General features: G+C 41.6%; 1 protein-coding gene across 1 annotated transcript; it reads right to left on the reverse strand.

Annotated features, from left to right (window-relative positions):
- Positions 1-9,281: 9,281 nt before the first annotated feature.
- On the reverse strand, positions 9,282-33,788 carry TBX18 (T-box transcription factor 18). The gene is made up of 8 exons (XM_054064019.1): positions 33,395-33,788; positions 31,944-32,103; positions 30,348-30,449; positions 27,303-27,474; positions 20,668-20,835; positions 19,532-19,596; positions 15,826-15,920; positions 9,282-13,642 (listed from the first exon to the last, which is right to left on the reverse strand). Exons 1-8 carry the CDS (start codon positions 33,648-33,650, stop codon positions 12,918-12,920), a joined length of 1,743 nt encoding a protein of 580 aa, XP_053919994.1. The 5' UTR covers positions 33,651-33,788; the 3' UTR covers positions 9,282-12,917.
- Between the last annotated feature and the right edge of the window lie 38,301 nt (positions 33,789-72,089).

Genomic DNA, 72,089 nt, shown 5'->3' on the forward strand with positions numbered 1-72,089 from the left:
TCTCTGAGCAGCCAGGCAAAGTTTCCAAAATGAAGGTGCTTTTCCCTTAGTGTTCGAGTACTTTAACAATCAAAGCTTAATCTTATCACTGACAGCACTGCTGTCTTCTGTTGGCAATATTTCTTTTCAAGATCTAAAACAAGCTGGTAGTAAGTCCACCTGAGTCCTATCACTTAACAGCTGAATGAGGTTATACAGATTGCATCTATGAATATGAAAATCTATAATCAAACAAACAGCACAGGGAAGGCTTATTTCCTCTGATGGTAACACTTGAACTATTCACCATGAAGGGGCTGAGCAGAGCATGGATTTGCTGCTCTAAGAGTCCCAATAGCAAGAGAAGGTTAGCTGCACTCCGTAATACCTTGTTCAGTGCAACAGAGACAAAAGGGGGTAAATGCCTAAGCAGAACTGGGAGATGGTTTGGGTATCTGTAGGCTCCTCAAGGATGATCTAAGCCTCTTCCACAAGGACAGGCTCTTGCAGACCACCAGTCTTTGCTCCCACGCAGGTATTACTACAATATCCATGCTCTCTCTACTCCCCACCCACATCAGAAGCAACACCTCATGGTGTGATCCTCAGAGAAAGTGGTTACCTGCCCTCACTACTCTGCTGCACCTCGCTGAGAGCATGAAGCCACAGCTGCTCTAGTATTAACATAAAACACATAAGCCTGGAAGGAGGAAGGAAGCTGAAGTGGCAGGGACTATGACAGATGTTGCGAAATGTTGACTTATTCATAACAGAAAGTCAGGCAAACCTTTTGAAAGCTTTTCTTTTTTCCTTTCCCCCACCCCCCTTTTTTTTTTTAATGTGCAGACTTCAAAGCAATGAATTGTGGCATCTGTAACAGCTACCAAACCATGCCAGCTGAAGCCAGTGGAGCACAGTCTACAGTGATAGAATGCAAGTCATGCAATTATTCCAGTTTGCAGTCCTGGTTTTTGAAACAACATATGGTCTGCAGCAAGGAAGCCAGGATATTTTAAAAGAGCTCCTACAGGGTTTCAAACTTTGATTTTACAGAGGTGTGGGAAAAGAAGCAGACTCCGTTCAGGCTCTGATATTTAAATACATGTGTTGTCGTTTTGCTTATTGAAGAGAGCTGTGCTGGGCTTTTACATATGCAGAGTGTATTCTGAGTTTCTACGGAGCAGGCGGTAACATATAGATGTTTCACACACTTCCTCCTGTTTGTTGGCATTTAGGGAAACAAGGTGTAGTACTGGACCCTTTGTGACGGCAAGTGGCCTGAACAGTTTTAAAAAAAAAATCTAACGCATCCATATGAGAAAATTCCTGTCAATTGTTGCAATGAAACTCTCCATTAGAGTATTCTCAGCCACTGATTATTTTACACTGAAACACTGTTGTCCATGGAAAGCGAGGATCTATGAGGTCCCACTAGGACCTATAGGCATAAATCCCTATGGCAAAATGGTGTGAAATATTCTGGTTGAAACATCTGCCTATCAGGTCAAAATAGGGGGTGAGGATCAATGCTATGTCCTTACCTGTTCACTCTGCACTGAGGACAGCCACAGATGACACACAAGCTTAGCACAGCTGTGATACCATAAATTTCACTTTGCAGGTATCAGCAATTTATATGTGCAAATGTCCCTTCATTCTACTTTTTCCCTTTCAGCCATGAAAGCTTCTTAGCCCGAAGGCCACCTTTTAAAAGACGTGGATATCCAAATCCAGCTTCTGTGTCACTATCTCTTTCCAGGACGCTGTCTTTGTCAGGTGTGGTAGCAATGTTTGCTTTAATGAAAAGAAGTCTAGTAGCTGTTCCGTGCCTTTATCTTGTAGCTAGCTACCTACACCACTTCAAAAGCTCTTATCTCTGCCTGGATGTTGAAAAGCTAATCCGGAACATAAAGTGAGCCTTAGAGAAAGCATAAAAAAATCAACACTAGGCACAACCACAATCATGGTATAGGAAGTTTCAGTTTATTAGATGAAATATAACTCAGTTTCCAATGTCACTTTTATATTGTCTGGCTTTTAAATCTGTTTTCTTCAGTATATACTGTCCAAGCCTAAGCTCCCAGGAAGTGTGGGATGCCCTCCCCAGCTTTCAACACCAGAAAGTATCCCTGTCACATCTGGTTTGAGCCTACACCTGATACAAATCAGAGCTCTGAGGAGTAACTCCTGCAACAGGTCCAGATTATTTGGTTGAGCTGCAGCTGCAGCAAAGCCCTTTGACCTCAGATACAATGAAATATATTAAACCTATTCTGAAAAGTTGACTGGGTTAGCTTCAGAGTGTGAGATCTTAAGAATATGTTCTTCATGAAGAGGAAAGAAACATCAGTCAGCTCAGAAAACTGGATTTCATCTCATCAGCAACCACACAAAAATGCTTTATGGGACTACCCCAACTCTTACATGTGTCCTCTTACATGCATCACATTGGTCCCTGAACTTGCTTCAGTTCAGCAGGAGTCCTCTTCCAAGAAGCTTCAGCAACCTTCTACGCCACACCCATGGTTTGAATAATCCTGAAAAAGAGTCATGCAGGAAGAGAGGAGCAAGCAGAGCAGTTTTCTCTGCAGCCTTTCTTTTGAGAGGCTGAGAGGGCCCAGACACTCTGCTTTCTGTTATATCCTTAGTCAGAGATTCAGATGCTGTCTCAGCTTTTCTTCTGGTCTCCCCGGTATCTTCTCACAAGGAAAGGCTGAAGAAATTAAGTACATATGGCTTGGCTACTGGATCACTGAGAAAGGCTATGACAATGCTTTCTAATATCTGAAATACATAAAAATCTATGGAACAGAGGAATTATTTAGACTCGTAGAGAATATGTAACTATCAATATTCGGATGGTAATTATTGAAGCACACAATGCAGAAGTGTTTCCTAACATGAAGATCTACAGCTTAAGAAATCATCCATATAAGAAAGTTATCAGCAGCAAGGTCTCAATCAGCCATAAAGCAGGCAGAGTATGTTATTACTGACATAGAAATTAGTTCAATCTGATTTTCCTCAGGCCCCCATTAGCCACTAGTGCACACAAGTTTTGTACAGAACTGCCAGTTATTTGCAAGGTCACTCCCCTATTTACACTGAATTGCTACTTTTTAAATTGTGCCTGCATTCGAACAACTTCATGCCTGTTTCTGAACTATCAGAGTTTTAATTCATACTCCTATGAAAGGAGCCCTGTTGTGTAACGTGCTATAATCATGTGTATTCGATCAATCTCATCCTCTGCAAATTGCTGCAGAGAAGGAATGGAAAAGTATGCACTCAGAAGTGGTTTAAGTTAAAATAAGTTCCCAACTATTTAGACAACTGTTTGGATTCTTGGATCTAGTTTTAAGGCTGCTTTGTGCCTGCCTATAGAATAGAAGCTGAAGCTCTCCACTTCGCAGCCTAGGAAAAGACCTGTAAAGGATTCAGTTATGATTGATCTGGTTTTATGCAGCTAATAGCGATAAGTATAGAACCTGCTTCATCAGTCATTGTGTGCTTAGGAGAGATTTTGATCTCCTGGGAGAATGAGGCCACTTGGATGAAGTAGTCAAGTGCATTCTTTTTTCTAAAGGCATGTATGCAATGTGTACCATACAAGTTAGTTTTGCACAACAGAAATAAGCTATTTGCTCATATGTGTAGGCAATCTGTGTGAAGCAGATCTTGTGCTTATACAAACTCCCAAGTAGCAAAAACCTCAACAAATACAGCAACAAAAACCAACTAAAACACAGTTCTTCCAGATGCAAATTTGGTGTGCAGAAGCCCACATGCAGTAGTGGAAATCAACCCCTCATGGCTCCTTTCAACTTCCTTTGAAGTCAGCAGCAAAATTCCCATTGAGTTCAATAAGAGCAAGAGGCGGCCCTTGATCTAGTAAAAAGTCCTTATGAGGTTTTATAAGCTCTTTATACAAACTTTATTCCCGTTGTCTATGAAATACATTTTTTACCCTATATCCACCCACAAGATTTTGTGGCTGGTTTAGAATAATGTGACACCTCCACTCTGCCCAGCCAGTGACTGTCACTCAAAGTTCTGGTTGTGCAGACGTAGAAGAGATTCTAGGATACCTGAACAAGTTTTATATTTCAGAGAAGAGCCACTAAAGAGAGAGAATGGCAGCTCAGCTTGCATCCAGCTATTAAGGACCAGTGTAGGTCAAGGCCATTTCTGGCCACTGATTCAACCTTCCTCATAACAACGGACACATGACAGATGTCCTTGCTAATTCTGCTCAGTCTTTTGGTAACCTTGGATACAGCTCATTGCAGGGGATTAATACCAAGACTGGAGAACCTGGCACGAGGAGATGGAACTGCATTAGACCAATTCTGTTTCACTCCTTTCTGATCAAGTCCAGAGAGCGGTGATGGGCAGCTATTCCCTCTGCCTGAGGACACTCAGCTGTGAATTCCCTAAGGGATTGCTCATGTTGCTTCAGCTGTTCTACATTTATGTGATGTCTCTGGAAATTTGTGAGACAATTTAGGAAAATTATTACACTTGGTACTTTGTCTGCTTTCCAACTGACTCAGAAACCATGGTCACTGGGCTTAACCAGCACTGACAGGAGTCATGTTTTAGGCAAGAGCCAGATGGCTGAAAGTCTACCAAGAAAATATGGGAAAGATGGTGATCAGCAAACACAAACACTGGTGGATCTGGCAGCAGCAGGAGCCTCAAGATGATTTACAGCTCTGTTATCTCTCAGTTTTGTGGCACCCATATCCCACTTCAGGACAACGAGAAGAAGCTCCAAAGCTGCCAGGCAGCTCCATAAAACTGCTGCTCACAACCTGAATAGACTGCTCCAGGGGAAGGAACCCTCTTCTGCATGAACGCTGGTGTCAGGAAGGTGCAATACACAAGCAAGTCAACTCAGTCAAGACCATGCAGCCCTGCACCTCAGCCCTGCTCAGACTCAGATACACAGTTCGTATTTTAGGCTTGAAAACATGAGCTTTTCTACCTGATGGGAATTTCAATACACAGTGTACAGTAGGATAGAGACCAGCAAGAAACTTCGGTTTTCAGTTGATTTAGCTACAAAAAGATAGATTAAAATATTTATATAAAAATAGATTTTCCTGGGTGTTTGAAAACTTGTCCATTAAATTGTACTCAAATCCTAAACAACATACTACAGGAAGGAAGGTACCATCATGTTAGACATTGAAGTCCTTTGACCATCTGGAACAAAGGCAAACATTTTGTGGAAAAGTGCACACTAGTAGGCTGGATTTATGAAATGCTAGTGATTTTAGCTCAGGTTAAAACATCTGAGACCTTAATGGGTTCAAAGACACTGTTTTAATCAACAAAGAAAGTTTCTAATCAAATTTGGCCTTGGGAAATTCTCTTATATATTCTTTCTGAGTGATGTTATTGTTTTGGGGGAGCTTATCTACTATTTTGCTGGGAACAACTAGCCACTTTTAATAAAGTGCCTAAAATATTGCAATAAACACACAGCTTATATCAATAGCATCATATTTCCCCTCACAGTATTTGTGCGTAGTTTAATTAGATGGAAAGATTACAGGAAAAGTTTTTGTCGTAATGATTCTTTAAATCCAAACCATAGATCAAAGTTCATAGCTGCCAAATATACAACTTTCAAAACAAGCTCAAGTGCTGCTATTAATCATGGCTGCTGGGGGATTTGATGACAAAGATTAAACTGCTGTAAAGGATACTGCTGTGCATCAGATTCTTGCAACTGTCATCGAATGGTCTGCCAACTATTAACAGGTCAGAAGAGTTGTCCGGCATTTACCATGGGTGGCTTCGTCACTGCAGTTGGTGAGGCCGTCTGCCATGGTGACAACCAGTGACACCCTTCCAGATAGTCAGTTGTGGCTTGCAATTTTTTTAAGTGTGGCGGAAGCCTTAAGGTCTGCCTGTATAGCAAATAAAAGAGGGAAACCACGGGACCTCAGCCTCACAGTACTGTATCCTCATGGGAACACCACTTGTGTAGAGTATTTTCTCTTTTATTTTCCACGTGAAATACCTTCCCCTTGCTTACTGCATGTTAAGAGTGCCCACCTGTGGAGCTGAGGTGTTGTAAATTCACTTCCTCGTTTATTTCTCAGCAACCATTCTGTAGATAAGTCCTCAGAGAATGCCTCAAGGACCAGCCTTCATCCCATTTGCAATTACACCAACCCTCTCACCTTCCACACAGGATCGTGCAATATCCCTGTGGGAAGCTACAGCATTCACTTACACAGAAACATAATATGAAGGAAGTATATAAAGCATACTTTGCAAAGCAGGAGCCAACAACCTGTGACCCACCAACCAGGGCTCTGTGGTGGGTCACCGATGGCCATTAGATGGCATGTAGAGAGTTGTTAACCTACAGACCTGCAATATGCTGCTGTCACTGCTCATATGTAACAGTGTGCTTGAGAAGTGGCCTTTCTGAGGTTCAGCTTTGCAGATTCTGAAACTGCTATCAGAGTTCTGCACTGAGCTGTTGGTGTAACAAATGTGAATGACAAGTCTGGTGCAACAAGCAACTGGAGATTCAAATCCAAAACCACAGATTTGACTACAGTCTTCAAAGTTTGGGGGAGTTACAGATCTGAATCCAAACTTCACAGCTGTGGCCAGCTATAAAATAAACTCATCTGTATAATGAGTTGAATCCAAACTGCATTTGAATATCCTACATCTCCGAGAAAGTTTGGAGATGCATCTGGCTGGTGGCTGGAAATCTTTAAGCATCATAGCATCATCCCATCTTTGCTAATAGTACCTCTCAAAAAAAAAAAAAAGGAAGAAAGAAAGAAAGAAAGAAAGAAAGAAAGAAAGAAAGAAAAGAACAGACCAGACTATTAAAGACTTAAAATGGCAGACATTCAACCTTTCAACCTTAGATTATTTTAAGTAGTTCAGCCTTTAACTTACCAAAGTTCTGCATTCTACCCAACACTTCATAATCTAAAGGTATCACAGATCACTTCACTCAACGTAACAGTTCTGTCCTCTGCTGAATGCAAGGATGTGACACCAGCCAGACCATTTTTAGAATTTGTGATGGGATATTTTGATGTCTAAAGATTCCTTGTTTATATAGCAGCTTTCATTTGCCTTATATTGGTTTAAATTTTGTTTTCCAAGTCTCCCCTTTTTCTACAAAAAGCAGTTCCTGTGGGGCTGAAACATTTAATATTACAGCTACCAGACATCCAGTCTCCTTCTCCCACCAAAGTGTTAAGGGAATTAATACATCCTTTTCAGTTATAGCAAAGTGAAATAAAGACCTGCTTAGATTAATTACTTTTATAATAATTGTAAGATGCTATTTAGCTACTACCAGGAGGATGATTGGATGGCATGGGCTTGACACTTAACTAGTTGTCCCTGGTCTCTTAACATAGTTTTGCAGGTCTTAACACTTGTGAAGATACACTTCTATGTCGGATTACTAGAAACACATAAATGACATTTGCTCGCATGACTTTGTGTGGGACTGACAACGCCCCGGCTGAGTATGACGAAGGTAATCTGTAGTGCACACTACAGCGTCAACAAGGCATTTATCATACACAAACGGCAATCTGCTTGATGAAATATCAATGGGTCTTTAGAGATGTCTCTGGAAACATTAGTGTCCACATTGCACCTCAAAGAATACAAAGACTGTCTGGGAACATTTCCCTGAATCAGGATCCGTTTTTCTGCTTTTCTAGTCTCTGCCATCTTACATTTAAATATGGCATCTGGTTTTCTTCATACTGAGAACCATATACGGAGCATAGTAACCAGGAAAGGGTGGGGAGGTGTTTTCCTTTGGGTTAGTGAAAAATATTGCCTGAGGAATGGAAACACAGCTTTGACTGTGATACCGCCTCTCTTTTTATTACTTTTCTCTGTAAAATACAATAAAAACATTGTGGGAAATAGTCAATTATCTGCAGTGGAAGGGAATACACCATCCATTGGTGAGGCTTCTGGGGGAAAGAGAACAGAGTTCCAGGTTTGTCTCATCTTCCAGTGTGAGACAGATTGTGACTCAAAAACTGCAGAAGCAAAACTTTCAAAACAAAATACGAGCATGTGAAATGCAAAAACCTTGTTCTCCACCTGAAAAGCACCACAAAGGGTGAGAAGAAAGTCCCTGAAAACACTATAACTACAGCTGCTGCATGGGTAAAGCACACAGCAACGGAAAGAGAGATGGCTTATAGTCTGAAAATGTGGTATCCATAAAGCTCAAGTCAATGGCAACATTACCAATGGCCACAGTGGAGTCCAAGTTTCCTCTAATATGCTCTAAATTTACTCTTGGCTCTATATTACAGCATCCAAATATAACCCAGTGGTGTGCAAATGATCACAAGGGCATGGCACAGTCATAGTAGCTGCAGGGCTAATGTGGGCTAAGTCTGAGCTGGGGCTACACTTAAAAGTTCACTGCAACATCCCAGCTTTTGGGTAGCACGAGTACAGCAAGCTTTATTTATCCTTCCTTTATGTCAGATCTTGTTTTAGGCTACAGACTCCCTTGAGGAGTGCACAGAGACATATTTAGATAGAACTATAGATTGTGGGTGTCACCACAGTACCTGTGAGATTTCAAAACTGTATGGTGGGATTGCAGGGTCCGTTTGTGCTGTCTCTGCTTCTCCTGCCATTACCTGGGGCAGAATTGGAGCCCAAGTGCTTGTCTTGAAACTGGAGCGTTACCTCCAACATTTAGAAAATCCACAAAGGAAAATACATTTTGTCAGCAGACGAAAAAGGCAACCCACAAAGATTAACCATTATGAAAAATTGCAGTTATGATATCAAAACTTGGACTTCAGAGTGAACATAAACACTTAACATCATGGGAGTTTGACAGTGCATTCAGAAAGGTGCAACAAAATAGTAATTTCATGTATGAAGTTGGCACATAAATCTCTAGAAATAGGTTTTCTGCAGACTTTTTAAACATACTTCTTCACAGTAATACTTAGATGCATTACCTTTACAAGAAAAATATCCCATGGAACCTGTGAGCCTCTTCTGATGACTTCTGTTCCTTCTGTTGAACTGCTCACAGTAGAGACTTACTAACGTTAATGGTGAAACCGTCTGCGATTTTAAAGTGTACCCTGTTGTCCTCTGCTGCAGCAGAAATGAGCATTCTCAAAAGGCCAGTTGCGCTCTTCCAAGAAAGGCTCTTCTCTTATTAAAAGCAGAAGTTTTCATTCTCTCTTGAGGCCTGATACTCATGATCAAGCATTTCATGCCTACTTCTCTTGCCCTAATTCTGGTCATTTGCAACAATGCTGGTGTTAAGTGACTATGAAACCCTGATCTCTAAAGTAATGAGATTTTTAGGCTGTGTGCCCTATGTCACATGGAATCATTTATTGCAGTACAATGAGAAATAAGGCCACTACACACAACAGTATTTCTGGGGAAGGAATGTTGTTCATTGCTGAATAACAGTATCTTAGGAATTGATGAATTTTTGCATTCAGAATAAGCCAAACAGAGAGAGAATGACCAAAGTAAGAGCACAGAGAGAAAAATATGCAGGGTATTGATCTCCTGCTCAAGCACATAGTCACCTGGAAGTGCTAACTTCCACAATCTGGCTGATATGAGGAAGATGAACTGGCCTTGGCAATTGGAATAAGCTGGACTATGAGTAACCAGCTAGGCTCCATCACTGGCTAATGAGCCCAGCAAAATGTTCAGTCCTGTCTTTCCACATAAAAACCTCACAGCTCTATTAGCCTCAGGATCTCCTTGTGCCCAACATCTGTCACGACCATTGCATACAAAGAACAGAGAGGTTCAACAGCAGATGGTTAAACTGAAACATGTAAGAGTTGTGGACTGGTTGGATTGCTCCAGCTTGTTGTATCAAGTCCTTGATTTTCAAAGCTTACCTTAGAATAATTTCCTTTGGTTTTGCTGAAGTTGTAGAGAAAAAAAAGAAGGCCCAAGCCCCTCGATTTTCCAAATGTAGTAAAAAGTGTTTGCATACACGCTTTAATATAGTTTTCTGTGGTATTTTTGTAAAATACAGATATATAATTATAGATATAATGCATATATAGCATTTACTATATTGATAAAAAGCTAGTCTTTTCACAATGACACACCAGTAAATATTTACAATATGATTCAAATTTTAAGGAACAATATTGTGTGGTTATATGATAAGAATAATTTGAGGAAAAATAAGACACCATTTCTAAAGAATTCCCAGACAATAAAGTACACACTCTCACCAGGAGCACCTCCATCAATATCTATGCACAACCCTTTTTCTATCCTTGTAGGAACATGCATGATTTAGTTCTTCCACATTTCTTTGTAGGTACAGCCCTTAAGATGACATGGATAATTAACCTTTTTAAAGTACAGATTAATTGCATCCTTCTTTACATTCAAAGATTTGTCCAACTGCAACATTTCAAAATTTTGGTTAGAGCAGGAATTACTATCCACAATTTCTTTTTAATTTAAACTAACAGAGCTATAACAATTCACATAATCGAAATTTTGCCCATCTTATACACATCTTGGAACCATTTCACAAATTGTTATTGTGAGGTTTTTGAACATCATTTTTAAGTCTTTGCTAGGAGGTCTGCCTCAAAGAATCAAAGAACACTGCAGTGCTGAAATTAGTGACAGACCTGTACATGAATGCTCTTTTTATCCTCATATATGAACACTAGCTAGCCATTCATATGTAATGTCCTGTCCACATTACATTAGATGTAAAGATTATATTCATCTTTAATGTACTGTCACCATTTACTGTGAGGCAGAGAAGTGCTATTATATTTTACAGAAGAAAAAAGATATAGTAAGGCTGAGTGATATGCCCAAGGTCACTTGGGAAGTTTGTGACAGCAAAGAAGCAAACCTATGTCTCCTCAATAGCAGGCTCATCCTCTTGTCTTTCCAGCTTTGAATAAGAACTTTTTATGTATTTTCTTTAACATAAACAAATATGTAACTGATAAAAACAAAGCCTTCTCCAGGCATGGGCTTAAAGACTGCTGTGGTTTCTCTTCTATTCCCAAGTAAGAAGAAGAGATAGTGAGAGGGTTGTTTCTGCATGCATTATCTTCATCTCACTGATGAAATACTAGCTGCAATGAGACCTTCTTGAAGTGGGAGCAGTTGAGCCCTGTGTTTGCCAGAACAGATGAAGGAACTCTTGAGAAACACAATAACCCACCTTCTCCAAAAAATCCAACAGAGAAAACCACAAAACCTGAAAGCCCTTATTCTCCTTCAGTGCTGACCATTTTCAACTACATACAGTGCTGACCAGGGATGCATTTTCAAATACATTTGTACCCACTTTATAATGCCTTTACATCACTTACACAACCTGAAGGAGGCTTAGCATACTGTTGAAGATGACCTATTATCACAAGTATTAAAATCTGTTCTACAGCCTCCACGGCTCTGCTCTGACAGGCAGCTGAGAGGCAGCTTTCACAGTAGGACTGATGCACACCAGGGCTGTGCAGATGCAGATGAGGGCAGAAATTTTGCCATGACAAGTGTCTCCCCATGTCCTTGTTACCCTGGAGAAGCCTGGTCAGGAGCAGTCTGTGTTCTTACCACCGTCAGTTAAAAAAAGAGCTGGGACGGAACGGAACCTCTCCAATTCTAGGGCAAAAGCTGACTGAGAAACAGAACAGCAGTAACCTCATGACAGAAAGGAGTAAGGGGAAGACAGATGGCTCCCTGGAGGGAAGGACATAGCCTGTAGGTGTCATGCTGGAATATTCAAAGTAAACTATTAAAGGAATTCTGCCTATTGTAATCCTGGTCCCAGTTTGGCTGTGTTACAGGGAGGCAGCTACGACAAAGTACTGCTTCTGCAACACTTGCAGGCAAACTGCATCATCTGCCTAACTGCTACAGGCAATCTATTTATAAGATACTGAGGATGGAGGAAGCCCTTATTAAAGAAATGAACAAAAAAAAATGCACTCAAAAACACAAACAAAAGGGTAAAACTAATAATGGAATTTCTCATCCTGCTCACTTTTTATTTCCCTAAATCAAACCTGCGTTTTCCTTTAAAAAATAAAAATACAAAACCAAACATAGATTAGAATATCCTACTGTCCAGTAAATTACTTATAGACAATATTTATGGAGGAAAAAAATGCGCCAAGTCCTTCCTTTGACAAAAATGAAGTATCAAAGTTCATTATGTACAAAGGAAAGCCACTTCTTCTGCTGTTGGTTTAAATTATTCCTACCACCACAATCTGGATATGCATTATTTGTCTTCAAATATCTAATCATAAATCTAGACTAAATCTGAAAAAAAAATTCCTAGTAAGAATGCTGTGCCATTGATAAGCTAAAAACAGCATATCATGAGAAGGCAAATGAATCTTTCTGTTTACTTTGTAAATAATCCATCAGCCAAACTCCTACTTTAGGCTTGATGCTTAACACTTAAAAATCCAAATAACTTTCATATCCCTTATAACAGAGAAGAAACTTGTAAAATGCCTTTGGTGCATCAGCTTATCATTGTATGAATGTTGCAAAGAAACTCACTAGTACTATAGGAAATGTAAGTGGACTTGTTTGTGTTGTTTAATACTCCAAGTGTCATTTCATTCTTTAAAGGGGTTAGAACAGAGAAGGGGGAAAGGGGAGGAAGTCTTACTTAATTTGTTGCATATGTCCCAACGTGTTAGACAGCTAAGAGTATTATACCAGAAAACTAGAGCAGTCCGTGCCACAACAAACTCCAAGTAACTCAAAATAGAAGAATAATCCGGCCACAAGCAAGTAAAAAATTCAGTGAAACTTCCTCTCATATTATATATACACACACTTTACAAGCTACATCGTATGTCCCTTCATATTCCAAAAGAAATACATTGTAGACACTAAACATACTGTACTTTTACTTAAAGGCTTCGTCAAACCATATGTGCAGACACTTGAGAAGATGAGAGTGTTAAGCTTCCTAGGGTCCTAGAGTCAAAGAAATTCTGCTGCCCCCCACTGCTAAGTAAGTGCACTCCTTCCACGGGGGGCAACATCTGCCGATCCGTCATGGTTCCACTTGGCGAGGACCCCAAGAAACTTCCTTGGGAAGAAACAATTTTCTCAGGACTGGCAGCCAGTTTAGGAGATGTGGAAAAGTTATATCCATAGAGCGCACAGGGACTATGTAGTCTAAATGTGTTGTAGGAGCCTTGGTGGGTTTGATTAGTGGTAAAGGCATTGCTGGATGGGGATGGCATGATGTACTGGAGCTGTGGAGACATCCCTGAAATCTGCATAGATAAGCCAGTCTGCGGACAGCTGAATGCATCCCCATCACTGCCACTCATAGACATATTCACAGTCGTGCTACTCGACACACCAACGTAGGAGGGAGTCCTTGGAGGTGCAAATGTCTCACTGCTTTGGTTTGTGAGCCTGTTGTAGGTTTCAGCCAAAGAAGTGCTGTATCTGTTCAGGGCCAAGCCTGAGCGGGCACAAGCTGTGTAGTCAGCTGGAGCAAGGCTACAGAGCTGGCTAGTGTTGGGACTGAGGTGGAAGGCTGGAGATGAGCAAGGGGAACCCGGTAAAAGGTGAGGGTGAGTAGATGGCACTCCACTGCCTGATCCCTGGAGTAAAGTAGAAGAACTTGCATTTCCTGGAAAAGAATGTTACAATGTAAGAAGCATGTTAGGAAAGGTTCGCTTCCTAGGTGACAGATCAGGACCATTGTGTTTTATAATAACCCTTGACATGAAACACAACACAAATTCATTCAAAAAATATTCTACATACATATGCAAGGGAGAGGGGGGGGCCTGTAAGTATGTGTCTCTCACATGTATATTTTTAAAGAAATAACCTGTCCAAGAAAAAGAACATGTTATACTTTTTCAACCGTCATTCAATAATTAGAGCTCCTACCCAAAAGGTTAACTACTCTTTATTTGACACAGAAAGCAAGCTGCATGGCAGCAAAGATGTAGCCAGGCTGAGTACCACATCACAAGAAGCTTTCTGCAAAATTATTAATTTTGTGTTGCCTATCTTGTTGCTATGCCCCAGAGCGTGTCTCAAGCTCTCTGTGCCCTGTTGTCACTGTCAGAGCACCAGCTAAGGAACCAGCTCCTTAGCTCATATGAAAAAGGCTTCAGCAAAGTCAACAGCTTCAGGAAATTTCACAACTTCAGAACAAAACTTCCAACTTCAAACAAAAAAACTTTAAGAACAAAATTTCAGAATGTCAGTTAAAGTGTAGGCTGCGCACTGTGTACAGCTGCTTCATTTCTTGAACGGGTCGGTGGAAGTTTAGGTTTGCAAGAAACTGTTTGCAGACTGTTCATTTACTGATATCAGAACTTTTTACATGACAAATATGAGTGCTGAATGCTCCTGAAAATGCACTGCTTGCTACAGGTGGAGTCTTTTCTCAGGACTGAAAGTTTCCCAGCTGCAAGAAACACTTCTTTTTCTTACAGATTGTATCTCCCTGAAAAATGGAGATAACATAAAACAGCTTGATGCTGCAGAAATGTATGCTGTCAATAAGTTAACAGGTTTTCATGATAGGTGAGCTAGTAAAACCAAAAACATATTATCAGTGAACTCTGCCTGCTTCTTCTTACTCTGTTGACAGGCCATAAAAGACACAAAGCACCACGAGACACGGCCACACACCAGAAATCCTGGTATATTTTTCTTCCTATCTACATCAATACCTCCACTACCTGAAGATGGGCACTTCCAACATTACCAATTATGACAAACCTGGTCCTTTCAGTAAGTCTCTAAATTACCCTACTGTCCAAGGGGTAGACAATCGAAGATTCTGCAAGGATCCCAGATCCCATTCTTTGAACATCAACAAGCTCCTTAACCTCAGGCAACAGCAGAAAAGAAAACAGGAAGTCCACGGCAGCAGTTACTCTGCTCTCAAACAGTGCAATACATACAAAAAGGGCGATATAGCAGTACATTGCCTGATGCTGGCTTCTCATTACAGGTCTTTTTATAAGGACCATCTCCCACTCCCATCTTCCACCTTTGCCAGCCCTCACCCAACGTATCTCTTACTTGGCACAAAAACTCCTTTTAATTGTCTATATCAGGCACTGATGCTCAAGATTTCTCAAAGGACTAGGCCAAGGAGAAGGTGATAAAAGTTATTTCTGAGTATTTCCATATTTTCTGGGGTTTTGGTCTGATGACGCACAGTGACTCTGGAATATATTATGAAGAAAGCAGGAAATGTGGAGAATCAGGAGCAAGCTGATTTAATTGGGAAACAGCTGAGCGGTTTTCTCTCTGTCAAGGGAAGCTTTGGAAATAAAGGAACTCAGAAAAATACTAGAGAGACTCTCCTCTCCATCAAAACAGATCATTTAAATAACCCTCCCTCACAGCACTACCTGCATGACTGCGGAAGTGGAAGCAAAGAGGTTACGGACTGGGAAGCAAGAAAAAGAAAAATGGAGAGGAGGTCCATTTTTTCAGGCTCTAGGAGACAGAGTAACTTTCTTGGGACTTTTAATGAACAATTTTTAGGTCTTTAAGAATCAAGGAGGCTTTCCAAGGCAGAAATTCAATTAAGCTTGCCACTATTGATTCACTACTTAGAGGACATTTCTTTTTTCATTCTCTTTATTCTTTAAACACAATTAGAGACTGGATGTGTATTAGTTTTCTAACTTAGAATAGCTCTGACAGAGGCAATGGCCTGCACTCGGGTTGGTTGCTTTTTCTCTGCAAGTGACAAACATACTTAGATTTTTGTAAAGAACAATAGGCAAGATTTTATCTCAATGCACTTTTTATTTGAAAGAACACAAAGATGACCGTTACCTTGTTTGGGTATCCCAGGTATATCTTCAAATGTAAGTGTCCTCAGTGAAGGTCTCCAGAAGGCGTAAGACTCTACCAGAGCTTCCAGTCCCATTCTATTTAGAACAAAACCAACACAGCATCATGAAAGAAAGCTGTATTTTGTCGTATTTCTCTGGATAATTTACTTCAGAATATTATAGAAATTAGTAACATTTCAGAAATACTTTGAAGTTGATTTTGCTTTCTAAAAAAGAGCCTTGCATCCTCATTCACAAGATTGCTGTGACCTGGGGGCACTGGGCTGGCAGCATGCAAAGAGTGTTCTAGTTCCACAAAGCTGGTGCTCTATTTCAGTTTTGGCTTTTTCAGGGTTTGGGGGGTGGACTTGATTAAAATTATATTAAAAGTTTTCCTAGTACAACATTTTCTTAACAGCAACTACTCTAACTGCCAGAGGCATGATCTCCTATTTCTGCCTAAAACAAAGGTGATACACTGACAATTCCTACCAAAACAGGATTCCCAGTCATTACGGATGAGTTGGAATATCTCACTTAAAACATGAGAAAGGCATCAGTGTACAGCTTTTTTGCATCTAAAATCTATAAAGCAATGTTCTGTCTCAATTATTATGGGCTGAGCAAAATGCCTTTAGAAACTGAAAGTTTGTATCATTTTCTTTCAACAGTGCCATGCAGAACAGAAATATCCAGGTGGACAATCGAGGCAGAAAATATCTAGAAGAATCTCTAGTTCTTGAAGGTAAAGGCTCATTTGTTTTCTGATAGGATTTTCTTACTAATGCACTTCAGAGGTAGAATTTTTCTGTTATTTTTGGCTGCTGGGCCTCAAAGGCCTGTTAAGCATCAGCATCAGCACACACCAAATACAAGTGTTTGCCTTTGAGCAGCAGCACTCTGTAAAATTGAAATATGCAAACAGCCCAATTTGAAGCTTCCAATACGTTCTTCTGAAGCTGCTTCTTCCCTACTGCATTTCTAGCAGAATCAAAAATGTCTCTTGTGAAACAGTTACAAAGCATTTATTAGCTGAACCTGGATAAAAAGGTGGCCTTCATTTTCTGCAGTAATGATGAATTTTCATTTCTAATTAAAGTGGAAATAAAAGCCACCTCCTGGAGGAGTGTAGCCAAGGCGATAATTTATACAAGATGCCTTCGAACAATTTCCAGATTTTATCACTACCCTAATTTACGCTATCAAATGGCCAAGTTTATTTAACAAACAGTTATGTTTTTTTCCTGAAGTATTTAAAGGGAGAAATTCTGGTCCTTTCCTGAGTAAAAGTTTTTATAGGGTCAAACTTAAGGCCTAACTGAAGAATGAAACTATTCTCAGCACATAAATTCTGTTGCACTTTGCAAATGCACAGGGAATGTTTTTAAAAGGTGAAGCTACTGATTTTTGTAAAATAGCCTGTGGGACTGAACGGGAATGACCTGAAAGGGAATATTTTTAATTAAACAGAATTGTTGCATACAGCAGTGCATAGTAAGATAGCTGAAATAAATAAAGCAACCATGAAAAGTTGGATAAAATGATTTGTTGCAGACTAAAAGACCTAGGTGAGTGGTATACTCGCTAGAACAAAGATAACAAAATCTTTAAACTTAATTTCAACATTCAGCAACAGAGTAAAACAATAATCAACTAAGTAGATCAGCAGCGTATATCAAAAAAGGTAATTTTGCTTGACAACTGAAAATCTGAGCTGCATTCCCAAACACATTTATTCAGTACTACAGAGCCCATCAAAGTAAGCAGCAATATTGGCTTCAGTAAACCTACATCAATTTCCAGTGGACGAGAGTTTGCAGAGTCACTTCTGTAATGAGTAACACTACAGTAAAAGCATTCAGACCTCATATAAAGACAATTCCAAAAGATTTATGCAGAGGCTGGCCCTTCCTGTAGGACTGGCCTCCTAATTCTGTTCTGTAAACTACAACCGTCTTTCAATTCAAATATCCTGATTTTTCTAATATCAAACCACCAAACTTGTTCCTAGCAGACAAACAAAAAAATCCTTTCTGAATAGCCCCAGTCCTACAAATGGGTCTGTACGGCTGCAGATGCAATGCTCTTACTGCACCTACATCCTCCTTGGTAACAGCAGGGCTGTCCAACCACTTAAATCGTTTTCAAAACTGCTTTCCAAATGATACTTTCCTCTCTGTTTTCAAGGGCATCCTCTCAAACCCCACTTAAAGTTAAAATTTCAGAGAGGTCAGGATTTCACACTTCTCTCCTTAGTATTTAGTACTTGCACAGCTCTGCAAAAAACATGCATAGCAAAGACACTTTCTACAGAGAGCTGTCAGATAGGGCACATATGGCAACTGTTTTCTTCTCCGAATACACACAGCATATTTTGCTTCTTCAGTCACTGCATTTATCTGGAAGTTACCATTCTCCCAATTTCAAAGGCTACAAAGGATGACAAAACTATTCATAATACTCGTTCTTGGGGCATCCTTTCCAGATCCCAGGACAGAGTATGGCCAATTGTTTCTTGCTAGTAGACAAAAATCTTGAGAGCAGCAAATGCAGATTGCAAACTGAAAAAAAATACTGTGAATTCTTGCACATCTTTACAACTACTCCACCCCTTTAGTGACTGCTGGTCTTCCAAAAAATACTCCCATTTGCTGTCTAGTCTCAGCATTTCTGGAACTCGAGTGGAAACATAAAACAGGTTTTAATACTGTAGCCTCTGATAAAAGAGAAGCTCAGTAAAAGATACTCTTTGAGCATTCCTGCCAGCACACAGTCTGCTCCCTTTTCTGCAAAGCTAGGTCATAAATATAGCAGCTGTAGACACCAAATGCAATGTGGTCACTGGAACTGACGTGTAATATGCACCACAATTAAAGCTGCTTTTTTTAGCTGAAATGGTTTAACATACAATTCATAACAGGCTTAAGTATTTTGCATTAAACCGTCTTCAGACAAAATACCTCACCAGTACTGGCAACAGGGACTAGACCCAAGTCTCCACTTTGCACTACTCAGATTCTTCATTTCTATTTTGAAAGATTCATGAATCAAGAAAGAACAAGCAATTAATCAGCCCAGCTGCTACAGAAGAGGTGGAAACCAGGCTTGTTTCAAGGCCATCTATAGCACAGCAGGAAAGGCATTCACCTAGGAAGTGGATTTCAAACTCCTTAGGTTAAAGGGCCGCTTGGGACACAGGTCTCTCATATCCTAAGTGAGTGTACTGAACGTAAGGTTATTATAATAGGCAACTTAATTTCTCCGCCTTTGCCAGAAGACAACAAGTCACTCATCCATACTAAATGTCACTTTTGCACACAAATGCCATTTCAGGCTCATAGGTTGACACTAGTATCTGCAACTTGTGTCTCCAGCCGGGAGAAAGGAGATTTCAGAAGAAGCCTGAGATCACAGACCTGAGTATGCAATGGCTCCATCTGCAGCCTTCACAGTATGCCATCAATTCCACCAAAAGGAAACCTGAGCATGTGAGTCAAGTCGTGTACCAACAACCCATTCTTGATCGAGATGTGTAGGAGTAGAAACGGGAACCCATCAGAGAGCATTACTGAGAAACCTAAGTCCTCCATCAGGGAGTCTGACTTCCTCAGACTAATTTGTCTGTAAATACAGGTATTACCCTCTACCAGTCTTCAGAAACGAATTCTGTCAGCAGTAACAAGACCACCTCCTTCCCCAACACTTACCTGTTACGTCCTGAATCTCTAAAACCTTTCGCAAATGGATTCCTATCAATCTTCAGACGAGTTATCTGTGAAGACGATTAGAGAAATTATTACCTGCAAATTCAGCTGTGTAGCACACAAAGTTACTGAAACACAGTAAAATAAGGGCCAGACTTCTGATCATTATTTTTGCACATCCCCAGAGAAGCTAATAGGTATTTAATGCTATCAAATAGTAGGTTGGAATTATTGAGAAAAATCTTCTGGCAAATGTCATTCTTCACCTAAGAGAGTATATTGCCTAACTGCATTAAAATTTAAATTAAATTTTATTTCTATATGGGTCAAGAAAGAAGTGTGAAAGGAAAGATTATCTCTAGGTTATTATCCACTATAAAAAAAAGGAACAAATACCCACAGAAATACTATTAATTTATTTAAGTAAGTGGCATAGGCACCAAGTAATTACATTTCATTATTTACATGGCTCTCTTGCTCTTCTCTTTGTAAAGATACCAAAGTTTACGTAATTCCCCAAAATGTAGCTGCAATAACATCAGTGGAATTAATAAAATGTCACAATTGTGGTGTCACTATGCATGTTAATACTTAAAAAAGTAATAAGATCCACACACTGAAGTCATGCAACCTGCAATTTACTTTTGACTTCAAATCTGTGCAGACCCAGATAATTTGCAGTTAATAATAAACACTGGATGCAGTTAATGAAAACAACTGCAACTTTCTTCAGATCTCAGCTTCTCTGTTAAGGCCCTGGCACATTTGAAATCACTGGGGTCAGAAACAACAATGCTTTAAAAATTCTATCCAGATATTTAGCTACACTTAAAGGCACTAAAACACCTCTAAAAATTACACTGTTCTTTGTTTTGGGCTTCAATACCATTTTTATAATTAAGACACTATTAACTATGCTAATTAGGCTGTGTGAACTTCATAACAGCAACAACTTTTACATGCAGTGCTTCGCCCACATGTCCTGGAGCCTCAGCTCTATCCTCCAGGCATCGCTGCAACACTGGTCATGAAAGCTCCTTGTAAAAGAGTTTAGACACTGCTTTTTGGTGTCTGCTTTTCTCCTATCTCTGACTTCCTTGGTTTACTCTGTAAAGTGCTAAGCAGAAAGCCCAAGTTACCTGTTGATTTTGGTATGCTGTGACAGTAGTGAAAACTGTCTCTGGAAAGGAGAAGGCTTTCACCCCTTCTCCTGATGGGATGGGCTTGATGGGGGACAGATCATCTCCACAGTCTTTTCGGATGACATGGACACGAGGCTGATATTTATGCATAGAGTGAAGGATAATCTACGCAGTCATGAAAGGGAAAAAGATAACGTTTATTAGAAAGGACACCCTGCTGTTTCAGGACTAATAGCTCTCTGGAACAGATGATGGTGTATGTTTACCATGCCACTTACTGGAAATCAAATGTTTTCTTCAACCTCTGAAGGCTCTTATTACAGCAGCCTAATCCCTGTGCATTTATGTTATTGCCAGCCCTAAGCATTTAAAAATTACAACTCAGGAGCTCCAAATTCAGAGACCGGCTTAATTGAGACTAGTTAAAAAAAAAAAAAAAACCATTAGAAGTGATGTCCTGGTGTCCTGGTCCCACTGGAATTAGGGAAGTTTTATCACCTTTCCCTACTGGAGCTTAGATTTGATCTAACAGGATTAACAGCAGTAGCATTTGCCTTCTGGGTTTGGAACCTTCAGGATATGCTTGGAGCAATTTTTTTCCTGATATTCCAAAGGCTATAAACATAACTTGTTTTGAACACAAGCTGAGATTCTCGCCCTCTTAAGGAGCAGAAACTTAGAGTGAAATAACACCAAAATCACAAATTCTAAAATGTTAATACACCTAGATTTATAATACATATAAATAATATCAATGCACAAACCCCTACCAGTGTACAAAAGCACAATTAAGAATGAAGTATAAGCAAAAAGTATTCATGCACTATAGTGCATAAAAATAAATACAAAAATTCCTCTTGGTGTTGCTCCCAAATTTTAGAAGGTATTTTAAATACAGAATTTTCCCTCTATTCTACTCCACTTCTGCTAATCACTACTAAAATAGAAGATTTAAAGAAAAAAAATATTGGAAGCTCAATTATTATTGTTGGAAGGCCTAAGAAATTAGTAATTGAATAAATAAATAGTCCTATGGCTATTGGCCTGTGGAACCCCTAATCAACATTCAGGGGAAGCTTTTTAATTTCCTGCTGCTGGAGTAGCTTCAGAGTATGCATATGCTGTGGCACTCAACAGAGCCCCTGGCAGTTCATCCACCCAAATGACACAGAGGAGATTACATTCACTTAGATAAACTAGGGTTTGGCTAGTTTAATACACTTGCTCTTGGCCAGATGACATGACCCCATTTTGTATAAGCCAAGTTTCTAGGAGGTAGGTAATCAGGGAGTTTTATTAGCCTGTAAGTAGAGTTTTGACAACGACATGACAGGCTCCGATCAATTTGCTCAGAGAGTGCCCTATGGATGTTCTCATATAAAGCCTTTTCCCAGAGTCTGAAGTTTTGCACAGAGCACGATTTTTATCGCACAAGTATATATTCTCTTTAACAACACTCCTTTCAGTTCTCCACTGGCAAAGACCTACAAAATGAAAATGTAAAGAGGACAGTACGTGCCTGACCCTGCTTTCTTGTGAACACTCAGCGATAACCCGAGGGGGAACTGTTGCAACAGAAAAAAAAGTAATAATCAAGGAAAGCTTTGTTCCCCTGTTCAAACCCAGCACTACTCCGTGCCTTGCCATTTGCCCGGGTGCCACTGAGTGTGCCACGTTCTGCTCAGACTCCAATTACTTCATCCATCAGCTCCGCAGTGCAAACTGCTGCTTGCTTACATGGAGAAGGGTACTGTATGCAGTGCTAACTCAGGCAGCCACGAACAGCTCTGCTCATGTATTAGAACAAGCAAAGCCACAGCAGCATGGAAACAAACACCTCCCACCCCATATCTGAGTGGATATTGCAGCTAAACTGGTCCTTGTCATCTCTTAGGAGTAACCTGGCTTGGCTCTGTGCTACACTGAAGTTTCCTGTGCTGACACAGTCAGAGGACTGGCAAATACGTAGCTGGCAAATACATAGCAAGAAGTTTGTTTTTCCTGATTTTGTACTGTGTTTTGTACAATGGAATCTTTGTTAATTATCAGGACAGTGAATTCTAAATAATAAGTATTTGAAGAGCCGTGGTGAATTAAAAAGCTACGCTATGAAGACAGGACAGAAAAGGAGAGGGAGATGAAACACCTACTCTGAAAATCATTTAGCTCTATTAATCTAAGTATGACCTGAAGTCATTGTGAAGAAAAAGGACAAGGAAAAGGAGATTCCAGCTTTTCATTCCACAGTGCTTGCACATTTAACAATACAAATGGGATATAACAGTTTATCTGCAGAAGCAGCAACTTTCCCTTCGTACTCTTCGCCAACAATAAAAACCCCAACCAGAACAAGTCCCACCAAACATCAAGCACAAACTGGCATTGCTTTCAACTCAAGCTGGAAGAGCCTACCTCTCTCTAGAAATCCCTCACAGGGCAAGACCAAAACACTACACAGGGGAACAAACTTCTGTCACATGTAAAATTGCACTTTGACCACAACTGCTGTCAAGACCTCATTACCAGATGGAAAATGTCATAGGAGGGAACACACAGATGGGCAGCAGGGCAAGAAAACAGCCTCACAGAGCAAAGGCACCTATTACAAACAAAGCTGGAATTGCCTTTGGGATTAACTTTGCAATATGGCTTTTGAGAGATGCTAATGTGATGAAGCCTCAGCACTTGGGTACCACTGTCACAGCCAGCACAAGTGAGAGCGTGTGGCATCTCTTTTGAGGGGGAAATGCCAATCCTCTGGCAGCTCAGTGATGCTCAGATTACTCAGCCACCAAACCACCAACGGCACGGTCTTCACCTTGATTCTTCTCACCAAAAATCCTCCTTTATCCTCCCTGCAAAGTCCCAGCATTCTGCAGTCAGGGAAGTGTCCTGGAGCATGGATTCCCTCTTCACAAAGGCAAAAATTGCAAGTGCAAATGCTGATGTTTCCCAGCTTTTCATCGTGACAGGAACTTATAACTTCCCATTGACTGTGAGCAGAGCTTGCTCCTTGGAGCCAAGTCTGGGCTTCCAGCCTCACCCCACTTTCAAAAGGAGGAAAAAAAAAACCAACCACCAAGGAACAATTAACACACTAACAGCCCCATTTTCACTAAAAGTAAAAAGATGTTCCTCTGCATCAAAAAAAACTCAGTTGAAAAGCATGGAAAAAAAGTATCAAAAATATTGACTTTTCACCCTCTACTGAAATTTAGATTAAAAACTGCATCAAATAGAATAATCAGCCAGCTCTAACCAGCTGGCGGGAGAGACTGCTTTTACAATGTAGCACGCACTCCACAGATGAGAGAAGGATGAGAAGCATTAACAAAAGGAACCCAGACCACGCACTTCTCGATGTTAACTGCAAAACGCAGGCTTTCTCTTACCATCACAAGCCAAATGAAAGACAGAAATGCCACAGTATGTGTCTTAATGATGCCATCAGGCCTTCATGCCTCTGTAAGAATGTAATCTTTCCAAAGAAGAGAAATCACCCTGGGACTCCCGTTTGAGATCAAAAACACACAAGAACAACATATCCCTACAAATTTTGCTTGATCTCCTCATCCTGCAAGTGGGACCCGTGTATCAGAGAGAGTCCTACATGCAGATGCATTTCAGAATCTCTTGGCAGAACAGTGCTACAAAATTACTTCATCACAAGCTCCCACTCAAAATATTGATGAAAATAGCAGCGGGCAGATAGGAGCTTGGAAAGCGTCTGAGCACCGAAGCAAGTTGTCTTCAAGGTGGCTGCTGTCCTTTCAGAAGAAGCTAATCCCAAGCCAATGCAATGCAAGAGGAGCTGGCTGCCATGAGCTATACCACAATATAAACACTGCACAGGAATACTGCCTTAGCATCCGTTTGCAAATATTGTCCCTTTCCCATAGATGTGGCTCACTTCTCCCACTGAGTTGGAGAGTTAATACTCTAGAATAGGTAAAAGGGCTCTGGGTTGATCTCACATGAGCAAGCTCCCTCACCACCTGCAAGATCAAACCCTAGCCCTGGGATTTAACACAAAACTCTGCAAAGGCTCACACCTCTGAGGAGCACAGGAAGAATAAACAAACAATTTCAGCATAGATTAAAGCCGTAGAACCAGACAGCATGGAAAGCACACCCAAAGAACAACAGCTAAAGCCCGACACTGCCTGAACTACTGGAGGAACGATGGCAGAGTTTAGAGACCCCATCAAGGTTTCTCTAAGCCATTCAGCCTAAGCAAGAGAGAGAGGGGGAAAAAAAAAAACCCAATTCTAATAATCTGAACTACACCCCATGTCTCATACAGGGCTGGGAGGGTCAAAACACTTGATGTAAAAACAAATACTTGAGGGACACTATAGCCTTGACCCCTAGCTCTTCTAATCTCCCATCCCTCCCCTGTACCCTCTTGAGAAAAATGGTTCCTTCCTGCTTATGAGAAACAATTGCTTTTTATATTCATCACAAAATATGATTATTCGTTTTCCATTATTGCTGGAGGCCTTCGGAGGCTACATAGCTTTTTCAATACAGCATTCCACACTACCATAGCTTTAAAAGAAAAAATGTACCCATTGGAAGAGACACTTTTCTGCTTTCTGGTTTTGCCTTTTCTGGTAATTATGAATGACATGTTTGCAATTTCCCAGATTTGAGAAATATGAAATTATTTTGCAGTCATCCTTCTTTTGTCCTTTTATTTTAATACTTAAATTTCCATTTTGGGGAGGAGGGGCACTGCTGTAGCTCTGAATCAGTTCAATGTGTCTCAAATCACTGTGCCACAGCTTCGCTTCACTAGTTTCAAAACGAAACACTTAACTAAAGAGCAGAAAATGCACATTCCCCGTTATGAAAGTGTACACTACACAGGCTTCAGTTCAGGATATAAACAAAGCTAAGATTTGGGATGGAAAAATGCAGTAATACAATTCTCTACATAGCTGAGATTTTATCACAGGGCAGTTCACAACTCTGCAAGTGCCCGGGTGGACCGTGGTACCCATGTATCGCCCCTGTGAAATGAGTGAGTACATAACCCATTTGGCTTGCTCTCTGTTGGAAAAGTGATATTTTACCCATTTGCATCTGCTTCACTTTTTAAAGCCTTTACTATAGGCTTGGATCTCAGAGAAAGCAACTCCCACTTGAGAACTGTCGCAAATACACGAATACTGAAGAAACTAAGGGAACTACATTTGCTGCCCTTAACTCAAACAGATGCTGCCAAATAAGACCCCACAACTGTAATTCTGGAAAAAAAAAAGCGACGTAAAATGTCTTTCCTACAAACCTAAAGAAAAGCACTGCCAATTTAAAAGATGTGAATACCCCCACATTCTTTTTAAGGAAGACCGCAATAAAATTATGAACATCATTAAACAAAAGTGAGGCTTTTTATCCTTGTTATCACTTTCAGTGCCTCAGTCCAGCCAGCTTCCTGTATTCCTGCCGCTCTAACATAACATTTGTAGCTCCTGCACAGTCTGACCAGACCCTCACATTAATCTCCATTACAAATGAAAATGAGGGGGGGAGGGGAAATTCTCGAACTTGGACAACATATTGACAGAATACCTGGCTTAATGTCACAGAACTACAGCTGTACTGAAAGATGCATGTAGGATCTTTGTACTCTTTGCCAGGTAAGTTTTCTTTCACTCCCTTCTGTGAAGGAGAAAGTATCCTGCTTAAAAATTGGGATACGCTAAGGACAATGGAATCCACATCCTGTCTCAAAACTTGCCTCCAACATCTTAAAAATCTACCACTTGGAACTTCATGCTCCTTCTGAAAGGAAGCCAACACTTGCCATTTATTACAGGATTCTGTGAAGTTAAAGACTTCAACCTGACTAGAAACAATTCTCATTTTTTAATTATTTCCTAAGGTGTCAAGTAAAACTATTTTAAGTATTGCTGGAAAGATACTGGCTTACATATGTCATGTTTCAACAGTTTTGAAGAGAAAAGGAAATATTAACGTAACGCATTTTGTCACATTAGATAATGTCATAACTAAACAATTTAGAACTTGCAAACAGAACACTCATACTGCATACGTCTTCGCCAGTTTTTTCAGAAGTAATGAGCCTCAGCTGTGAAAAGGTCTTGCTTCATAAGGTATGTAATAAATCATTATCAGAGCAAACCCAGCTCCCATGTTGTTCGTTTTTGACTGCAATTATTAACACCTCATGGGATTTCACACGAATGTTTAGGTTAAGAAAATAATTAAGTGTATTTTTATTCACATGAAGTTATTACACACTATTAATGTTTCTTCTAGCCACTTGTGAATTTTAGCGTTCTTTTTGATCTGAGCAGAAGCTTTGAGTAACACACTTGGTGGGAAAACACGAGAGCAATTCTGCCCCTTTGTACAAGGCAATTTAGCCTTGTAAAGTCTTACTTTGCAGAAGGAGTTCTATTTTTGAGGGTGGAGTAAAACAGCAGGCTCTAATAAGTAGTTAATTATCAGAGCAGAAAGTAAGCAGATTTCAGATCTGGACAGTAAAGTTCCAAAACAACTTTGAAAAGTCAAGCCTATTTCTGGCACCCTGAAGCTGTACGTCAGAGTCTTTCAGGGCTGAGCAATGTGCCTACATATAATACTGCAGAAGAGAAAGTACTCACATGCCCTTGATCATCCAGCTCATTATTGGTTAGCTTCAGTTTGTCGAAGCTGATCACTTGTCTCATCCACGTCTCCCCAGAGGCGGGGGAATCAGGGTGAATGTAAACACGAGGTGGTACTGGGGAGTCAGCATTACCAGCCACCATCCACTTGGAGCTATGGTAAACATACCTATAAAAAGAAAACAAGTATCTATAAACACACACCCCAAAATAATTTATCAGATCTATTCAGTATTAATAAATTAGGGCAAATACATATACAAGAACCCACCAATTAAAAAAAAAAAAAAAAACATGAAAGGAAAATAAATTAAAGGGAGTTTTAGTTTCAAAACCATAGTTCTGGTAAGTTACCAGAAGTATGGTAAAAGTAAGGTTAAAAATCACACTCTGATCTGACCTCAGCCATCGCAAAATCATTAACAGTCCTAACACCAGGCTCCACACCGAGCTTTGAGCTCTGATCTGAGTAGGCATCAACAAACAGGGAATACTCTAGTCCTTCATTTATCAACTCAAGTAGTAATTCCTTATTTGGAAGATTTAACATGTTGAGTCTAATATAAGAGTCTACAAATAAAGCTATTGAAGGGAAAAAACATCATGATTGGGAAAAATAATGTAACTATGTCAAACTATGCCTGCTATTTCTGCAAGACCGTATTAATTTTCTTGAATAGCATTACAGAAAGTCTTAAAAATGAAAAAACACAGCCCATATTTCATTTGATAGGCCAATGGTGACAAAGTCCTAATGCCTGCTTTGGCAGAAAATTTGTTTTGAAGGCAGACACTTCACAGAGCAATTTAAAAAGCACTGATTAAAAACTGGAGGGATTTTTTTTCAGGTACAGTACCGTCTCAGTAATTCAGCTATATTTTTAATAGAACCAAAAAATACTTTATCAAATAATTTGTTTGTACAGTTCAGTTCCTTATTAGAAAAAAAGACAACATACTCAGAAATGAAAACAAAATGATCCAATACATGCATCGCTCCGTACAATTCATATCAAGCTGCAAAACTAAGATTTAGAATGGTGGTGAAATTCTCTCTTGGAGACTAATTCTCAACCCCAGATCATACAGTTAACGGTTGTAACTTTTTTTTTTTTTTTTTTGCTTATACTAAAAAGATGTTTTCCCTACAGAAGTAAATAAAGTTACAAATATACACAAAATATTTTGAGCAACAGCTTCAGCTCCCAAATATTTACAATAAGGTCCAACTTTGCTAGAAATCTAGAAGTAATTTTCTTCATTCCCATTTACTTTTACTATCTGCTCTGACAGCTAAAGAATAGGCTCCATATTTGACTGCCGTTGTATCTTTCAAATCTAAAGATCTGCAAGACAGTTTGTAAAGCCACATGAACGGCAGATATTAAAAAAATAACAGTCAGCAATAAAAAAAAACATAGCAAAGCACAGCAAAGAATGAAAAGTGGAATCAAGTAAAAGAAGTAAAACATTAATTTTTAGCAGGAAAGTGAAAAGTGTGGTACTAATACATGACTACAGAAACAGAAGTTTGCCAACTAAGGAAACACTGCTCTTCATACCACTTTTGTAAAGTTACTTCAGTTATCTGGGCACCATGTACCACACTGGGCAGACAGTGCAGTTCAGTATGACTGTATATTTTAAATGAAAAGAGGTTTAGCAACTCGTAGTCGATTTACCTGGTTTTAATTTTTAATATCAACATTTTTATTCAATTTGGAATAATTACCTCATTTTTTCTATGAATTAAGGAATTGCTCAGACCTTCTAGGAATGCGATGCTTATATTGCTAAGTAAATGTACACGTGCAACAGGTCAAGAAAAGGGCTTTCATTTGGGCTGCACTGCACTGGTCCAGAGAAGAAAGTATTTTTTCTCTATAATACAGTCAGAAAAGCCTCTCCTAATGGTATGTACTGGGCATCCTTGGCATTGATATCTGCACCTTGTTAAAAAACACAAATCTGAAATGATCCTAAGAAGCTTTTTATAAACCACATGAGTAAAGGACTGAATTGCAGTCAGGGAGGTAAAGATAGCAAAAAACAGAGGGTAGTGTTTGCTTAGGAAATGAGGCAGCATTCCTGCAGAGCTATCCTTTTTAGTCTTAGCCTGGATATTCATATTTCTACAGTTAAAACTGCAGTGGTTTTCCCTACATTATACTAAGTACAGGGTTGAAACAATCAAACCAGCAATTGGTAAAGACCTGATCCTGCATCCACTGAACTACTTGGCCAGGCTTCTCCTGGCTACTTCGAAGCATGGGATCACATCTGTAAAATAAGACGTACAAAACATCTACATCTCACAATAATAGCTGCTGTGGGCCCAATCCTGCAAACATTTCTTCAGGACCAGTGTTTTCAGCTGAGTCCAACTAGCTCAGTGAAACATCACTGCCCTAGCAATAGCGAGAGCTTCAGCACATAATTCCTTGTCCTAAATGTTCAAAGAACAACTGCTTTTATTCCTCACATTATTCTTCAGGCAATGCTGCCATTAATTCTTTAAAAAACGGTAATCAGAAACATTAGCCTTTGTTAATCTAAGCAACTAAATATCTGAGTGATAAACAGTTTTTAAATTAACTGAATTAATCAATTTGAAGCACGACCAAGCTCATATGCCATCAAATCTGACACCTATGCTATTAATTAAGGTTAATACCACTCAGCGCTAGAAAAGTCTGTATCTTCAATTTTTTTAAATAATAGGAAATAATTCCCACCGACATGATGAGGAATAAAATATTATAAGGTCTCCTGATTGCACTAGAACCGCACTCTCTGAAAGTCAATGCTTGAGCATCTGCTCACAGTAATACACAACACAAGCAAACGTATAAAGAGATATTTTAGTTGGTATTGTATACTTGGAACAACTTCTTTTTTTTGAATGCACTGGGATGAAAATAGGAATCTGAAGGAGAGTTAAACACGACCTGCTGCTAATTTATATAGTGTTAATGTATTCTTGCAACAGCCAAGCTCCCCATGCTTTGCATCATATGTTTTTTTCCCTTAAAGTCACCATACCTGTATCTTTTGTTATCCACTGGCACAATATCCATAGCAATATAATACTGCTGATGTGGGTCTAAACCTGAGATCTTCACTCTCATTGCGGGAAACATCCGCCTGAACATGGAAAGAGAGAGGTCATTTTTAATATGAAACAGACTCGGGAATGGTTGTTTAAGAAAAGTAACCGGTTGGTGGGATTTTTCTCGTTCTTCTTTTTAGCCTACAGAGTCCTTTCGGACGATTATAGTTACATAGCCATGAAATGGCCCATTCGATATGTCAAAACAGATTTCTAAAGTGCATTTACTCGAACAATGCTTCGTATGTTTTGGGATACGCTTTGGGAGTACGGCTATTACCACATCATTTCAACTTTATTGTTAGACAGTAAATCATTTGGTTTTGAGACTTTGCTTTAGCTGTACTCGCATTTAAAGCCCGTTTGAGATATTAGCTCGAACTGTATTTCTGGAGATGTGCAGACACCACCTCCACCCAGGAAGACCGACACTCACAGTCACGCAAACCGAGGTTTCAACTGACAGCAACAAATGGTGTATCAGTTCTCCAGCAGCGAACTAGGGAGCTAAATCCACGGTGATACAATTATAACACCGCAAGGATGCAGCTATAAAAGCCGACGTGCCACGCTGTAACCCAACAATATGGTCTTTATTGAGACGGGACTTCCTGTCTGCAACTTACTAAAGGTGAAGTGCAAGAGCTGCTCTGTCTTTGAAAGGTATAGTAAAACTTCTTTATTGAAAGCAGAAACGAATCTACGAGGTAATTTCTTTGACCAAAAAAAATAAAAAAACACAAAAACCAAAAACCCACCACCAAACAAAAACCAACAGAAAAAAAAAAGTTCACTATTCAGATCCTTCTGCGGAGAAAACGGAGTAATCAACAGATACGATGGTTTTAGCACAAAAATGCGTTTCTCAGCTGACGTTTGGGGCGCCTTTTATCAAGAAAGTTCATTCTTGAAGCCAAAAAAATGACACACGAGACGTCCGAGAGACGAGCGGACTGCGAGGTAGTGAAAGGTGCTTTTCTGTATTTTATAAATCTAAAGCCACTCCAGCTTATTCAGCCTTTGCTGCTTATATATATCTTATATATAATTCTTATATAAATCAATTAAAAGCCGTTACAGGAAAGAAAAAATCCTATCTCCGCTATTTCTGAACAAGCATGGGGGTTAAAGCTGACCGCCGTTAACTATTTTTCGCTGTTCTTTCAGTGCACCTGTAAGATAAAACAGGAATTCCTCGGCTGGACTCTCCCTTAAGACAAATGATGCTTTGTGCCGTTTAGGACCGCGTTTCAATCACTAATAAAGCCTCTCTGAAAACGCAGAAGGTAGCATATGGATTCAATAAAATATGTTTTTGTAATTTCTAATAAGATCGGATACTTTTATGCTGCCCAGGTTTCTGCCATGTGTATCCACGGAGAACAGTTCCCCCTCCGGAGGACGCGGCGCTTCCAGATCTCGCCCTAATGAGCAGGAAAACCCCGCGCCCACCCGAAATTATCACCATCTACCTGCCTCGTAAATCTGGGGGTTCCCCCCCCTTCTCCCCCGTTTGGTGCCCGCGTTACCTTCCCGCCTTGGTGATGATCATCTCGGTGCCGATCTCGTGGAAGCGCTTCCAGAGCTCGGCTCCCTGCAGGTCCACGCGCGGCGCGGGCAGCGGCGACCCGGGGCGGGACCCTCCGGGGGAGCCGCCGGGGGAGCCCGGCACGAAGCCCTCCTCGCCGCCTGCGGAGAGACCGGAGGAAGCGAGAGGGGCCGGGGCAGCGCGGGGCTCCCTCGGCGGCCACACGAGCCGTTTCTCTCGGGCGCCGCAGCCCTCGGTGCCGCCAACGGGGCGAACATCGGCAGAGACCGGTCTGTGTGTGCGTGTGCGATGCGGAGATGCACGCACTGCATGGTCTGGATAGGTGTGCGCACTCAGCACGCGTATTTGTTATGTATGTGTGCTATATATCTGCTCTCAGCACGCGTATTTGTTATATGTGTGTGCTAGATATCTATACACAGCATACATATCTCTATATGCGTGCTATGTTATGTATGCACACAGCACACGTATCTCTATATGCGTGCTATATTATGTATACACACAGCACACGTATCTATATATGCGTGCTATACACGTATACACACAGAACACACATCTGTGTGCTGTATACGTACACACAGCACAAACAGAATCTATGTGTGCTATATATGTTTACACACAGCATGCATATCTATGTATGTGTGCCGTATATGTACACATACAGCATGCACATCTGTGCTATGTACGTATACACACGGCACAGACACAGAATCTGTGTGCTGTGCATGTATATACACAGCACAAGCATCTATATTTGCGTGCTATACATGTATACACACAACACGCCTATATATAGGGTGCTATTTATGTACACACACAGCACGCACATCTGTATGTGTGCTGTACATGTGCACACACAGAAGGCATATCTATATATGCACTATATATGCACACACACAGCATGCACATCTATGTGTGCTCTATACGCATACACAGGACAGACTCAGAATCTGTGTGCTATATATGTGCACATACAGCATGCAGATCTATATGTGCTATACATGTACACAGAGCACACACACAGAATCTGTATATGTGCTATATATGTATACGCACGGCATGCACATCTATACGTGTGCCATATATGCATACACATAGCATGCACATCAATATCTGTGTGCTATACATGTACACACACAGCACAGACACGGAATCTATACGTGCTATACATGCATACACACATCACGCTTCTCTCTCTGTGTCCGCCACACACGCACACATACAGCACGCACATCCATACTATCTATCCGCGCTACCCACGCGCGCACACAGAGGCACAGGCACCCCTCGCAGCGCTCGCCCCACCCGCGTTGTCCGAGCGCTTTCCCCCCGCTCGCAGCCAGCCCCGGTGCCGCTGCCGCCCCCGCAGCCTCGGGAGGGCCCGCGGCGGGGCTGGGGAGGCAGCGGGGCGGTGGAGCGGGCACTCACCGGCGGGGCCCGGCTCCGTGTCGCCGCAGGTCCTGCCGGCCGCAGTGGTGGCGGCGGGAGAGCTCTTGGGGCAGCAGCCGCTGCCCCCTTCGTCCTCGGCCGCCTCGTCCTCGCCGCCCAGCTTCCGCCGCTTGGGCTGCCGCGGCTGCTGCTGCTGCTGCTGCTGCTTCTCGGCCCCGATGAGCGCCTCCACGGAGAAGGCGTGAGCCTTCAGGCTCATGGTGGTGCCGGGCGAGGACCGCCGCTTCTCGGCCATGCCCGCCCCCCTACAGCCCGAGCATCCAGGCGCGCCGGTGCCCGCCCGCCCGTCCTCCCGGCCGCGCCGCCGAGGGGATGCGGCTTTTCTTTTTAAATCCGAGTTATCAGCCAAGTTCCTTTTTTTTTTTCTTTTTTTTTTTTTTTCTTTTGGGGGGTGGGTTTTTATAAATAGGAAAAAAAAAAAATCTATTCCTTTTGGCAGATGCGCTCCTTCTTTCCCCCTCCTCCTCCACGTTCTGCCCCGTCTGATGGGCCAGGCAGGACTGACATGGGTAACAAACGCTCTGCGGACACAAATTAGGGCTTGTAATTGAAATTTGTTGCCTTGATCTGTCAGCACTTCCAGGCAGGAGACCGGTGGGAAGAACTCGCTCATTAGTGTCAGTGCGGCGGCGGGGGCCGGGCGGAGCCGCGGGGCGGGGGATGCGGAGGCCCCGCAGCCCAATCAGCGCCGCCCCGGCCCCGCCGCCCTTCCCGGGGGCCCCGCGAGAAACGGGGGGTGGGGGAGGTCCAGCCCCCGGCCCCGCCGAAACAGCCCCGCGGCAGATGCACCCCGCGATAAACGCTAATGAGAACGCCCCCCCTCCTCCTCTTCCCGCAAGCCTTCAGCTCCCTCCGAAAAGCACAGGGAAAAGGGGGCCCTCTCAGTTCGGGAAAACCATCCGGAGTTTGGAAAAAAAAAATGACGTTGTGCCCTTTCTCGCTGTTAGGGGTTGGTAATTGTTAGCGTTACTCAGCTGTCGCGCTCGGAGATCCGCCGCGTTGGGCTGCAGAGCATCCGCAGCCCCCTCTAGACTCAGCCCGTGTGGGGCTGAAACTGCAATAAAAAGAGAATTAAACCGAGCCTCGTATGAACATCGATGCATTCGGCCGAGGCAACGTTAATTATAAGCATGTTCACAGAATAGTTGCGGGGAAAATCCTTTCGTATCTTTCCAGTGAGTAAAACTATTAAAAGTTACGGAGTTGGAATCAGATATTCTTTTATTTGCATGCCCAGGGAAATGAAAAAGCTATTGAGGTTTTGTGTTGTCTATTTTTCTTTTTCTTCTCTCGTTGGGAGATTTTTTTCCTTTGGGTTTTTTTTTTTCGTGTTTCTTTTTGTGTGTTGGGTTATTTTTTCCTTTCTTTTCGCAGAACTAAATAGGGTGACACGCTCTATTGAAAGAAACAGAATAGAATTCCTCCTTCTGTAAAAGTCATGGGGCAAATCTCACGGTTTCGGGAAATAGGATCTCGGCTTCACTTTGCTGTTTTGGTCAACAGAGAGAGAGAGAAACTCGTGGTGTGGTTCGTCTGCGTTACAGCCTCGGAGGTCCTGTTCAGGCCGTCGAGTCGGCTGAGATTTCTGATTGTAATCTAAGAAGGAAATAGCTACCATTTAGGAAACGTAACCGCTTCCACCACAGCATTTTACCTATCCCTAAAACGCAAATTTATCCCTAATTTCAATAGCCGCTTCGCCAGAGAGTCTGAGGAAGGGGCTGATTGATAACTATACTCTAGAGATAAATTATCCCTTCGAATAAGGTTATCAGGGTTAAAATTGTAGAAGTGCTTTCCAGACTTGAAAATAGGTGTGTTCGTGACAAAGAGATAATTGATTAAAGAAAAATAAAAAGGACAAAACCACCGCAGCAGCACTAACTCTTTGCACATTGGATGAGGTGGCAATTTGTCTAAGAAAAAATCGTCACTATGAAAAAATTCCCTGCGGTGTCTGTCGCTCTGAATCGATAGGAGAGCAGAAAATGCTTAGTGCCTGTCACCGAGGAGCAGGGCTGCAAAGTTAGTTTATCTTTACATTAAATCTGGGACATATTAACTGTTCCGTGATCTAAAGTCTGTCTGCTCTGCCTGTTCCAGCCGCGATTGAATCTGAAGGAAATCAGATGTGCGAGAGCGGCCGGAACGTGCTAAGCTAGAGGATCTTGCAAGAGTTTAAACGCCGTGGCGGCGGGGATGAGATCGATAGGGAGAGGAAGGAAGGAAATGGATGTTAGCTGTCGGAGGGCGCTCCGGCAGCCTCCTCGCCCGCCCATCTCCGACGGCACCTTCCTCCGCTCCGCCGCCCGTGCAGGTACCGATCCCGGAGGGGCGCGGGGGCTTCTGCCGGAGCGGGGCTGGCCCCGAGCGCCCGCCGGGATCCGCCGGGGGGGTTCGCTGCCCCGGGGAGGGAGCCGGGGCGGCAGGGGTGCGGAGAAGCCTCTGGGCTTTCTGGTCCTGCTCGGTTTTTGCTCCTTTCCCTCCTCCTAGAGCCGCGCTTTCCCTCAGAGCCCTAAGCCCTGGCTCCGCACCGCTCCGCGGGGCTGCGCATCCTACAGACTGTTTTATCCGAGAGATTGGATGCTTCTTCTTGTTGATTTTTCCCACCCTTGCCAGATTTCTGTAGGTCGGAATGAGTCACGTTGTTTTCATTTCTCGACTTTTTAGAATAACTTTAAATTTATCGAACAACCTGCGATCCATATGTCCGTCCGATTATTTTTTTAATAGGATGATGACGAAAGAGAGATGAATCTCTCTCTACAGTGATCTGTTAATGAAATAATATATATATTCAAAACACCTTTCTGGAGTTACTTTTATTTCCGGACTTTAAAATGCAGTCCGGGTTTTTAGGCAGTTGGATGAGGCGCTACTTATTTGATGTCGGAGAACCGCATATTCAGACTTCCTGGAGAAGAGAAAAAAAAAAAAAAAAAGGAGGGGGGGTTTGGGGGGTGGAAGGACGATTAAACCGTTTTCTACCAGAAAGATATTTTCCTGCGCTCTCTTCGAAAATCTCAGTGGACATCTAGGGGATGGATATGGCCGTGTTTTGCCGGTCACACTTTTCGAACATTAAAGCCGGGTGCCATCAGAGAGTAAAATATCCACAGCATCTTTTTTCTCTTCAAAGACACGATTTTCTGTAACTTCTCAGCAGGGTACCACAGAAGCGGTCACTAAGGAAAACATATTTATTCCATTATCCGCTTTCCCTCCCCGTGAGCCTAATCGCTTCACCCCAAGAGATGTGGCGTGTAAAACTGACAGCAGGTAGCCGGCGGGGGCCAGTCAGTCAAAAATTATCAGCTGGAGAAAAATGATAGACTGCAGTGAGAAAATGGCACCTCCTGTTTCTGTGCATCCCAAGCGCCCCTTCGCCCCCGTGTCTCTTCCCTGCTCTCCGCGATTGCGGCTGGACGGGAGGACTCGGGGTGTTAGGGGCGAATTAGCACTTCTAGGTTTCCTGGCACAGGAGGCACAGACTGCAGCGACTCTCCCCGAGACACAGGTCACCTTTGAAAGAGGCTTGAGAGAAGGTTAAGGGTGGCTTAACTTTAGAAGAGGCACGAAAGCCCCCTCAGCCCCCCTGGCCACGCCGCCGTATTACAGCCTGCCCGGCTGCTCTCGACCTTCCCAGCGGGCTGCAACCCGGCGGAGGAGGCGGCACCGGGGAACCGGGGGGAACGGCAGCGGCGGAGGGGCTCGCCTTCTATTTCCGATGGGAACGTCCCCGACTCTGCCCCCGGCTTGTGTGCATCGCTTCCCTCGGGCCTGTCCCGCGGGCCCGCTCGGCTCCGAGCCTGGGCTGGGGCAGGAGGCAGCGGGACCGGCTTCTCCTGTACCTGAGAGTCCCCGGGATCATCCCAAAATATCAGAGAGGTGTGGCCCCATCCTCCAGCACCAGGGTGCATGCAGCACCCCGCTCGGGGCTGCTAGCTCGGAAGCAGAGAGATGGGAACTCAAAGAGGCTTCCCGGGGAGGTGGTTAAGTCCCCATCCCTGGAGGTGTTTAAAAGGTGGGTAGATGAGGTGCTTGGGGATATAGTTTAGTAGTGGACAGGTACGGTTGGACTTGATGATCTCAAAAATCTTTCCCAACCTAGTGATTCTACGGTTCTATGATTCTATGAACTGGACCGGAGAGGCGTGGGGAGCCTCCTCGTCGTCAGTGCACAGAGTGACCCAGGTTCACCTGGACCGCAGGGAGCCTGGCTGCGGCCGTGTCTGTTATAGAATCGTAGGAGCACAAAATCATAGAATGGTTTGTGTTGGAAGGGACCTTAAAGATCACCCAGTTCCAACCCCTCTGCCAAGGGCAGGGACGCCTCCCACCAGCCCAGGCTGTCGCCTGAAGCCAAGCTCAACCTGCCAGGAGCAGGGGCACCGATGGTCCTCAAACAGCCGCCTTGAGCTGGGTTAGAGGAGCTCTTATCGGTGCGGCGTGGCACATTTTGTTCCCGCTTCAACAGCGCGAGGCGGCCGCGCACGGAGGATGCGAAGGGGTCGGGTCCCCGCGCCGTGCCCGCCGGCGAGGGCTGCGGTCCGGCGGCAGGAGCGCGTCCTCCCCCGACGCGGCGCTCCAGGCGTTTTGTCGCAGCCCTCGGCCCGGCCGCTGCCCCCGCAGCCCCGAGGCTCGCTTTAAAACTGCGGAAAAGAAAAAAACTATTCCCTTCCCTGCTGCGGAATAGAAATGAGATCAGCGCACTGGAATAAGTGCTCGGCTTTCCAGGCTGGTGAAAACGCCGAGGAATTGTATTAAAGAATGGAAAGCAGGGATAAAAGACGCTCGTGTTAAAATTATAAATATTCCTGTGATTGCGTTGTATAGCGCTTAAATTATCACCTTAATTTGGAATTGCGCAGCCACGAGTATGAATAATTTTTAAGGAAATCTCCAGTCTTTAATACGACGCTCCCGCTTACATTTATTGTTCGTTTCACGTGAACGATTTTTAAAGATATCCTTTTCATTATTCCAGTCAGAAAACAAACGTTTGCAAAAGCTCAATAAGGGTTGAAGAAATCTCTGGCTTTACTTTTTATTGCTTTCCTATAAATTTAACTCTTATTTCACTGTTGTCTGAGGAAAAAATATGAAAACATGTATGGAATTAAATGAAATTAGGTAGCCCCAAATCAATATAGTTTAGGGTAGAATCACTAATTGGAAATATTTATGCTAGCGAGGCTGGGATTTGAGCAGTAAGAAGATACGGTATATCTCCTTTTTGTCATAACGTGGTTCTACGAGAACATTTGTATCGTGCCATTGTAAGAAATTACGTGTAGTTAAACAACATCTTTTAAGCAAGGCTTGTGTCTTTTTATAGTAACCCTCGGTCTTTAGTCAGGGCTAGTTCTCATATTACATGAAATGTACTTTAAGAAGTACTACCTGCTCCAGCTGTCCAGGAAAAACTGAATTATGGAACTAGGAAACATATGGCCGTCGCATATTGCACGAGTAAGGTACATATGAAAGTTATAAATTTCTTTTTTAAGTAACCATTGTAAACGGATTTTTATAGGTTTCACAGTATGTATTACATCTGTAATTTTAATTTTTGCAATATACCTTTTTAAAGATACCTATGTTTTCTGTACTCCAGGGAAGGAAATGCAAAGAGACGTTTATGCGTAAAAAACCTGCTGCGAGTAAAACAAACAAGCAAGGTAAATAAACGGGAAGCGGAGCTTCCTCGCAATGGAAAGGACACTATGCCATCTATTGGCAAACCAGTTATTTACAAAGCCAAGGGTACCCAAGCGAGTATTTTCCGTTCTTTAAATACTGCGCGGCAAAGTGTCGCAGTCATAGTGTTGGTGTATTGCAAACAACTGAATAAAGACATTTCCATGGAGGTCCGGGGAGGTTAAAAAACAAGAAAAAAAATAAAAGAAGAAAGCAAAGTCAGTTAGTGAATTTATACCTCTCAAATTAGGTCATTAACTCACAGGGGGATTTTGCAGCTAATTGCAAACTCCCTTCTTGGAGCGCTCGAGTGGTAGAGGTTTAGCTTTTCGATCGTTTTATTACTGAATCGTGTCAAAGAAGACTTTTCTTTTTCTTTTTCTTTTTCTTTTTCTTTTTCTTTTTCTTTTTCTTTTTCTTTTTCTTTTTCTTTTTCTTTTTCTTTTTCTTTTTCTTTTTCTTTTTCTTTTTCTTTTTCTTTTTCTTTATCTTTTTCTTTTTCTTTTTCTTTTTTCTTTTTCTTTTTCTCTTTTTTCTTTTTCTTTTTCTCTTTTTTCTTTTTTCTTTTTCCTTTTTTCTTTCTTCTTTTTTTCTTTCTACTTTTTTCTTTTTTCTTTTTCCTTTTTTCTTTCTTCTTTTTTCTTTCTTCTTTTTCTTTTTTCTTTTTTCTTTTTTCTTTTTTCTTTTTTCTTTTTTCTTTTTTCATTTTCTTTTTTCTTTTTTCTTTTTTCTTCTATCTTTCCTTTTCTCTTCCTATTTTTTTTTTCCTTTTCTTTGTCTTTCCTTTTTCTTTTTAACGCAAGGTTACTTAAGGACTTTACGGCCACGAAACAGCAACAGTAGGCTGCTTTAGAAGCTGACCTTACAGTCCCTGCTCAGTTAACACTCCTTCAGAACGAGTCTGGCTGCAGGATCGGGCCTCCTCTTCCACGCTTGCCCCCGAAACACGACCCTTGTGTGCAAGGCGGCCCGAGGCTCTGCCGGGAAGGCGGCGGCGGGGCAGGGGATGCGCGGCCGCCGCCGGGGCTCGCAAGCAGTCCTTGTCCTCGGCGGAGAAAACTTTATTCCGCAGAAGAGAACTACTGGTGTTTTTCCCGTTTCTAAGCAGGGGAAGGAAAAGATATTTCCCCATCAGCTATAAATAAACCTAAATAATCGGACGGATATGAAGGGAAGAGTCAATTTTTCCTATTCCAAGCGCAGATCAATTTCTGAACGAAAGTCCCTGCCTCTCCGCCTCGAACTGGCTTTCTTCCTGCTTCTCTCACTTGCGGAGGACTTGGCTTTTCCCCTGCCATAACTAGCCCGATAGTGCTCAGTGGGAAATACGAGAGCCCTTTGTTTTAGCTTTCAACGTTGTAATCTCCCTTTCGCCGTCCCGCAGAACGCGGCTCTGCGGTTCTCGCCTAGCTGTGTGCATTGGGGCGACGGGGGGAGAAATTCCTGGGAGCACCTGCATTTGTCAGCTTGAAAGGTTAATCTTTCCACACACAGAAAAAAAAAAAAAATCCCTAAAAATAAAAAACGATTCCCTCAGTCTAAAACCAGACCCCAGAGGACAGGAAAATATAAAATCCAGACCCTAAACTCATACCCTTTTACTGCTTTTCTCGGTGTGAACGTGTGAGTAGATGGTGTTTTACAAAGTTGTCTGAATTTCTTGAAAGGCCGTTCCTGTGTTTATATGCGAGGGGAATTGAAAAGCCTCTCTGACTGGGACGCACCTTCCCCGGCTGGTTTGTATCCCGACTGGGAGCCCGAAAGCTTCGCCTCGGAGCCTCACGCCCGGATTTTCGGATCAGCCCCGCGCACCCCTCGCTGGCGGAGGAGCGCAAATCCGCTTTCTGCTTTTGTCCCAGCAAAAAAAAAACCCAAAACCCCAAACCCCTCGTAGCCGAGCCGCGGTCTGTCGGGGGACCGTGCCAGGGCACCACATCGCCCGCAGCCGCGCTCCCTCGGCTCCTCCTCGTCGCCTTTGGGGGGATTCCGAGTGCGAACGGGGCCGGGACACTGCGGGAGCCGTCGGAAAAAAAAAAGAGGCAGGAAGATAGACTTTTTGGGGTAGAAAAGCATTTATGGAAGACAAAGCTGAGGTCCACCTGGGCAGCGATTTTTGAAGAAAACATCCTACAGGGTGCCAGCCCAGCATCCCAGCGCCGTCCCCCCGTCACCTGAAAGAAGGGATTTGGCTCATGAAAATTAAATTCCTCTGCAATCAGCCAAACCAAAATACTTTCAGGGTAACATCCAGGAGAGCATTTCCCCCGAGGTCCCTATCAAGTGTTGCGTACGTAATATATCTTTTAAATATATGGCTTTTTCGATGTGCTGAAAGGGAGACAGTTATTAAAAACTGTGTGAGCGCTCTGCTTGTAATTACCCAGGGAGAGGGGTGAGAGCGAGAAGCTTGTGGGGACTTCAGAGTGGCAAAGCAGGGCTTTAAAGCCACTATATTTTCAGGTTTGCCCGTGTAAAGACCTTTGGCACCTTCTATTTATTCATTTTTAAATAAACAAATGCTTGTGTGTGTATGCACACACATCTATATAATAATAATGATCTACATGTATGTATAAACATGCATGCAAGCACATATATACCTATCTATTAAAGTCTTCCTATTAAATATAGGGCATTTTGCTGTTGGGATTCTGGTTTCTGTGGAAAAATGAAATTATTTCCTTTATCATGTTGTCTGCCCCCCCCCCCCTTTTTTTTTTTTCTTCTCAATTTTTCTTTTTTGCTCTTTCTCTCTCTTTTCTCTACGGAAAGTGCACAGTAAGTGTGAAGTATACATCATCGCCCGAGGAATTTGTCTTGAAAAGTCCTCTCAGCCCCCTGGTGTTCAAAGGCTGAAGGATGATTATTGATTATTGCGCTAGATCAGAGCCCGCATTAAAAGCTAGGGAAATGAAATGGGCTGTCTGTGAGTTCCCCCCAGCATCCCTGTCTGCTCTGGTGCCAGGACACAGCTTCGAGCCCACAGAGCAGCTCGGCCAGTGCACAGTCCCTCTCCAGTCCCTCTTCCAAGGTTTTGTTTCATCCTGGTCCAGTAGGAAAGTACCCAGCACGTCCTGCAGCAGTGCCTGGGCTGGACGGTTAGTGCTCAAGTTGGGAACACCTGGATGTGGTGGGCTGCAGAAACTGACCTAATGTGTATGTGTATGTGTAATGGTATATAAACAAATATACATGTATAGAATCATAAAATTGCTGGGCTGGAGAAGACCTTTGAGATCGCCAAGCCCAACTATGCTTGTCTACTACTAGATAATATCCCTAAGCACTTCATCTACTTGTCTTTAAATACCTCTAGAGATGGTAACTCAACCACCTCCCTGGGCAGTTCCAGTGCCTGATAACCCTTTTGGTGAAGAAATTTTTCCTAATGTCCAATCTGAACCTCCCCTGGCACAACTTGAGGCCATTCCCTCTCATCCTATATATATAGGACTCCAAGTTGGGCAGAAAGGGCTTTGTATTCACACTGATGAGCTTTCTGGGAGGCCAAAGAAACTCATGCATCCCTAAATCCATCACTTCATCCACGAAAAGCCTCATTAAAGGTGCAGCAGGGGATGCTGAGTGGTGGGATGGGGCTAAGAAACCCCTTTGTCCTGGCAGCAGGACAAAGCAGGAACCTCAATACCAGGGTGCAGGATAAGGTGAAGGCCTCAGTTAGCATCTGCCCCAGGCACCCCACTGCAGGGGATGTGAGGGGGTAGGCAGTGTCCGTTGCCCCCCTGCTTGGTTGTGACTGCCTGGGTGGCTGTGATTCTCCTGGGGGTGCACACATCCTCAGACTTCATCACCAGTGATGTTGTATTGGCACAAACTTACCCGCATTCCTTAGGAAGGGTGGGGTGTTAACTGGCAACTGCCAGCTCTCCAGATCCATTGCTTCTTTCACCAATGCAAAACAGAGAAAGTATCTTTTGCCCTTACAAATGTGACCAGCTGCAATAATGCTGAACTTGTGTCTTCGGCTGGGGGATGATGGTGCTATTTGGGAAGGGGAGAGGGACAAACAAAAAAGTGGCTTTGAAAGGCTCTGTGACCTCAGGCTTTAATTTACAGCAATTTTTGTCTTGTATACAAAGAGAAGATAAAGTAAATTGTGGAAAACTTCAAAATGCATTTTAAATTTTATTCTTTTTTCTCTTTCTTTGAGCTGCAGACACTTAAATTCTTGACAACTGAGATGGTCTGCTTTATGAATAAGAACATCAGCTACCCTATTGTGTCCTGTCACACTATCCTGGTATTTCTACATCCTCTCTAAGGTCCACTTTCAGACTTGGAGGAATGTGATCTGGGAATTAGGTTTTGGACCGTTCTGTTTCCATTTTGCAAATGCAAAGATGCTACAGTGAAACACACAGTGGTTTCTATTTCTTCCTCTCCATAGGCCTGTTTAACTCCCATTGACACTGATGTGAGTTATGCACATGTCTAAAGAGGAGAAGCAAGTCTTAGATCTTTTTCTCATCGTTTACATGAGATCAAAGGAAATCAAATAGAGTTAATGAAGGGCCAGATGGTGTTTTATTTGTGCTCTGGAAGACAGTACAAGAGAATGGGACGGAATATCTGAAGTTTAACCTGGCAAAGAGAAGGAAAACTTGCTATCTCCTTTACTGGGCACTGAAGCAAGTATGCCATATTTTCAGAAGTGGGAAAGGTTTGCTTGTTTTCTTTCCCTCAGTAGATTTTGGATGCAGGGTTCAGGTTGCTTTCGGAAGACATTGATTGAAGGGGTTCCAGACTCTGAAATCATTCACATTTTGTCTGTTTTGGAAACACAAAGTTCTTTGGACCCAGGCAATTCTTTAGTTTTTGCTTTTAAGCTGTAGGACATGGGCACTAGAGTCCATGGAAACTGAAATCTAAGCTGCTACGAGGAGGAAGGGCTGTAGAGGCAGGAGATTCTTTGATTTGGATCCTTTCTGTGAGCAAGGGTTTGGCAGGAGAGACACAGGATGCAGTAAACTTTGCCAGCTGTGCAGAGAGATGGACTCATATCCCAGAGGATGCAGGCAGAATCGGGACCATCCTGTGCTGTGCCTCTCTGCCAGCTCTGAGCCCTTTCCCCTTTCCCCTGGCTACTGGGCTCTGTCAGCTCCTACTGCCCCCAGGTTCTTTAACAAAGAGATCGTAGCCTTAAGCACAGCTAATGACAAATGACTTTCACCCTCACTGTTGGCAGCATTATCCTAAAAGAGAAGAAAATATTGTTTGTGGCAAACTCAAAAGTGTTGCAATTGGGAATTGGTAGGGAAAACGGAGAAGATTTTGTAGAGGATTACACCCGCCCGTGATGATCTTGCAGGGATGAGTCTGTGGGGGCAGTAGAAGCTGTCTTATTACTTGTCCTGTGTGCATCCCATCATTGTTTTAATGCATGATACACTTATTCAACAACAACTTAGCACTAAGCCGCAGATTTCTCAATAGCTTGATGTCATGTTGGCCTTGCATGATATTGTAATACCAGTTGACAAAAAAAGTCACTTCAGTGGTGTTCCCCAAGGCTCCTTTTGTTGACAAAGTATCTTTTTGGATTTGGAAGGCTTTGCCGTTGGACTGAAGGCCTGGAGGCTTTCCTGTTTTAAAAGCAATGGCAAGAGATGCAACTAACATCTGTACATTTCTTTAAGGATGCCAGAAATTGTTTGTGCTTATGATTTCTTTTCAGAAAATTGTATGAATAGTACTTTAATAGCAGTATAGCCCCATCTACTCTTTGCCCCCTGGTACAAACCTAACATTACAGCTACAGCTGACATTATTTCCACCTGCTTTAAATGTGTTCATGTGCCTCTAATCCTGTGTGCAGCTTCACATTTGTACCCATTTCCTGTATTTTATAGGCACATGTGGTATGTCGAGGTTTGGAAATGTAAGCCCTCATTTTGAGCTGCTTGGTTTCTAACATTGATTTTCCCTGGCTGTACTCCTTGTTTAAAAAAAAAAAAAAAAAGAAAGAAAGAAAGAACAAACAATTCTTTTTTTCCTGGTGAGGTTTAAGAAAAACCTTGAGAACTTCCTTGCTCTTTTATATATCTAGCACTTTTATTGAGTGAGTGTACAGTAATTTGGTGGGTTTACTAAGTAACTTGACAGTTAATGGGATACATCTGCGATAGATTCCAAAATAACTGGCTGCTTAGAAATATGGAAAAGACTAGCATTCTCGTTCCTTTTTCTTCTTTTGAGAAATTCCTGTCTGCTTTAGCTCCGTGGAAGTAGAGATTCTATTAAAGATCTGTATACACCAAGAACCACTACCAACTATAATAAAACTCATTAAAGGTGACCCTTCCAAAACTGCTATTTTATTAGAAAAATATTATGGATTTTAATCTAAAGGATCCAAGAAGCTACATTAAAAACAGACAAAACCATACATACACCTGGAGCTACACAGTGGCTTTACGAGGCTTGAGAGCATAAAAGAAACCTCAGCCTTGGAAGAAAGAGTCCAGACTTTATTTTCCACAGACAAATTGGCTGTTTTGCATCAATGACCCATACTCATGTGTTTACTTACTCCTATGAAAAAAAATTAATAATAACAACAACAACAACAACACTTCAGCTGGTGCACTGTGACTCAGAAAGGTTGGAAACCCTGTGGTGTTAGGGGATGGAAATTCAACTGGGGATGGAAATTCAACTGAGGATGGAAAACTCTAAGAGGAAAACCAAAACCAGCAACCCCGTATCTCTGAGAAAATTCCTGCATTTTCTAAACTTACTTCTTCATGCCACAGCAGCCAAGAGCTACTCCACCCTTTTAAAATAAGGTTGATTTTTAGAGCTAGCCCCCACTAGAGGGAAGCCCATGGTAGTGTGAATGCATAGGAGTGAGCAGGATGGAGGAGGTAAACCAGCATTCATGCTGGAGGTGCGGAGCCTGAGTGGACTTATCTACTGTCTTGCTATTCCTGAGGGAAAAAAAAAGAAGGAACAGGTTGAAGGAAACAAAGCAGAGCTCTCCGTTGGCTGAGTATCTTCCTGTATCATAGAATCATAGAATAGTTTGTGTTGGAAGGGACCTTAAAGATCATCCAGTTCCAACCCCTCTGCCATGTGCCTGCTAAATCAGGCTGCCCAAGGCCCCATCCTATCTGGCCTTGAACAGCTCCAGGGATGGGGCAGCCACAATCCCCCTGGGCAACTTGTACCAGTGCCTCACCACTCTCATCATGGTGGGTCAGTTGATCTAATATCTAATATCTAATATCTAATATCTAATATCTAATATCTAATATCTAATATCTAATATCTTTCCTGCAGCTCAATTAACTTTCATTTGCCAAATTTTAGATAGCTTCATATAGGTATTTCACTTTCACGAAGACAAACATTTGGCAAACAGTTGATATGTCATGTTGCCCTCTGTGGCACCAATGTATCTAGCCTTGCGACACACGGATGACTTTTCTCTTGCTGGGTCAAAATGTTGGTAGTGGGAAGATCCTAATCAGATTCCTTCTGCACTTTGTGAACAATTTCCCTATACCGCCATACTGCCTTGCCAAATGTTGTTTAAAGCCCCAACGTGTCTATTTATTAATTTAAATGAATGGGAGGCTAGAAAACATAGTGCTAATGTTTATGTTCTAATTAAGGAATTCATTTATGTTGCCTCACTTAAAAATATTCTCCTCAGAGAAAATATGACCCCAAAGCTGATTTAAGAAAACTATATTGTCAGAATAACCACACGTTCCTTTTTGCATCACTTCTGAAATCTGTTTCCTATTACCATCTCCGCATCAGACAAATACAATCAAGTTATTTACAGGCTGTGAAAGATACTAAATCTTTTCAGAGTAATGTTACATTGGATGACAAATTCTCACTTTTAATAATAATTGACAACAAACTAAAGAAAAGGTTATTCACAATTAGTAACAACAACACAGAATGCTCTCCCAGCGCTTTGTATCTTCAAGACTATGCAGATATAAGCTGCTGAAGTCTTATTAGCAACTATTTTGGAAGGGTGTTAAATATTATTATCTCTGTTTTACAGATGGTGAAAGAGGCTCAGTAGGATTGTGACTTGTCTAAAAGCCTCAGAACAGTTTAATTGAAGAAACAAGACCAGAACTCGCAAGCTCTTGGCTCCTACTCGTGTGAGAGAGTGAAACACATTTTTAAAAGCATCCTGTGACTTTGGAATCCCAGTTGTGGTGCACGTCAGGGTTTAGTGGTGCTGGGGCAGTGCAGCTCCTCAGAGGCGTTGCAGGCTCTCAGCTCCCTTTAACTTTGAGCGATTTTGGAGCTCTTGAAAACTCCTCTCAGTCCTTTGAGGGAAATGCACAACACCTGTGATTCATAGAAATGGTGTGTGAAGGGGTAGAGCAGAGGCTGGGGGGGACGGATAGCTCCACGTGCAGCTCAGCTATGATTCAGAAGCTGGAGGGCCACGCTCTGAGCTGAAGAGCGGAGCCAGCCGTGCTGCCAGCTCTTCTCACTGACATGATTTGCTCAGGAGTATAGCCAGGAAAGATCTAAAGGCAGAACTCCAGCCCTCTTAAAAAATTCAGCTCTGCCTTCAGGAGCAAGCCCTCTTTGCCTGGCCCTTTGTGCCTTGTCCTCCACCTCCAGGAGAAGGGAGCAGCTCAGGTGGATGCGCACCCCCAGGGCTCTCTGGAAACCAGGGCCTGCTGCTGGGCTGGGACCAGGAGAACTGGGAGCAGGAGGGCGAGCAGAGCGCTGTGAAAAACCCTGCAGAAGCAGATGTATTTGCACACGTGCATGTATATGAGGGGAATGCAGGAGCGAGGAGCCAACATGCAGCTGAGGAAGCCACCTCTTGGGGCTGGGAGTGCAAAGCAAGTTGGGGCCGGTTGGCATAGGCAGATTGAGGGTAGATCTGGGGTGGGTGGAGGGGGTCAGGTCACACCACCAGTTGCTGGAGGAGTGCACCCGTGCAAGGCATGCAGGTCCTCAAATGAAGCAAAGGCCAGGAGAAGTCATCAACACCTTAATACCCAAAGAGTAGGCTGGGCAGCTCTCACCCACCTGCATACAGCACTGCACCACCACGCTCACCTCAGCCCTTGAAGATGAGGAAAGGAAAGTAGTTCAAGTTCAAAGGACACATAAAAAAGTTCCCACATTTATGTAGGTGTCTGGCCACATTTGTGTCTCCCTGTTGGCCAAATTGTCGTAGTTTTTCTTTGACAATACCAGTATGCAACTAATTGAGAGCCTGAAATTAGAGTGTGAAGGCAAATTTCTTCATCATCAGGAGAGTGTATAGGGTCGGATTGTCTTCCCCGAAGCACTGGCGAGAAGGGAAAGAAAACTTTAGATGGGGGAGAGGATGCCAAGGCATGTGCAGACTGCTGGGAGGGAGGCAGCTCTAGAGAAGGCAAGGCATCCTTGCAGACTTAGCAGGAGTGCATCCCTCTTTTGAGGTCCAGATGCCAAGCTCCGATTTTCATGTCAAGGGCTTAAACTTGGTTCCTCAGCTATGAGTTTTTGCCTTAGACAATGCTCAGAGGTATGCAGGAACCATTTACAGCGTGGTTATGAATATTTGTGTTTGTGTTTAGAAATGCTCAGTGCCTGCATCACATTAAAATAATTTGGGGAGGTATATGGCTAAATAAGTGCTTACTGCTAAGAAGATCTCCAGGTAATTCTGAAGAATGAAGAAAGAGCCTTCCATATGTGGGTAAAACTACTAGGCCAGAGGATCAGCTTTTTTTGGCCAAAACCTATAAAATTTAAGGGAAAACAACTTTTAGATGGCTTTGTGCCTACCCTTAGAAATTTAATTTAATTTGGAGTAGGCTTTATAGACTGAGGGACTCACAGCATGAGATTAGTTATTTATTGCAGCGATGGCAAATGCAAGCAATGAACTGGCTACTTGGTCCTACCTTTTGGGGACAAAAAAAATCTAGTAGGGGTGGTCAGGATAAATCAGGGAAATTCTCTGGATGGTGGAATGCCACTCCAGGGGGCAGGATACGGAAAGGTTGAGGGTCTCTGGGAAAAAAAAAAAGATTTTTAATGTTCTTTCTGCTTGAGCATGCTAATGTCCCAAAGGCCTGTTCTTTACATAATTCTGTTTGCACAAGATGAAGGGGGTACCAGAGCTTTGCCAGCTTCATGTAACTCATTGCAAAATCCTTGAAAATACTGTTGAAAAATATTTATGCAGCAAAAAAGGTTATTTCACACATTTCTAGTCAGCAGCCAGCTTTTAAACTGAACCAATCTGTCCTCAGAAATAAAAAGAAGAAGAAATAAAGATCCAAATTTGCAGTTGGTGTAAATTACCAGACTTCCACTGAAGTCAATACAGAGTTGCCAATCTAAACTAACTGAGGCTCCAGTCCAGAAACCAAGAACGTAATTTTAAAAGTCTTGGAAATAGGGTCTGCGAAATATCATGTGCCTGCAGACTACCTCACAGAATGGCAAAGTGTGGGGATAGTCCCCAGGTAGCCCATGACAGACAGCAAATGGCAGTACTACAACTGAAATTATTCTTGAGGAATGTTACATCAGTTAACATGTAGTGTTCAGAGAGTACTGATAAATAGCATGTTGGTTAAGGGTTGGACTCAATGATCTTAAATGTCTTTTCCAACCTAAATGATTCTATGATTCTATAATTGCTTCTCTGGTAAACCACCTGGCAAGGTAACTTGAGTTTTCTTAAATTAACATAGTTGAATATTTAACTAAATATATTAAAGCTAATGGTCTCCCATGTGTCTCCAGCAGATCAGGTATCTGAACCATGGAAAACTTCCTTCGACACACTGTTTGGTGTCATTTCCCCTGTCACCCTCTTGCTTGCAGGGCACTGTACAACTTTTAAGGCATATCCAAGAGCCAGAAGCTGGGAGCAAGTATCGTCTCGCTCCCTTTTGGATGTGAAAGGGTGTTCTTAGCTCCCCAGAGGAGAACGTAAGCCAGTTATTGCTTACCCTACCCTGTTAAAAGTCTCCCTGGAAGAGCCATTTAATGACAAGAAAGTTTATCTTGAAAAATAGATCGATTAAGCCCACAGTGGCACGCAGATTAGATATTTTCTTATGTCTTCTGTGAGGACGATGGCAACCTTCCTATCTTACGCTCTCTTATGTTGCACCCTGTAAGTTTTCTTTCTGGTAGGCCTCTTTAGGTTGTGAAAAGGAGAGTGAAGACTCACTCTCAGGGCATGAAAGGGTGCATATTTGAAGACTGGCATGGATGGTGTGCCTCTACTTGGCAGCTATGGGGGTCACCTCCTACTTGATACCTCCAGTTTTTCTGCAGGCAGGTGGCAGTGATCACTCTGGCAGGGATGACACTTTGGCCAAAACACACGGCTATGTTTGTTCAGCATACAATGTGATGGGACCTCATTCCAGACCTCTGGGTACTACTGTAATATTAGTATTACTGTCTCATAACGAGAGTACAAATTTTATGAGAACTCTGCGCTCACTGTTGGAGAAAGCAGCTGCTATTGGAAAGGAAACAAGAAGGTTTTGGCTGAAAATCTCCTGGTGTATATTCAAGTGAGGATCCTGAGACCAGGGGCCAGGTCCTCAGGTAACAACTTGGCACAGCCTTGCTTCGATCAGCCAGGTGCCTCATGCCATGTGGAGCCTGGGCTTAAACAAGAACCAACTGTCCTGAACCTGTGTTTTGTTTACTGCAGCAGTTGCCATCAGCCAGCTCAGTGAGGCTTTGCAGGTTTCCCAGCAGACGGAGTATGAGGGCATGGGAAAATCAGCACCCTTAGCTTTCCTGCACCGAGCACTTGTCTCAGCTTGAAGTGCAGACCCAAGGTTAGCCTTACATCATCAGAGATGGGTGCGGACACCTAGCCTTTGACTTCTGCCAGAGCTAAATTTTAAACCCTGGCGGCTTACATGAGTTCTGTGGGGGAAAAAAAATTAGAAGTTTGAAAGGAAATGAGAGATTTAAAAAAAAAAAAAGTAAAGAAACCCAGGGAGCTTATAGAGCTCTTATTGGGCAAAAAATGGAGAAAACAAGACTTATTTGTGGGCAGCAATTAAGACCACAGCCTGGAGGGTCACCAAAAGCTGAGTGCCCTTGCTCATAGCTGGGATAAGCCCGCTTGCCTTTTCTGAGAAGCTTGCACTGGCAGGCTGAGGAGAAAATTACTTTCTTGAGATTGTGAGCTCTTTAGGGTAGCAAAAATTTTTTCTTATGTATGTGTGAAGTGCCTAGAAGAGCCATGTCCTAATTGTTAATAGAGATTCCTAAGCACCAGCAAGATGGCTAATACTGAAGACCCATTTCCAAAGGACACAGTCTAACATTGCCTGTTGTGCTGGTCAAAACCAAGCGAGTGCTGTCCTGTTTCTGTAACAAGAGGGCTGAGCAACATAGTTCTGGTGCTATGTATGATAGGAAAACATCCACAGGGAAAATTTTAAATATTTGCCATGAAAACATTCTCTCTCATATCAGATGAACTTTGGGATATTAAATGGTCCAATGCTCTATGTTACAGAGGTAAATTACTCCCCCATGGAAGAAGAGTGCAAATGTTTGCATTATTTATATGTCATCCAACTATGTGGCTACATATATAAGGTATATTTAATGCATGCTTTGCAGTAATACATTTGTTGCGTATTTCTAGATAAGATCACCAATAGAGTATAAAACTTCTAATTTGCCATCATCATTTTATCTTAAGCAATAACTAATAATTACAAGAAACATCTGTGTCCCAGCTACTCTTGAAGGATTTTATTAAGCAGATCTTCACATTTTAAAAAGCTGTCCTGTTTCACAGGAGATGCAAAAAATAAAGAAAAAAGAAAAAGAGAAAGTGACAGCTCTTCTGCCAAAATAAATCAGTTAGCTCATAGATTAAATGTGTCTTCAGAAACTCATAAAGATGGAGAGTAATGTTCTCCTTTTTCTTGGAGAAAGCTTTAAGACACAAATTCTGTTTCTTGAAGTGCAGATATTATTTGTCCTTTGGCAGCAGTCCTTTCAGAAATGTTGCTGGCAGTCTTTCAATGTGGACTGGTTGATTCAGGATTTAACAGCATCTAGGAACTATAATGTGTTATTTCCCATTTTTCACAACCGAAGAGTACCTACAGTATCAGAGAAAATGAGACAAAAGTTAGATAATTTTTTCCTCTCTTTTTCATCACTGACCCATTATTTTTATTTTACTGCCTTCTATCCTCCTAGGACCAAATAGCAGAGGAATTATAAGTATGAACCTAACTGTGAAAAGCATTCCCAGGAAGCTGTGCCTAAATATTGAAAACAAAAATGGAAGATATAGAACTGAAAAAAAAAATATTAATAAAATAGTAGGATACATAACATTTTCTTGCTACTTTTATTTTAGATATATTTTAAATTATTAAACATCTGAATAGCAAGTTTTCCATGAGAAGTTTGTTTTCTGATTTGATTTCCCACCTTCTTACCTCTATTATTGACAGATAGATGCAATACTTGTTCCTAGAATTTGTCTGCTACTAGTGTTATACGCATGATTCTCTGTTTTATTATCATATAATTGCTCTAAAGCTCATTAAATTTATTTTAATATTGAAGATAAATTTATTGTGTTACATTTGTTTCAGGACTTAGGTGCCACTAACTTGGAAGGGGATTTCTGTGCAGTCATCCCATCCCCCTCATGAAATCAGTAGTCTTAAGCAGTTCCAGAATTTTTTTTTCTGATAATTCTTTACAGTCACTGGTCTGAGGAACAAAAAGACTTTGATAAGATACAATGAGACGAATCTTGCAAAGTAAAAGGAATGAGTTTTGCTGATTTTGGTGGAGATATCACAAATGTCATCATGATTGAGTGAATCTTCTAACAGGAACCAGCTGATTTTATAGGCAAAAGTCTTGATCCTTACTTTGATAAATCTCTTCTTATTTGAATGAAGATTGCAGTATTAGAGCCACATGGAACTTGGTTGGAGGCCAACAATGGAAAAGGGAACAGAATTTTTTTTCCACATCTGATGTGCTGAGAATGGAGACATTAGCTTGTGATTACAAATCTGACTGCATTGTTGTGTAGATCTACTCTAGCTATTGTCCTATAAGAATGAAAAAGGGCAAGTAAGGTAAACCCCCTTTTTCTTTCATATGCATTAGTTTTCACTAAGACCCCTGTGTGCTTGTTTCCTCCAGTGACCTATCGTATGTGAGTGGCTCTATGCGAAGATGGTAGCAAAAGTAACACATCTGAGAAGTCACATTGCACCTCTAAACTCCTTGGGGAGGAGGGGAACCTTGCTCAGATGCTGCCATGAAAATATGCTTGTGTATGGCTGTTTGTGGTAGATATGCCGAAAGTATCCTAGTGCGCTCTGCAAGGAAGGGGATGTTCAGCAGGAAGATGGTGGGTCTTCCACTCCTGCACATCAAAAGGTCTCTCACACCCAAGGAATGACTTTCTTCAGCCTTTAGAGGGATTCTGAGTCGAACTTGAAGAAAACAAAATGCAATTAACTGTTCTGTTGAGATTTAAGTGCCAATATTGTGCAAGACTGTCAGCCCACAAGCATCCTCTGCTATAGGAAGATTTAGGAGAAACAGTTCAACTCATGACATTTCTGAGGAAATGTGAATTTTCCAGTTCATTGTCCCCTATGAAACCCAAACTAGGAGCAGATTCAACACTGTATCTGTTCCCAAAATTTAGCTCTCTGAGTTAAATGAATTCTTGATTCGTGTTGCAACAACTTCCACTGACAAAGAACAATTGGATATGTCTACTCCATGATCTTATGGGAATTGCAGTCCTTACTCATGTTGGACCATGAATCATACAGAAGTCATATACATGTGGAAATACGACCAGATATCCTTAATGACTATCCTGTCCCACAAAGACTGCAAATGAATAGGCATTTTGGTAGTTTTGGAAAGCCTATCAGTATGACAGTACTGTTGTTGAACTCCATGCAAATCACCAAATTTAGGCTTTAGAAAGCATGCTGCACTCATTAACTGGCTGTTAATTAACAGCAGTTGCATGTTTGTGGAAAAGCTACTGATGTTCAATGTCATTTGTCTCTGGCTTCTATGATGTCATGTATTAGCAGAAGCACATCTATCGGATTCAAGCAGCAATGCATTACACGTATTTTGTAAACAGCTACTATTGAAATGGAATCTGTCTTTATCAAGCAAGAATGCACCTGTAATTCAAAATCTATTGCAGGATTAGCCTTTACTGCTGTATTTTCAGATACGTGCTGTGAAGAAATGTATGCTTTGGTCATGTGAGGTCCAAAAGGGGAAAATAAGCTACATTCTATGGAGCAGCTAGAATGAAGGTGACCTTTAGTGGCATCCAAAAGAAGAGTCAATTGGGTCAAACAACTCTGGCTTATTCTCAAGCAGCTGAGTAACCGCATGTATTTTAGTCACATCCCTTCCCTCTCTCCATTCCTAAAGTTTCATTATAACTATGAAGGGCATTTCTCTTCCCCATTTGAAAGAAAATGGATGCACCCACATGAAGGGACAAGTTCAGCTTTCTATGAGTATTAAACGTGAATTCTGAGCTGTCCTCAAGGAAGGACTGGTGCACAAATACACATAAGTAAACACTTCAGGACATAAAAAGGAAAACTTAACATCATTAATCCTTATCTCCCTACTACCTGGACTCATGGGAAGTTGACAAGAATTCAATTCCTAGAGTTTTAAGTATTCATTTCTGCTGCTTATCTACAGTCTAAATTTTAGAATCATAGAATTGCTAGGTTGGAAAAGACCTTTGAGATGATCAAGCCCGACCATGCCTGTCCACTACTAGATCATATCCCTAAGCACTTAATCTACCAGTCTTTTAAATACTTCCAGGGATGGGGACTCAACCACCTCCCTGGGCAGCCTCTGCCAGTGCCTGATAACCCTTCTGGTGAAGAAACTTTTTTTAATGTTCAATTTGAACGTCCCTTGGCATGGCTTGAGCCCATTTCCTCTCATCCTGTCACGAGTCACCCGGGCAAAGAGACCAACACCCACCTCGCTGCAACCTCCTTTCAGGTAGTTGTAGACAGTGATAAGGTCTCCACTAAGCCTCCCTTTCTCCAGGCTAAACAACATCAGTTCCCTCAGCTGCCTCTCATAAGGCTTGTTCTCAAGCTCCTTCCCCAGCTTCATTGCCCTTCTCTGGACATGCTCCAGGACCTAAACGTCTTTCTTGTAGTGAGTGGCCCAAAACTGAACACAGTATTCAAGGTATTAGGTGGTGTCATTAACTATATTTACTTCCTAAAGAAGCTTTTGGCAATTATATTATTGTCTAATTCTTCTGCAGAATAAATAAAGTTTGAATATGCAAAAAAACTTCTGGATCAGGAATGTTAACAAATTATAGAGTTGCTGGCTGGTAAAATATTCTGTTTTACAAGCTGCCTTTCTATAATTTCTTGACTTCATACAGCTTTATATATGTTTCACACAAGATGACAATGACTTCTAGCTTTCTGTAGATCAACACAAAGCCAGGAAGATTAGTTTTCTCTCCATATACAGTGCTGATCTCTCTTCATCTTCAGCTTTGTCTCTTAATATTAGGAGAGCTAAAACTTTTCCTGATATCACTGTTTAAACTACAGAATAGCCGTACTTCTGACAAAATTATTACGGGCAGATAAAAGAGAGGGAGAGGTGTCAGTCGTGAAGAGCAATAAAGGCCTGCTACAAAATCTTAGTGATCTACATTATCAAAGTCCCCGAGAACTCTGCTTTATAGTTTAATATATTTAATAAAATTTATGTATATATAAATATTTATATTCCAGGCTTTTGTTAGTCTCTTTGCAACCTTAACAGTAATAGAGTTTTATGTTTTAATTTCCTTAAAGGAAAGTCTTCTTTGGAACCCATGAATGTTTGAGTGTTTTGGAAGGATCTGAATACCTGTTAAATATCTATTGAGACCTACAATATTTTTTTGTCCATCCAGCAATCATTTCATGTTTAAGAAATGGGACTATATGTACTGTAAATAATACAGAAAGAATATATATCTACGTATTATCTGATAAGCTGAAATAGCTCTGTCTGTTGGTTAATTATCCAAATACTAAAGAAAAGTTAGGCTAATGATTTCCAGACAGTTGTATGCCATATCATGTTAAAGCAGCTGTTAACCATATGCACTACTGTAGTTCTGCTTATACTAACCATTATGAAATTTTCCTTGGGGAAAAATGCTCATGTGCTTGCAGAGAACCTCTCTGCCCTCTTTTTAAATGAAATAAGTTGGTTATTCTTAGAGCATGGTGAATAATTTGTAACAAATCACTTGGTGATTTTCCCCTGCTTATGAATAGAGATTGTGTTTTTTGAAAGCCAACACACATCCTAAGAACTGAAGTCTCACCAGCAGTTTGGGACATCTGTAGTAGTTTGCAACAGAGCAGAGGGCAGCACCGGGAGAGCCCAAAACCAGCACTGAGGTAACTGCACCAGTGTAGTGCTGAGCTTTGGTGGCCACATGGTTTTGGGATGAAAAGTTGCATTTCTTTGTGACACTGCACTGTGCTGCACTGACCTGTCAGCTCACCTGAGGCTAATGTGGAAATCCCTGAAACTGCTGTTTTGCACAAGAGAATGGCCCTGTAGCAGGATAGGGTTTCATCTGACCTTTTTCTTTTTGTCTTTTGAGAGAGAGACAGAGAGAGTGATCTGTGAATTCCTAGGGGCTTATGGCAGCAAATACTATAGTGATGACCACCAGAGAAACAAGATTTATGGACAAAGGCAATCTCTTTTATTAGGCTGACTAATGTATTTGGGAAAAAAGAGGCAAATATTTGGCTCAAAACCCCTTTTTCAGGTCCAAGATACAGGCATGTCATGAGGATAGTTTGTGTAAGTGAGAGCTTGTTTGTTGGTACGTTTGTTTGTTTGTTTGTTTTCACCAGTTAGAGCATAAGAGTTATTGTGTTTTATTTATAAATGTTGCCACATTTTCCTTAAGTCATTAAAATTACGTGATGTACATCTTTTATTGGTTTAACAAGTATCTACCATTATTCTTATCAAACTTGCAGAATAATTTGTCATTGTGCATTGTCCTAAGGAAGGTTATGCCTATTAATTCAGAACAAGACTACGCTTACTCTTATTTTAGGAGTATTGTCTGAATTTGTTAAAGCTGTCTATGTGTCCTCAGTTGCATTCACCTTTTGTGAGTACTCAAGCAAACGTTCGTGAAAATAAATGAACTTTAAGATGAAAATGGTTTTGTTGGTCCTACCCTAGTCACAGTGTGAAATATTCCCATTCCTTTTCTCTGCCTCCCAGTCCCAGAGCTCAGAAGGCGGCAGTGGTATAGGGATATCACCTGTAAGACTTAAGACGCATCCTATTCTGTGCAGAGTGGGTAAACCCTGGGTGTTGCACACCAAAAAAGGCATGTTGGATGAAGACTAGAGGAAGGCACTGACTGTGGCCAAAAGTCTAAAATTGCATCTTACAAGTAATGGCAGAAGGAATTTAGATTGTTTAGTCAGCAGAAAAATAAAAAGGATTTGTGATAATAGCCTTCAGATGCATAAGGGTAATGAAAAGAATGAAAAAAAGAAAATTCCTGTCTTTTGTCCATAAAGAGGAAGTTTAAACAAGGAAAACATGTCTGAAGCACCAGAACAGTGAGAATATTGTCTTTGTTGTAATAAATAGAAAAGAATTGGAATAGATATCTAGGGAAACTAGTCCAATCATCAAGTCCAATCATCAAAGGTACACAAGAACAGGTTAGAAAAGCAAATAGTTGGAATGGTGTACATACAGTTCTATGTAGTACTATGGCAGAGATGAATCAGCTAGATAATTTCTCAGTGTCCCTTATAGAACAGATTTATCTGATCTTATGATTGTTAACTATATAATAGCAAAAAAAAAATGCACAGAAAAGACGTTCTTCACAATTTTTAAGCTCTCTTCAGCCTGAATGCTTGACAGTGAGTCAACAAAGGATTTTTTCCGACAAAATTTTCAGTGTTTTTCATCTGATACCTGACTGTCATGATATGGTGATGTTATAGAATTGCAGCAGAACTCAGCCACTCTCACAATGATCAGTAACTTAATTTCATGAGGTTATTATTAGATTACAATATTATCAGATTGTTGAACAAAACCAGTCCATTGACTTGTTACAGAGAAACGTCCAGATAATGCAAGCTTGCCTCAGCAACCCAACTACTTGCTCAAAAGTCTGTTCCTGCTTGTGACAGATCTCAAAAAAACACATTTTGCAAAGAGGCCAAACCAAATCAGACAGTGACAAACACTTTGCAAATAACTGATCTGACCGGGTGTCCAAGCTGTTGACAGAAAGGAAATGTTCATTTGTGCAATGAGCGTGAAAGATGAAAGTCCTTCCCTGCCTCTCTTCTTCCACTGAATCCCTTACTCTGACCTGTGGCCTCACCAGATGACCTGTGAACAGGAAAAGTATAAGAAAATATTTTCTAATGAGACTTCTTTTCTGAAGGAAAGTCTGCCGCAGATGCTGCAGTTACATTTTTCATATTGCCTGCTAAAAATCTGTAACATGGTAGTAAAGTGGTCTGGAAAATCAGGGAATTTTGCTTTCTGGATACATAAAAACTCTGAAGTAATATTTATACCGCATATTTATGCCTTTTTCTCTTTATACATTCAGATCCATCCGGGCCAAAACCTGCAGGACTGGGAGAGCTGTGCAAGGCTCCCTCTCAGTCTTCCAGTTCCCCTTTCCTTGGTACCCCGTGGTCAGGGATTTTACTTCTGACTCCCCAACTTTTCTTGCTAGATAGGAATCCTGGGAAGCCTGACTCTTGCCTACAACAGCTCCTGCCATAGATATCACCTTTTATATGAAGTATTCCATGCTTTCAAATGACTGAAAGTATAATGGGACAGTGACAGTTTGTCTCTACAAGCATCTAGAGTGTTAAACGCAATGATACTGTTGGCTCAACTCAGAGCTATGCCCCAGCAAAAATAACTTCCAGAACTGCATCCACACGTCTGTTCATCCGCTAGTCTTGTTTGTCTCGAAAGCGAGGCAGAGGTTTTTTTCCAGATGTTTCCCATGGGGAAAGAGCTCTGCATGACGAGATTAACTGGAGATGCTGCTTTAAATGACCATGATTCTGCAAAACTCTTCTTTTTTTTTATTTTTTTTTTTTTCTAATCCATTATGATACCTTTCTCATTTTTTAATCCAAAATAACATGCATTCCAATCCTTTTCATCCTGTTCTCCAAACTCTTTACCAGTGCAATGGCCTGCTATGGCTGCAACACAATTCTGGCTGGAATAAGTCCTAATTAACTGCCAATGATGTCATGTCCATGTCTGTGTTAAAGACACAGGTCTAAGTGTTCCTCCTTATTTAATGTACTGTAGAAATTCCATTTTGGGATAACATTAAGAGGCTTCAGAGCCAATCTTGTATTTCTCCTGTAGTTGAGATGCTTGGCCTTCAGCCTTCTGACTTCTGACACTACCCCAGTTGTGCTATAATGGTCCAGAAATACACTGCCTGTTGTGTTTTATTGCTTATGTGAAAACTGTCCAATTCCTTGTCAGTTGACAAGGGAGGAGTGTTGCATTGAAGGATTGCACAGCAGTGTGTCTGGGAGCTACGTTATTTCGCACCAGCAGCAACCTTTCAGTGTTTGTGTGGCAGCCCAGTAGAGCGTTGGTGCTCTTGCCATACAGCAGAGAGCAAACCCCATTGTAGTCACTCTCTCTGCCAGAGAGACTAACGCATGTTGCCAAATATCTCCCCTCAACACATTTATTGAACATTAAAACAGCAGAATAGCATTGAATGAAGTCCAGTAATTTTATAGGATATATTTTAGTCACTAGGCTTTGAAGACTAGTCCAATGTTAATTATAAAGTTTCTGTGTCTGGATAACATATTGTTAACAGTTATTTTGTAAGTGCTAATGGCAAGATGGAAGATTTCCAATAGTTTTATTGAGGAAGTGGCAATTAAAATGTTGAGCACTGCAACATACATACAAAATAAAAATAATCCTGCATACACAGCACTTTATGTATATATATATAAAAAAAAGAAAACAGAAAAACCAGGGATGAATATTTTCCTTTGAAAGAAATGCAACTATTTTATTTCTTAAAAGTTTCACTTTTGAAAAAAGCATAAACATAGATTTACTTGCCAACTGCAAATGTCACGAGTCTTGAACAAGTTTGACATTGTTTAAAAGCACATCGTGAAACTATTAGAAAGCTAAGACAAGTTGCTATGTTATGTTTTTCCACACACAAAGAGCAACAATGTGTTCCCAGTTTGAGTAACTTCTTTTAGATTAAGGGAAACAAAACAAGAAAGAACAAAAGTAAAGTGTTCACAAGAGTGTGTGGAAGCGTGTACATCAAGGAAATTTTAACACATGGTTGGAAAGAGGTTTTCTGCAAGCAGCGCCATGAGGTCAGCTGGGCACACCAAGGGTCCTGCCATGGTGCCACTGCCCGCAATCAGGAATAAAAAGGACTATTTACAGCTCCGCATTGTCCATCAGTTAGCAGGCTTGACACACAACTTGCTTTGCAGAGCAAATGGCTACCACCTGGGAAATGGAACCCTGGTGAGGTCTGTAGTGGAGATGGGAGTCCAGCAGCAGCAGAGTTGTTTTTTAGCATGAAGTCAGTCTGTGCGAGGCACATAATCCATGCAAACTGAGCAGGAGCCAGAGGCTCCAGCCGTTTAAGTAGGTTTGGTTTTCCCTGCAACATACCTGTTTTAATCTAAACCTGCTGCAGTGGACAGGTTTTAAGGCCCTTCCTTAATGCTTTTCCAGACAGCTCTGTTTCCAGACAACTTGGTAAGGCTGGATTTCACATCCTCTTCTGGCCGTGTGGATGCGAGCTCATGGCCTGGGGGAACTAAAAGCCATTCTGGGCTCCAGAAGCATGTCCTCAGCTCCCTTGGCAGTGCCAGAGGAGGCAACAGCCTAGACAACTGCAGGTGTCTGGGTAGACTGAGAAGATGCCTTTCCTGATTTTCCAGGCCCTCCAGACCCCTGAGCACTGATAGGCCACAGAAGAGCCACTCTGGATTTCCCTCTCCTTCCCTCCCTCCTCCTCCTCCTTTCTCCCTGCTTAGTGGTCCTGACATAATCTTGGTAGATAGTTGGCGCTGCCTTCTTGGTGGGAAGTCTTCTCCGCATCCTCTGTTGAGATGGATCGTAGGTTTTATTTAGCATTTTGAAAGATAGATTCATTTTAGTGAGTGTCCAGTGAAAACGGTTGGGGGCACAAACACCAACTTTGGGCATGTCTCCATGGGACAAGTCAGTCCATCTGAGACCTGAATTACTTCTGGAGCCATTGTTCACTCTCCACTGCCCACAGAGGAGTATGCTCCTAGCCCAGGTGCAACTTGTGGTTCCCATGGTTCAGTGGAGCAAACCTGGACCATCAGTTCCAAAGACTGGCACATGTTTGCTCAGACAAAGCAGCAAACCTGTGATGTAGAGGTGCAACATCACAGCAAGATGCCCACTGGAAGCAAACAGTAATACAGAAGATGAAGGAAGTGAATAAGAATCCAAGACAAAATGTTCCCTGCCTATTGTTCCTACCTTTTCCCTTGTATTTCCACAGGAAGGGAAAAAATAGAAGTAGCAGAGAAACATTGCACTCAACCCCCCCACCTCTTTTCTTATTTTACTTTGCCTGTATTTTCTCCTTTTTCATGGTCTTCTGTCATAGAAGGCTGCAAGGCATTCTGGCCAGCCCAAGAGCCCACGCATTCTATATGGTTTTCCACTGTGATCCCACAACTGTGCGGCAGAGCACAAGGACTAGGTTTCAGGGTTTCTTGCAGTCCCTGGGCAAGTTGTAGCAGAGGGCATTCAGCTTCGTCTGAAGCTGAAAGCTATGATGCATCAGTGATGTCTGGCTGGACAAAAAGGAAAGATGTTAATGTAGATCTAAAGGAGCCCAATCCTATTGACCTCTGTGAATTCCTAATTGCTTTTCAATGAGCTTTTAAAAAAATATTACCTTTCATCTGCAGTGCAAAGCTGTTCAAGTGCAGCTTGTAGAACAGTATTTGAGGCTACGCATCTGAGCATCAGAGAAGTTTGACTTCACACCTGGTGTGCTGGCCCAGGCGTACCTCTCATCCAGCAGTAGTCAATCCTTTCCAGTCCACACCCTCTTTATAATGTTTCAGGGAATGTGCCCTTCACCAGAAATGTAAGCCTCCTGGCAGTGGGAGCTTGCCTGAGTTACAATTTCCAGACGCTTTCAGAATAATGTACAGCTTCCAGTGGATCCGCAGACTGAGAACCACCATGCATTTGAATGGCACTTCAGATTTTTTTGCCTGGAAAATACTAACCTGCCTTATTTTAGACACTGCATTTTGCCTAAGAGGAGTGCACTGGGCTCGCCCACAGCAGAGGGGTAGGCTGCTTCATAGGGAGGGCATCTGGTGTATCCTGCCAGCTCTCATGACCACTTCCTGCAGGAAAAGGTGACCAGCTTTTGCTCTGGTGGTCCTCAGCCCAACCTGAGTTACGTGTACATGCAACTCCCAACTTTGTTGCTGCCGTTGTGGGGAGCTGCAAGAGTATCACTTGTCAAACAAACACTTCCTGAAGTACAGCCTTTAGCATCAAGATTTGGCATCAAGTTTTGTGAACATTGTTCAAGCTGCTGAGCCCTGAACCAGGCAAGGAGTTGGCTGTACAAGGAGAAGCAGTCAGGATGCCCTTAAAGAGCATACTTCAACTAGCCACTGGGCTGCAAAGGGGATCAACAGGTATTAGCAGTTATATGGAAAAATCCACTAGTGATAAAACAGCACTTTTGAGATATTCAGCTCTCAAACTGGCCACAGACCCTTTACTAAATCAATCCAAGCTTTATGTATAACTTGATAAAAGATTTACTAGGTGAGGGGTAATACATATGTAGAAAAGAAAGGTATGGAAAATGAAAGTAATATACCTGTAAATGATCTGCTATACTGAGCTGAACTAAACAAGAACTTGCGTGGCACAAGTTGCTCTATACAAGTTATCTATTAAAAAGAAAGAAATCAAAAAAGGAGCAGGGTATAACGATCCCATGTAAGGTCCATGAGAGAGCAGCGTCTTCTGACAGTTGATGCTCTGCTTCTCCAGCTATTTCTCCAGGGTGTCTGTTAGTTTGAGAGTGGACTTCGAGGTGTTAAGTGTCAGTGTTTGTGCTGTTCATAACAAATCACAATCAAACTGCAGCTCAAGATCACAATGTGCAGACTGATCAGGAAACACAGATCACTGAGGTCCGTGCTGGATGCTTTCTATGAGTGGTTAAATGATCCATCTGGTAACTAATGGGACCTTGACACTGTGAATTACTGTTTTTGAGTAAGTTAGGAACTCCCGGGGCGAGCACTGAAAACTTTCTAGGAAATGGTTATACTGGTACTTTTGGTGTGGACTCTCTAGTGATTTAAAGGAAATGTACTTGAAAGCATCCTTACAGTACACTCTGAAAGCAGTGCCAGGACTGAATAGGTGCATGACGAGAGAAGCTCCAAGATGAAAAATCCCTATTCACAGATAGACTTCTCTAGTGATGATGTCAGCATTTTTCACAGAGAATGGAAGTGTCAGTAGAGAATCTTCTCCAGAAAAAGCCAGAGGTAACAAACATTTATTTTCATTATTCCATCACCTAAAAATGTCAGCAGTATTTCCTATGCCATCTCTCTTTGTCAAGTAATATCTGTTCTGTAGGGAGAGCAGTGAAAACACTTCACACCAAGTAAATATTCATATGTGTGAGTATTTATGTCATTATACTTTATTATAACAATTCTCTTCAAAGATAACATGTAATATCAAATAGGTTGGTTAGAAAACAGTATGTCATTCCTGATTTGCCTCTGCTCATGCACAAAAGCTTGGGCTTTGGTGTGGCTTTCTTTTTTTTTTTTCCATTGGACTTCAGCCTAAAATGAAACAGCACTAGAACAGAGGTCAAGAACTTGGAAAAATTCTTTCAAGGGGAACCAGGTACAGCTTGATTCAATATCAATATTTCATATGTTCTGAGATTGTAGTTCAAACTACAAGATAGCAGAACACCATTTTTATAGCTTTCCATCTGTGAGAAGTTATTTCTCAAAGCACTCTGTATGAACAATCTAACAGATATTCATTTTTGAGATCATATATTCTGCTAAGTAGGATCTTTTTGATGCACAATCTGGCTGTGATAGCAATTTTAAAACTAGAGAGAGAGTCTTAGAGCCAGATTCATAAAAATAAATATCCTCCATGCAAAGTTATTTTCCATAATGCATTAACTCCTCCTTTTCCAGAAATTTTCTGGAAAGCAATATACATAATATTATATACTCATGGAGCAAAGGAAGAATGAATTTGTGCAAGAATCATAAGGAGATGATAAAGCTTATATTTAAGTAATAAAACACTCCCCCCCCTTTCTTTTAAAATTATTTTCTTGTTTATTTCAGGACATAAATAAAAATACTTTGTGTTTGAGAACAGCCAAAACTCTTTGATGACACTGCAAGAAGAGATATTTTGCATTGATGCTCTTCTAATTAAAATGCAGTTGTAGCATATCATACACGTGGTATTTAAGGCTCTTTGTAAATGTCAGAAATTGGTTTCACCTATCCAGTATCCAGGACCCATCTGAGACCAATTGTCTCAGAAGACCAGGCTGGATAAGGAATCTTGCTTTCTGTGGCCAGCAGGGCACTAGCATGGATAGCATCCCATGCCACTCTCTTTGATTTCCCAGTCCAGATGAGCAGGAGCTGATTTAGAGCAGGGATGACTATGGTGGCCTTGGTTACTGATCTGTAGCCAGGCTTGCCATATGCCTTTGGACACACAGTGAGGGTTTTTTTTAACCCACAACGCCACCACACCACTGGTTTCATCTTACCATCCTTTTGTCGTGGTAACAAGGAATCACTAATGAATGTGTAGAAGCCACAGTGCTAACCCACCCAGTTACCTCGGTCTCTTATTTCAGGCTGAATTTGAAGCTCTGTGTCTAATGTCATGCAGAAGAACATGGGACTTGTGGATAAAACAGCTTTTTTTTACCCTTTTCAATGACAGCAACAGTATTATATGGAGGTGTTAGCGTCTGTTGCAGCCACCATCACCCTATATTTGTGACATTTCTATAAGCTTATTTGAAGCATGATGCAGTGGCACATGAGCTTCCAACTAAGGCTGTTTTGCCCTTGTGCATGTAGATGACCAACCAGAAATTTCTCACTCGTGCTGCCTGGCCGGCTTTGTCCCTTTCAGCTTTGCTTGCTCTAGTTCTAGTGTTTTAAGAATATTCTAAGGCTAAGAGATGAGAACTAGCAAGTAAATGCCAGAGGTTAAATCCTCCTTTGGTAAAAACATTGGAAGCTTTCATTGTTTCTTGTGGAATCGAGCTTTTATTTCAGAAATCCAGGTTTCCTTGCATATTTGCTCTTTTTCACTTTTTTCCTTTGTATCCCCCCTGCCACCCCAGGTGTCATCCAAGTCTAAAGAGACTAGTTCTTATATACATCTAGGATTTCCAGAAGCTAGTCACAGTAGTAACAGTAGCTCAGACCAAGCTGTTGAATATTAGGAATTACCAGACATTTCTAATGTGTAGGTGTTGGCCAGTTCCATGGTAGATACGTAATAAATCCAATGTTCCTGGAAGAGCCAGCATTACTACATGTTTTATGTGCAGATAACTGTCCAAAGCGTCACACACACATGAACCTTACAGTGCATGGGTGGATGATGGGCTGGAAGGAAATACCAGGTGTGTCTCACACAGTAAGGAGTGTCTGGAAACTCCACTTAGGCAGATGGCTCTGTGCTGAAACAGGGTGATTTGATGCTTTTTGAGAAGAAATCATTATCAGAGTGGTTCAGAAAGAAATATTCATCATCTGGGGTTTTTGTGAGGTTGTAGGCATCCACCAGGGAAAGCTTGCATTTCTCCATTTGGAGTTTAATAAGGAAATATATCTGTGCATCAAGAAAAAATGAAGGCTTTTTCATGTTTGCTCATAAGGAAGGAAATATCTAACTCGCTTTTTAAAGCCAATTCAAGATATGACACCACTCCATTTATCTGCTTTAGAGCCTTCTTCATCCATCTCTGCAGCCTCTCAGTGTCTTCCAGTATGAAAAGACAGTGCCTAATATGTTCTACGGTGTCTTTTGATCTTCTTCTTCTCCTGCTGCAGGAACAGGTCTTGGCTGAAATATCAATAGACAGTTGTCTGCTACCCAATTAGGTTCTCATGCCCCATGCACTTGAATTTTCATACACCCAACTTTTGAGGGAGAAGAAGTCTTGCAACATGTTCTAAAGGTGGTCAGTCTCTGCTTAACTTTAACCTCTTGTGGTAAACTACTTTCACAGCAGGATCTCTTACGTTTCCCACAAACATTCAGCTCTGAAAATGTTTGCTCCAGCCTCTGACTCTCTGATACTTAATGCAAATGTTGCAGAGGTTTGGAATGGCAATACAAGTGCAATGTGTGGATGCACTGACCATTTCCAATGAGGCATATTAAAAATGGCAAGAAATCAGAAACCCATGTGTGGCTTGTAACTTCAAACATTTTGACAGGATAAATACATGCAGACTGCTTAGCAATGCTGTACACTGTTTGTTTGAAATATATACTCCCTAACTTACTTGTAAGCAGGGGGAGTTCAAACAGCAATCAGCCAAAACTGAATAGGTACACTCCATCAGAATAGATTTTCCTTATAGTTGCCCTCAAAGCAGCATCATTTCTCATACTATTTGAAGCTGACTTAAGTGTTGGGTATGTGCCAGTTATTTGTTAAGCCTTCTATCTTTGTTTTATAGCTCGTATGATACAATTGACCGTCTCATAGAAGTATCTGTTGCATTCAAAGACAAAAAATACTAGGATCCAATGAATGTTTAGATGCCCACTTTGTCCCTTTTCTGCTATCATTACCTTTGAGACTGGTCTTACATGCAGATTATGCTATTCTGAAATGTTGTTTTGTTAATTTGTAGAGGTGGGAATTTATTGCTCACTTAATCTAAATCAATCTTTGTTAGTTAAATGTACAATTAAATTTACAGTACTTGATGTAGATCTGGGTGGCTCATAGCACCCATCTCTCGCTTCTAAGTATGGAGTTAAAGTTCAGCCAGAGGTCTTCCATAATATGAGTTTTCAGGGATTTTAGTGTAGTCCCCACTGGAGTGTTATCTACAACACAAACAACTATAACAACTATACATAATTTGGCAATTCAGGACAAAATTTGATTAGGAGACACCCTATTCTAGCTAATTTTCACATACTGAAGAGTGTTTTCCCTTTCCATAGAAGTTATTTCTGGCAAGATCTGAAATTGTTAATGAAGAAGAGTGATTGTCCATACTATCTACCCTTCAAACCATATAAAATTTGGCGCTTCTCTTAACAAATCTATAGCATGATATGGCACCTAAAAGATTATATTGATAGGTGACTGACTCAATGCCAATGAGATCTGAATCTCTCACTCAGAAACAATTCACTGCCTTTCATTATATGTCACAGGTTTTATTTAATCCAACCCTGGTTAGCACCTTCAGTGTCACATTCTCTACACCCCTTGTAGTGAATGGCAGCATTTTATAGAACATCTTCAGCAAAACAATTGCACATTTTAACAGTGTGATTAATTTTACCTAAATGTATCTGTGTCAAAATTAAGTGTCCAGTCTAAGCATGTTCCTCTTACAGTAAATGGAACAGCCAAACTTGAGTGAGGGCCTCCCATAGCAAGTTCCTGCAGGAATGTTGTCTGTTTGCTGACAGATTATGAGGGTTATAACCTAAAATGCTGAAAAGGAAAAGATGTCCTCATGGTTCAGATTAATCAATCTTTATGGCCACCTAAGTCTGGCATAAGTTCTTCCATGAGCTGCTAAATCTTTCTCAAAGAGCTAAATTCAAGCCCACAAAATCTCCTAAACTATAAAAGTTTGGACAGAAAAATTTCCTTTTCTAGGACTTGTATGAGCAAAAATAAAAGTCTGTGGAGCATTTCACTGTGCTGAACTTCCCCCAGTTTCTAGTTGCAAAGGAACTTCCTGCTGAGCAAAATTCAAGAGACTAATTTAAGCAACCTTCAACTTCAATTCTGTGAGCAAAGGTGGGATGAAATCAGTGCTTGGGCAAGTGCAGTTGTAAGAGGACAGACAGATAGCTTTCAAACACATTCAGTTCCCGCACCTCTTCTCACCTGTTTTGATAAGCGTGAACTATATGCCAACTGTCTAGTGATATCCTGGAGCATTATAAATTGAATGTCAAAACTCTGGGACCTGCGAAGTCCTGCAGAACTGCAGTGCCTCTTCTCTGAGCACCTGCTGCTGTAAACACGGCAAAGCCTTCCTCCTTCACGAAAACATTTCCATGCTTTTTGCCATGCTGTTGTCTTATCTCTTTTCCTCTGTCTGCTCAGTTTAAGTCCTTCACCATTTACCTTCAAAATCCCTTTGAATATCAGTCTTCTGCTTTATTTCAGCTTGCAGCACGTGTTGAAGCATCAACTTTCTTGTTTGCTATTAAATATATATGACACCTTTTATTTTGATGAACCTTATTACAGCTTCTTGTTTTGAATAGTGTATCAATCATTACACTAAATGAGACTTAAATTTAATTTGTTTTGTCGTGAGAAGTAGTTCATGTTTTTCTGTTTGCTGTTCCCTGATCTCTGCAACACTGCAAATTACTACTTCTTTCCCTAAGTGTTGGACCTCAGGGTCTTTTCTGTCTTCTCTAATTCTGTCTGCATATATTGTCTTATTGAACATACATATATATTTAGATGATCTGCCTAAGAGTTTTATGTAATGGCATGTTAAGCCTACCTGTACAACACCTACCTGTGCCTGTCAATTGACAGAGGCTCCACAACTGTCACTCTCCCTAAAAAAGCAGAGCAGTTTCAAAGGACTTCAAGAGATGGTTGGATGCCTCAGCAATATAGAATGCTTAAATATTTATAAATGTAGATACCTAAATAAAGGAAGAAGATTTATTTAGTACTTCCACTGAATGTGTGTAAACAGAAATCAGCTTGTGGTGGCCATGTGTTGCTTGATCCATCAGCACTGGATCCGCCACAGCACATGCTAGCACTTCACTAGGAAAACAGGTAGATATGGGAGTGCTGTGGTAGATATGGGAGGGTAGAGGATGACAGAGTGTTGAGAATGCTGGAAAAGCTGTTAAGAAGCATAGGGCAAAACTTTGTGGGCAGTGAGGTTTGTTTAACTCTACTGTCATGGAGCAAACTGCTTACTTTAATTGTCTCTTACGAAGAAATATTTCTTGCTGCTTTGTATTTCCCTGACAGTCTCTTTGGTTTTATATGGTATTCTCCTCACATCTCATCTTCTCCATCTCACTCCTATTTTGCTTCCTGCTTATTTAGTCGCATAAATTCATCTATGCTAAAACCAGACATGGCTGAAGTTCTGTTTCCTTTTTTATATAAAAGAGAAGAAGGGAAAAATCCCAGCTTGCAACAGAACTAGACCAGTTTACCAAAGCTGCCCACCCATTCCCAGCCAGCCTGGGGACGTTTTATTTAAACAAGCCCTTCAAATATTTCACAAAGCCAGTTCCATGACTGATGAGGTTTTACTAAACCACTAAAGAAAAACCACCACCCTTTGACCGGTTTACTCATCTCTACCAGTATAAAATTAAATTTTACATATTGAGGAAACTGAAGGGGTTTTTTTTTTGCCTTTTTCCTGCAACAAAGATACAGAAGGCACATAACAGGCTGTGGTCACTGAGTCTTACACAGCATTATAATGTAAAGCTTCACTTCATTCAGGTGAACAATCAGTACAAGAGAGCACTTTGAGGTCATTTCTGTTGGGATGGTGGTCAACACGGTGAAACAAACTATGGGTCAGATTATTTGTCTACCTAGTAACAGTAAATCTGCCATCTCAGATCTACACTGTTTCACTAGATTAACATCAGGAAAACCATTTTAGAAAAGAAGCTGTAGTATAAGGAGAAGGAAACAGAAGCAGGAGCACAATTCGGTGTTATTTCAAGAAAGATGAGACTGAATATTGATAATCATTTGCAAAGGTTAAGGCAAAAACTTCATGGCAGAAACATCCACATGAAACAGAGACTGGAAGTCAGCCAAACCCCCTTTAACTGCCAACAATCAATCATGGTTGCACAAGACACCCCCCAAATCATAGTAGAAACTAACCAGAGGAGTGAGCAGTGCAGACTCTTGAAGGTTATTAACAGGAGCTCAGTTTTCCTTGCCTGGTGCCTACCTCTACAGATAGCTGATTCTTAGAAACTTCCTTGACTTCCAAACATCTGCTCTCTTCTGTTTTCTTTACATCTGTATTGCAGAAACCCTCATGTAGTTACAATTTTTTCAGTTCTTTCTTACAAAATATTTGTAACTCACTCCCCTAAATCATGAAGGGAAGTATTTAACAGATCTGGGTTTATCACCATTCATGGCAGGACCCTCATGTTCATTATGGTTAATGCTAACTAAACTGTATTACTTGGCTTCTTTTTTTGCTACATGCTGTGAGTGTGCACATAAACTATAAATAAGCTAATCTAGAGTACTTAAGCCTTTTGATTTGAACACTTAGAAACTTCCCTTATAGTCTATATTTTACTGTTTACTGCATTTCTTTATCTGCCGCCCTTTGTCAAGCCCTCAGTCTCCATGAGAACTAGACATGCTCAAGACATCTTTATTACTTTGCAAAACATTGGGGCCAAACACATATTTCCAAGTGCGATTGCTACTACTTTTCCTTCCTGTCATGGTCAAGCATATCTAGGGAAAGTTATTCTGTACAATGAACTCTGATATTACTCCAGAGTCCATTATCTATAGTCATTTAAAATGTTTTCCTGTGGGACAATAATAGTCAGAGCAATTCTTCCTTTTTGGATGAGTAGTAACCTATTTGCTCCCTTTTCTCTTGAAATTTCCCATAGCTTCCAATTTTCCTGGAAATCAAAAATAGATTATGTGTGCTGCAATAACCTTCCTTGTTCATCCCCTGAAATCCTTTAACACTCATGTCTAGCAGATAGCAAGTTCCTTGTGTGATTACATATTCTAAGCATCTCCCACTTACTAATAACATTCTAGAGTAAATACTTCCTCTGTACTATCTAGTTTATTATGATTATTAAAAAAAATAAACCTTACTGAAGTGTTTGGTTAATCTTTTTCTCAGAAAGCATTTGTTGTCCCAGCCATTTTGGAGTTATTGTTCTCTGTTCCTCTGGTCACGCTCTTGGTAGAATAAGGTGGGGTTTGGATTAAGGAACTGATTTTTTCAGAACAGCAATCAATGTGCCTGCAGCTAGTGAGGGAACAAGTCCCTTTCTCATGATTTTGATTCATGGGGTGACCTTGGCAGTTCAGAGTTTAGAGGCGAAGAGGATCTTGGAGTTAAAAACTGCAGTCCTTATATAGGGGCCTAACTTAGAGACTGTTGAGAGAGCTCAGCAGTCAGCAACCACCCCCAGCCTTCAGGCTATTTTGTGGTTTCTTCCCTCCTCTCTCACTCTGTTGATGTCCCTGTGGGTTCTCTCTACAGCCACATTTTCTTTTACTCACTATTCCTTAATATTGTAAAATGATCACATGCCTTTTTTTACTGTCTCAATGCTGAAATAGCATTAACGTTCTCTCTTTGCATCTCAGTTTCTGCCCTTTTTTCTGCTTGCTCCTCTGGATGATCACGATCAGGATCAGCTCAGCTGGGCTGACACTGAGGAAGAAAGATCCCCCTAAAGGAACTAGGTCAGGTTTGGGAAGTTGAGTTTTGACTATGTGTCTTGAGCTAAATGCATAGGAAATACATGGGTTCCATCTTTACTGAAAGGAGGCATCTGCCATCTCTGT

Source organism: Cuculus canorus, chromosome 3 (genome assembly GCF_017976375.1).
Source record: "Cuculus canorus isolate bCucCan1 chromosome 3, bCucCan1.pri, whole genome shotgun sequence".
Taxonomy (NCBI): Eukaryota; Metazoa; Chordata; class Aves; order Cuculiformes; family Cuculidae; genus Cuculus; species Cuculus canorus.

Coding starts and splice junctions, on each gene's coding strand:
- TBX18 (XM_054064019.1), bottom strand. CDS start 33,650: ATGGCCGAGAAGCGGCGGTCCTCGCCCGGCACCACCATGAGCCTGAAG. Junction 20,836..27,302: donor AGCTGGATGATCAAGGGCAT/GTGAGTACTTTC, acceptor ATGACTGCGTAG/ATTATCCTTCACTCTATGCA. Junction 19,597..20,667: donor CAGCATACCAAAATCAACAG/GTAACTTGGGCT, acceptor TCGTCTTCACAG/ATAACTCGTCTGAAGATTGA.